We start from the raw sequence: 72089 nt of genomic DNA on the forward strand, positions 1-72089 counted from the left end.
AACAAAATTGATAAGTCTTTAGCCAGACTCATTAAGAAAAAAAGGAGGGCCAAATCAGTAAAATCAGAAATGAAAAAGGAGAAGTTAAAACTGACACCACAGAAATACAAATGGTCATAAGAGGTTACTATGAAAAACTATACGCCAATAAAATGGACAGCCTAGAAGAAAGAGACAAATCCCAGAAATATACAATCTCCCAAGACTGAACCAGGAAGAAAAATAATATATAAAAAGACTAATTACCAGTAACAAAATTGAATCTGAAAACAAAACAAAACTCCCAGCAAACAAGAATCTATGACCAGATGGCTTCAGGGTGAATTCTACCAAATATTTAAAGAAGAGTTAACACCCATACTTAAATTGCAGAGGAAATAACACTTCCAAACTCATTCTATGAGGCCAGCAATACTTTTTAAAAAATTTTTATTTATTTATTTATTTATTTTTGGCTGTGTTAGGTCTTTGTTTCTGTGTGAGGGCTTTCTCTAGTTGCGGCAAGCAGGGGCCACTCCTCATCACGGTGCACGGGCCTCTCACTATCGCAGCCTCTCTTGTTGCAGAGCACAGGCTCCAGACACTCAGGCTCAGTAGTTGTGGCTCACAGGCCTAGTTGCTCCACGGCATGTGGGATCTTCCTAGACCAGGGCTTGAACCCATGTCCCCTGCACTGGCAGGCAGATTCTCAACCACTGCACCACCAGGGAAGCCCAAGGTCAGCAAGACCTTGATACAAAAGCCAAACAATGATATCACAGAAAAGCAAAATTACAGGCCAATAGCAGTGATGAATGTAGATGCAAAAATCCTAAACAAAATATTTTCAAAACAAATCCAACAATACATTAGAAGGATCATATACTGTGATCAAGTTGATTTATCCCAGGGATGCAAGAATGGTTCAATATCTGCAAATCAATCAATACGGTACACCATATTAACAAATTAAAGAGTAAAGGCCATATGATCATCTCAATAGATGCAAAGATTTTGATAAAATTCAACACCCATTTTTGATAAAAACTCACCACAAATTGGGTACAGAGGGAACATACCTCAATATAAACAAGACCGTATATGATAAGCCCACAGGTAAAATCATACTCAATGTTGAAAAGCTAAAAGCATTTTCCCTAAGATCAGATACAAGACAAGGATGCCCACTCTCACCGCTTTTATTTAACATAGTATTGGAAGTCCTAACCACAGAAATCAGAGAAGAAAAAGGAATCAAAATTGCAAGGGGAGAAGTACAACTGTCACTGTGGATGACATGATGCTACATATAGAAAATCCTAAAGATGCCACCAAAATCTACTAGAGCTCATCAATGAATTCAATAAAGTTGCAGTATACAAAATAAATACACAGAAATCTGTTTCATTTCTATATACTAACAATGAACTATCAGAAAAAGAAATTAAGGAAATAATCCCATTTATAATCACTTAAAAAAATAAAATAAAATACATAGGAATAGACCTACCTAAGGAGATAAAAGACTTACACTTGGAAAACTATAGGACACTAATGAAAGAAAATGGGTATGACACAAATAAATAGAAAGATATACTGTATTCATGGATTGGAAGAATATTGTTAAAATGACCATACTACCCACGGTAATCTATAGATTCAATGCAATCCCTATCAAAAAAATGGTAGCATTTTTCACAGAACTAGAACAAATAATTTTAAAATTTGTATGGAACCACAAAAGACCTTGAAAAGCCAAAAAAAATCTTGCGAAAGAAGAGCAGATCCAGAGTTGAGGTATAACAGTCCCTAACTTCCAACTATACTGCAAAGTCACAGTAATCAAAACAGTAAGATACTGGCACAAAAACAGACATATAGATCAGTGGAACAGAACAGAGAGCCCAGAAATAAAGCTGTACTCATGGTCAATTAATTTATGTCAATGAGGCAAGAATATACGGAGCAAAGACAGTTTCTTTAGTAAGTGGTGCTGAGAAAATTGGGCAACTACATATAAAATTAGAACATTTTCTCACAGCATATACAAAAATAAACTCAAAATGGATTAAAGACCTAAATTTAAGACCAGAAACCAAAAATTCCTACAAGAAATCATAGGTAGAACATTCTCTGACATAAATTGTAGCAATATTTTTTTGGATCTGTGTCCTAAGGCAAAGAAAACAAAAGCATAAATAAACAAATGGGACCTAATTAAACTTTAAAACTTTTGCACAACAAAGGAAACCATCAACAAAACAAAAAGAACCTACTGAGTGTGAGAAAATATTTGCATATGAATGATATAACCAGTAAAGGGTTAATATCCAAAATATATAGACAACTTATAAAACTCAATATCAAAAATACCAAACAACCAAATTAAAAATGGGCAAAGACCTGAATTAGACATTTTTTTTCCAAAGAAGACATAGAGATGGTCAACAGGCACATGAAAAGATGCTCAACATCACCTATCATCACAGAAATGCAAATCAACACCACAATGATATATCACCTCACACTTGTCAGAATGACTATCATCAAAAAGACCACAAATAATAAATGTTGTCAGGATGGGGAGAAATGGGGACACTTGTGTACTGTTGGTGGGAATGTAAATTGGTGCAGCCACTGTGGAAAACAGTATAGAGTTTCCTCAAAAAACTAAAAATAGAACTACCATGTGATCCAGTAATTCCACTTCTGGGTATACATCTGAAAAAAAACAACCGTAATTCGAAAAGACACATACACCCCAATGCTCACAGCAGCATTATTTACAAGAGCCAAGATATGGAAGCAACCTAAGTGACCATTAACAGATGAATGGTTAAAGAAAATGTGGTATAAATATATATAATGGAATATTTTTCCCATTTTCAACAACATGGATGGACCTGGAGGATTTTATGTTCAGTGAAATAAGTCAGACTAGAGAAAGACAAATACTGTATGCTATCACTTAACACGGAATCTAAAAAATAAAACAAATGAATGACTGTAACAAAAAATAAATAACATTAGCAAACTAAGACTAGATGAGCATTCCTTAACTAATAACTAATATATTAATCAATATTAATTCCTTAACTAGATTAATATATGTACCACATTTTCATAGAAAATATCAAATATCACCTTTATGATAAAGCTTTAAGAACTTTCTGTGAAAAACTGAAAAAAATGAAGATTCCTGGTATCATATTTCTATTCAACATTGTTTTGAAGCTCCCTAAAAGATATGACATAAAAAGATTTTGTAAAATATTATAAGAAAGAAAATAAATATTATTTGCAGAATATATGATAATTTACATAGAAAATCCAAAAGAAAGTGAAGATAAATTAGTAGTATGAATAAGAGTTCAGTGAAGTTAAACAAGATTAATAAACAAATACTAATTGTAATTACACTATCAAGAAATAATTAGAGAAGGGAGCTTCAAGATGGTGGAAGAGTAAGAGGCAGAGATCACCTTCCTCCCCACAAATACATCAGAAATACATCTACATGTAGAACAACTCCAACAAAACACCACCTGAATGCTGGCAGAAGATCTCAGACCTCCCCAAAGGCAAGAAACTCCCCACATACCTGGGAAGGGCAAAACAAAAGAAAAAACAGGGACAAAAGAATAGGGATGGGCCCTGCACCAGTGGGAGGGAGCTGTGAAGGAGGAAATGTTTCCACACACTAGAAGCCCCTTCGCAGGTGGAGAAGGCGGGTGGTGGAGGGGGAAGCTTCATAGCCTCCGAGGAGAGCACAGCAACAGGGGTGTGGAGGGCAAAGCAGAGAGATTCCTGCACAGAAGATTGGTGCGAACCAGCATTCACCAGCCCAAGAGGCTTGTCTGCTCACCCCCAGGGCAGGCAGGGGCTGGGAGCTGAGGGTCAGGCTTCAGAGTTCGGATCCCAGGGAGAGGACTGGGGTTGGCAGCGTGAACACAGCCTGAAGGGGGCTAGAGCACCATGGCTAGCTGGGTGGGAGTCTGGGAAAAAATCTGGAGCTGCCGAAGAGACAAGAGGTTTTTTCTTGCCTCTTTGATTCCTGGTGCGCAAGGAGAGGGGATTAAGAGCACCGCTTAAAGGAGCTCCAGACCTATAACCTATAACCTAAAATAAAAAACAATATAAAAAAGAATATATATGTATGTATAATTGAATCACTCTGCTGTACACCAGACTCTAACACAACATTGTAAATCAACTATATTTCAATTTTTAAAAAGGCAATAAAAGACAGCCTAAATAAATATGGAGATATGTATCATGTAATGATGAAGAAATCTTTATAAGAAGGAAACAACTTCACTATCAAAGTTATTCTATACATTCCTGATGGACCACACACAGGCACTTAAAGCCCAGCGAAAAAAGGGGACACCTGGAAGCAGGTGAACCAAGGACACCAAGGTAAAACTTACCTACTTCACTATTTTGTCTGACAAAAATCCATGTTGATAATTCACAGATGATTTTAATTTTTGAAAGTTTTTCTGTAATCTCTATTTCTATGGATAAGAGTCTCAATCTCAACAGTGTTCTTAGTTGTAATATCTTGTCTGAGGAGGGAAAAAGATTGAAATTCTAGGAAAAGTGAGTAGAGGACTCACTTAGAGGAAAGCAATGCTATTAAGATCAGAGCTTTGAATTCTCTTACACATAATTTTCTTAAAATCCAGCCTAATTTTACTTTTATTGTAGTCAACACCTTCAGACACTGATTATTTTGGAGAAGCAATCACAGAAACCTGAAAAATCAAAGTCTGATGAGAATCTCTAAATAAATCACATTTCAGAAGCCCAACTCTAAAGAGCAAGGAGTTTTCAACATAACAACACAAATTTTGCGGTTCTTCTCTACTGAGAAAATGATGCACATATTAAAAACAGAGATGGTTAAATAAAGAAAAATAATTGGGCTAAAAGAAGTCACTCTCGGGTGAGTTAAAATAACATACAAATACAGAAGAAAAGCAAGGGAGAAAGAGAAAACATGGGCTAATAGAATTTAGAATAATTTCTTAATGTTTGCTTATAAAATCTTGCCATTAAAATAGTTTAGTTTTATATATTTATGTCCAGCATGTGAGTGGCTTCATTTTCTTATGTTTGAATACGTGATCAAAGATACTCTATTTATTATTATTTTCCAAATTTGCTAGCTAATAACTAGTTGTCTCAATATCTCTTACTAAGTAGTTTGTCTTTTCCCATTAACACAAATTTTAACACAAAATTTTAACATGTGTGTCTCTTGGCTCCCCTGTAAAATTTTATATGTACGTCTTTTGGCTCCTCTGTCAAATCTCTAGATATTGGAGTTGTTCAGGTCTTAATTATGGATCCTCTTCCCTTTGCTTTTTAGGCGTAGGCATTTTCAGGGCTTCTATGCTGACCACTGACAAATTCACATCTCCAGGACAGATCTTTGACTGTCAGATGGGACACATCCAACTTTCTACTATACATCTCTACATACCAAAATGCAACCCCTTATTTTACTCACAAAACATCGTTCCTCCTCTGGTATTCCTCTAGTTCAGAAATTAGCAGCACCATATATGCAGTATTTCAAACTAGAAATTGAGAGGACTCATCCTTGAGGAAACCTTTTCTCAAAGGCTCTTACTCCTTCTCATCGAACCCTTCAGTTCAAGCTCTGTGCTCTGCCTGAGACTTATATAGACAGAGTAAATAATGACTGTCTCCTAAATAATGTACAATTATCCACTTTATTTTTTACAAGTCATGTCATTTCCTCACATAACAGCTGGACCTCTGAAAAGTCAATGCTGGACTAAGTATCCTACTTTGCCAGAATAACTATTCTTTTCTTCACCACCAGTAAGGTGTTTCTTAAAAATACCCACGCCAAGCTATACAGAGTAACTAAGTTAAATGGGGTCTTTGTTTTAGGAAAAAGTACAGGGCACATATAATCAATTGACGTTATTTTCTTATATAATTTTTATAACCACCCTCTCAGATACTAGATATTTTTAACCCATTTCACAGACCTGAAATTTGAGACATAAAACAGTTAGCTAACTTCTCAAAGTCTGTTCTGACTACATAATTGGTCTTTTTCCACAGTGCTGTGCTGTCTCCCCTTAAGAGCCTTCTCAAGAATCAATGAAGGGCAGCTTTTTGTTCAAGACAGTGGAGGAGTAAGAGGTGAAGATCACTTTCCTCCCCACAAATACATCAAAAATACATCCACATGTGGAACAACTCCTACAGAACACCTACTGAATGCTGGCAGAAGACCTCAGACTTCCCAAAAAGAACAAAAATCCCCATGTACCTGGGTAACACAAAAGAAAAAAGAAAAAACAGAGACAAAAGAATAGGGATGGGACCCACACCTTGGGGAGGGAGCTGTGAAGGAGAAAAAGTTTCCACACACGGGGAAGCCCCTTCACTGGCAGGGACATGGGGTGGGTGGAGGGAAAGCTTCGGAGCCATGAAGGAGAGTGCAGCAACAGGGTTGCAGAGGGCAAAGCAGAGAGATTCCTGCACAGAGGATGAGTGCCAACCAGCACTCACCAAACTGAGATGATGGCCTGCTTGCTCCCTGGGGCAGGTAGGGGCTGGGAGCTGAGGCTCTGGCTTCAGAGATCAGACCTCAGGGAGAGGACTGGGGTTGGCTGCATAAAGACAGCCTGAAGGGGGCTAGTGTACCACAGCTAGCTGGGAGGGAGTCCGGGAAAAAGTGTGGACCTGACAAAGAGGCAAGAGACCATTGTTTTGGGGTGCGTGAGGAGACGGGATTCCTTCCCCATGTATCCACAGAAGGCAGACCACCGCCTAAGTGAACTCCAGAGACGGATGTGAGCTCAGACCCCAGAGATGGGCATGAACCAGTAACTCCGCCACTGCTGCCACCAAGAATCCTGTGTGCAAGTGCAGGTCACTACCTATACCCTCCTCAGAAGCCTGTGCAGCATGCCACTGCCAGGGTCCCATGATCCAGGGACAACTTCACCAGGAGAAAACATGGCGTGACTCAGTCTGTTGTAATGTTACACTGGCCAGCTGCAGGCTCACCCCAGATTCCAATTATGACTACTGTACCCCTCCTTCTCCCCGGCCTGAGTGAGCAAGAGAGCGCTAATCAGCTGCTGGTCTAACCCCTTCTTCCTGTCAGGGCAGGGAACAGACTCCTCAGGATGGCCTACATGCAGAGATGGGGCCAAAATGAAAGCTGAACCGCAGGAGCTGTGCAAACAAATGAGAGAAAGGGAAATTTCTCCCTGCAGCCTCAGGAGCAGGGGATTAAATCCCCACAGTCAACGTGATAAACACTGCCTCTGAAGAATACCTGAGTAGACAACAAATGTTTCCCAAATTGAGGCAGTGGACTTTGGGAGCAACTGTAGACTTGGAGTTTGATTTCTGCATCTAATTTGTTTCTGGTTTTAAGTTTATCTTAGTTTAGTTTTTAGTGCTCACTATCATTGGTGGATTTGTTTATTGGTTTGGTTGCTCTCCTTTTTTATTGTTTTTAAATTTCTTTTTAATTTTAAATTTTTTAAATGTTTTTCTTTTTTCTTTCCTTTTTTAATTTTTAAAATTTATTTCTTTTTTCTCTTTCTGTGAGTGTGCATGTGTGTGTTTCTTTGTGTGATAGTCTCTGTTTAGGTTTGCTTTTGCCATTTGTCCTAGGGCTCTGTCTGTTCTATTTTTTTTTTACTTACTTCCTTTTCTTCTGAGCCATGGGGTGTGCAAGGTCTTGGTGCTCCGGCTGGGTGTCGGGACTGAGCCTCCAATGTGGGAGGGCTGAATCCAGGACATTGGACCACCAGAAACCTCCCAGCCAGAAGAAATATCAATTGGAAAGGCACCTCCCAGAGATCTTTGTCTCAGCACTAAGACTTAGTTCCACTCAATGGACAGCAAGCTCCAGTGCTGGATGCCGCATGCCAAACGACTAGCAAGACAGGAACACAATGCCACTCATTAGCAGAGAGGCTGCCTAAAGTCATACTAACTTCACAGATGCTCCAAAACACACACCCGGACATGGCCCTGCTCAGCAAAGAGACAAGATCCAACCCCACCCACTAGAACACAGTCCCCTCCACCAGGAAGCCTACACAACCCACTGAATGAACCTCACCCACTGGGAGCAGACACCAAAAACAACGGGAACTATGAATCTGCAGCCTGTGTAAAGGAGACCCGTAACACAGTAAGTTAAGCAAAATGAGAAGACAGAGAAATATGGAGCAGATGAAGGAGCAAGGTAAAAACCCACCAACCAAACAAATAAAGAAGAAATAGGCAGTCTACCTGAAAAAAATTCAGAGTAGTAATAGTAAAGATGATCGAAACTCTTAGAAATAGAAAGAAGAAAATACGAGAAACGTTTAACAAGGACCTAGAAAAACTAAAGAACAAAAAAACAATGATGAACAACACAATAAATGAAATTTAAAATACTCCAGAAGGAGTCAACAGCAGAATAACTGAGGCAGAAGAACGGATAAGTGACCTGGAAGATAAAATAGCAGAAATAACCACTGAGGAGCAGACTGAAGTTAAAAGAATGAAAAGAATTGAGGACAGTCTCAGAGACTTCTGGGACAGTATTATATACACCAACATTTGAAATATAGGGGCCCAAGAAGAAGAAGAGAAAAAGAAAGGGACTAAGAAGATATCTGAAGAGATTATAGTTGAAAACTTCCCTAACATGGGAAAGGAAATAGTCAATAAAGTCCAGGAAGTGCAGAGAGTCCCATACAGGACAAATCCAAGAAGAAACATGTCAAAACATATATTAATCAAACTATCAAAACTTAAATACAAAGAAGAAACACTAAAACCAGCAAGGGAAAAGCAACAAATAACATACAACGGAGTTCCCATAAAGTTAACAGCTGATCTTTCAGCAGAAACTCTGCAAGCCAGAAAGGAGTGGCAGGACATATTTAAAGTGATAAAAGGGAAAAACCTACAACCAAGATTACTCTACCCAGCAAGGATCTCATTCAGATTTGGTGGAGAAATTAAAACCTTTACAGAGAAGAAGATGTTAAGAGAATTCAGCAACACCAAACCAGTTTTGCAACAGATGATAAAGGAACTTCTCTAGGCAGGAAACAAAAGAAAAGGTAAAGATCCACAATAACAAACCCAAAACAATTAAGAAAATTTTAATAGGAACATACATATCAATAATTACCTTAAATGTAAATGGATTAAATGCTCCCACCAAAAGACACAGACTGGCTGAATGGATACAAAAACAAGACCCATATATATGCTGTCTACAAGAGACTCACTTCAGAACTAAGGACTGGTACAGCCTTAAAGTGAGGGAATGGAAAAGATATTCCATGCAAATGGAAATCAAAAGAAAATTGAAGTAGCAATTCTCATATCAGACAAAATAGACTTTAAAATAAAGACTTTTACAAGAGACAAAGAAGGACACTACATAATGATCAAGGTATCAATCCAAGAAGAAGATATAACAATTGTAAATATTTATGTACTCAACAAAGGAGCTCCCCAAAACATAAGGCAAATGCTAAAAGCCATAAAAGGGGAAATCGACAGTAACACAATAATAGTAGGGGACTTTAACGCCCCACTTTCACCAATGGACAGATCATCCAAAATGAAAACGAAGAAGGAAACACAGACTTTAAAAGAAACATTGGACCACATAGACTTAATTGATATTTATAGGATATTCCATCCCAAAACAACAGAATACACTTTCTTATCAAGTGCTCATGGAACATTCTCCAGGATAGATCATATCTTGGGTCACAAATCAAGCCTTGGTAAATTTAAGAAAATTGAAATCATATCAAGTATCTTTTCCAACCACAGCGCTATGAGACTAGATATCAATTACAGGAAAAAATCTGTAAAAAATACAAACCCATGGAGCCTAAACAACACATTACTAAATAAACAAGAGATCACAGAGGAAATCCAAGAGGAAATCAAAAAATACCTAGAAACAAATGACAATGAAAACATAACAACACAAAACCTATGGGATGCAGCAAAAGCAGTTCTAAGAGGGAAGTTTATGGCAATACAATCCTACCTCAAGAAACAAGAAACATCTCAAATAAACAACCTAATCTTACACCTAAAGCAATAAGAGAAAGAACAAAACAAAACTCAAAGTTAGCAGAAGGAAAGAAATCATAAAGATCAGATTAGAAATAAATGAAAAAGAAATGAAGGAAACTATAGCAAACATCAATAAAACTAAAAGCTGTTTCTTTGAGAAGACAAACAAAATTGATAAACCATTAGGCAGACTCTTCAAGAAAGAAAGGGAGAAGACAAATCAACAGAATTAGAAATGATAAAGGAGAGGTAACAACTGACACTGCAGAAATACAAGGGATCATGAGAGACTACTACAGGCAACTATATGTCAGTAAAATGGACAACCTGGAATAAATGGACAAATTCTTAGGAAAGTATAACCTCCCAAGACTGATCCAGGAAGAAAAAAAAAATATGAACAGACCAATCACAAGCACTGAAATTGAAACTGTGATTAAAAATCTTCCAACAAACAAAAGCTCAGGACCCATGGCTTCACAGGCGAATTCCACCCAACATTTAGAGAAGAGCAAACACCGATCTTTCTCAAACTCTCCCAAAATATAATAGAGGGAGGAACACTCCCAAACACATTCTATGAGGCCACCATCACCCAGATACCAAAACCAGACAATGATATCGCAAAAAACCAAAAATACAAGCCAATATCACTGATGAACATAGGTGTAAGAATCCACAACAAAATACTAGCAAACAGAATCCAACAACATATAAAAAGGATCATGCACCATGACAAAGTGGGATTTATCCCAAGAATGCAAGGATTCTTCAATATATGCAAATCAATCAATATGATACACCACATTAACAAATTGAAGGATAAAAACCATATGATCATCTCAACAGATGCAGAAAAAGCTTTCAGAAAAATTGAAAATTTATGATAAAAACTCTCCAGAAAGTAGGCACAGAGGGAACCTACCTCAACATAATAAAGGCCATATATGACAAACCCACAGCCAACATCATTCTCAATGGTGAAAAACTGAAACCATTTCATCTAAGATAAGGAAGAAGACAAGGGTGCCCACCCTCATCACTATTATTCAAAACAGTTTTGGAAGTTTTATTCATGGCAATCAGAGAAGAAAAAGAAATAAAAGGAATCCAAATTGGAAAAGAAGAAGTAAAACTGTCACTGTTTGCAGATGACATGACACTATACATAGAGAATCCTAAAGATGCTACCAGAAAATTACTAGAGCTAATCAGTGAATTTGGTGAAGTAGCAGGATACAAAATTAATGCACAGAAATCTCCCACATTCCTACACACTAATGATGAAAAATCTGAAAGAGAAATTAAGGAAATACTCCCATTTACCACTGCAACAAAAAGAATAAAATACCTAGGAATAAACCTTCCTAAGGAGACAAAAGACCTGTATGAAGGAAACGATAAGACACTGATGAAGAAATTAAAGACAATACAAACAGATGGAGAGATATGCTATGTTCTTGGGTTGGAAGAATCAACATTTTGAAAGTGACTATACTAGCCAAAGCAATCTACAGATTCAATGCAATCCCTATCAAACTACCAATGGCATTTTTCACAGAACTAGAACAAAAAATTTCACAATTTGTATGGAAACACAAAAGACCACAAATAGCCAAAGCAATCTTGAGGAAAAAAAAGGGAGCTGGAGGAATCAGTCTCCCTGACTTTAGACTATACTACAAAGCTACAGTACTCAAGAAAGTATGGTAAAAGCACAAAAACAGAAATCTAGATCAAGGAGCAGGATAGAAAGCCCCAAGATAACCCATGCACACATGGTCACCTTATTTTTGACAAAGGAGGCAAGAATATACAATGGACAGAAGACAGCCTCTTTAATAAGTGATGCTGGAAAAACTGGACAGCTACGTGTAAAAGATTGAAATTAGAACACTCCCTAACACCACAAACAAAAATAAACTCAAAATGGAATAAAGACCTAAATGTAAGGCCAGATATTATAAAACTCTTAGAGGAAAGCATAGGCAAAACACTCTATGACATAAATCACAGCAAGATCCTTTTTGACCCACCTCCTAAAGAAATGGAAATAAAAACAAAAATAAACAAATGGGATCTAATGAAACTTAAAAGCTTTTGCACCACAAAGGAAACCATAAACAAGATGAAAAGACATCTCTCACAATGGGAGAAAATATTTGCAAACAAAGCAACTGACAAAGGATTAATCTCCAAAATATATAAGCAGCTCATGTAGCTCAGTATCAAAAAAACAAAAAACCCAATCCAAAAATGGGCAGAAGACCTAAATAAGCATTTCTCCAAATAATATATACAGATTACCAGCAAACACGTGAAAGGATGTTCAACATCACTAATGATTAGAGAAATGCAAATCAAAACCACAATGAGGTATTACCTCACACTGGTTAGAATGGCCATCATCATAAAATCTACAAACAATAAATGCTGGAGAAGTGTGTAGAAAAGGGAACCCTCTTGCACTGTTGGTGGGAATGTGAATTGATACAGACCCTATGGAGAACAGTATGGAGTTTCCTTAAAAAACTAAAAATAGAACCACCGTATTACCCAGCAATCCCACTACTGGGCATATACCCTGAGAAAACCATAATTCAAAAAGAGTCATGCACCACAATGTTCACTGCAGCACTATTTACAATAGCCATGACATGGAAGCAATCTAAGTGTCCACTGACAAATGAATGGATAAAGTAGATGTGGCACATATATACAATGGAATATTACTCAGCCATAAAATGAAATGAAATTGAGTTATTTGTAGTGAGGTGGATGGATCTAGAGTCTGTCATACAGGGTGAAGTAAGTCAGAAAGAGAAAAACAAATACCATATGCTAACACATATATTTGGAATCTAAAAAAAAAAGTTCTGATGAACCTAGGGACAGGATAGGAATAAAGATGCAGATGTAGAGAATGTACTTGAGGACATGGGGAGGGAGAAGGGTAAGCTAGGAGGAAGTGAGAGAGTGGCATGGACATAAATACACCAGCAAATGTAAAACAGAAAGCTAGTGGGAAGCAGCTGCATAGCACAGGGAGATCACCTTGGTGCTGTGTGATCATCTAGACAAGTGGAATAGGGATGAAGGGAGGGAGGCCCAAGATGGAGGGGATATGGGGATATATGTATAAATATAGCTGATTCACTTTATTATACAGCAGAAACAAACACACCATTGTAAAGCAATTATACTCCAATAAGGATGTTAAAAAAATAAATAAAAGAAGAATCAGTGATGAATTAGAAATATCCTTTCTTCAAAATCTCCCAGCTGAGCCAAGGTCTAAATTTCCTGTGGAGATCTTACCACGTGCAATGTCACCAAATCTTTCACAACTTTCACTACTGCTTCAGTGAACTACCTGTTCATCCAATTCCTGCACATCTACTTTAACACAAAATAATTTAGAAGTTAATAAAGATAAGAATTCTTCTCGTTATAGTTTCTGACATCTCAAGCTGCCTTCCCATAGTTCATGAATATACGAAATTTAAAATGCCAGTCTCCAAGTTTTCAATATAATTTTAATGGCAGTGGAACTTTTACAGAGGTTATTTTGCCACAGTGGTGAAACATTTTTGTTAAATACTGCTATTTTACAGCAAGAAATAAGCATTAACTGGCATATGAGTATGTAGCCTGAAATTTTATGTACCCAAGGAAAATGTTCAGAAATAGTTTTCTTATTCTTTGCTAAATTGCAAACCTACAGATTTCTGACCCTTGTGAAATGCTGGATAGATGGAGCATTATGTACCAAGATGGAGAAATGAAGTGAAGGCAGATGATTTAGGAAGGTGGGGTGGTGGGATGAAGATAAGGTATTTTTTTCTGACTCTAACTTGCTTTCCACTGCTTTTGCTGTTTTTGCTAGTGTGTCAGAGCACAGTTTCCCAAAATTTCCCAAAATAAGAACGACTTGGGTCTTTTAAGAAATCCAGAGTTCTAGGTATTTTCCTTGGAAATTCTGACTCTGTGTTCTGAAATGGGACTTGAAGAACCTGTATTTTTAACAGCATGTTGAGAGGTTATTTATTACCAAAAAGACAATTGTGAAATATTTAGTAGACCATCCAGGAGCTACATAATTAACATTAATAAGTAGGTTATTTCTGCAAGGGTAGGGGATTTTTTTGAAAGCTAGTTAAATGTATCTTCTATTAAAAGGATAGAATTTAGTGCTTTAGAGCTTTTTAATGAATATTTTTAAACATATTTTGCTGAAATAGCAAAAATACTTTAATTCATTTAGAGTTAGCATTATAGCCCCACAATGACTTCTGAGTTGGCTTTTTAGAAACCTTCAGATCACGTGTTCCAAAATTTACCTTTGATGTCTATGAAACTTCAGAAAAGCACTATTAAAATATACATGGAAAAAGTAATAATATCAAAAAATATCAAAGTAACTCTTACAAATAAACAAGAAAAAAAGATAAACAATCTAACCTAATAGAAAAAAGAGGGTATATAGATAAAATGAGGAAAATTTAATGACCACTACAAATGAAAAGATGTTCTAATGCATTAGTAACTAAAGAGATGCAACTTAAAACCACATGAAGTTCCAATTTTCATTCACTTGCTTGGCAACTTTAAAGTAATAATACCACCTGTTGACAAGGAATCAATTTGTTGTACCAATCCACAGGGTAATTTAATGACATCTAGTAAGGTTAGGGTGACTTATAAATTGTATTATCAAACTGTGACTTTTTAAAAGTAAAACAGTATACTAAAACATAAAATTATGTAATATTTAATATATTTATTTACTGACAAATTGTTTTTTATTACATTGATGGACCTATAAATAGTTCTGTTCAAAATTGTTTTCAAAAATGAAATTCTTCAAAAATTTTAAACTGTAATTGAAGCAAAATGGAAAAATAACTTATTTATATTTCTTATTTACACATTAAAAATAGCAAGGGGAATTCCCTGGTGGTGCAGTGGTTAAGAATCCACCTGCCAATGCAAGGGACACTGGTTCGAGACCTGGTCCAGGAAGATCCCACATGCTGTGGATGAACTAAGCCTATGCGCCACAACTACTGAGCCTGCGCTCTAGAGCCTGAGCCACAACTACTGAAGTCCGCACCCTTAGAGCCCGTGCTCAACAACAAGAGAAGCCCCCACAGTGAGAAGCCCGTGCACTGCAAAGAAGAGTAGCTCCCGCTCGCCACAACTAGAAAAGGCCCATACGCGGCAACAAAGACCCAACGCAGCCATAAATAAATAAATAAATAAATAAATAAATAAATAAATAAATAAATAAATAAATAAATAAATAAATAAATAAAACTAGCAAGCAGTATAATTATTCTGGGAAATATTTATATACTTAAAACAGTTTGTTAGTCATAATTAATGTCTGGTTATTTTCTGAAAAATGTACTTCTCATAATAAAGTTGATTATTGATTTTTAATAAAATTATCTGCAATCTTTTCCAAAGTTGATTCCAAAGGTGTCATCACCATCAAGAGTTATCATCAGCACTTAGCTTTTTGACTGAATTTTAAAAAACATTCATAACATTGTCAAATGTTTAGTTTCTAGCAGAATAAACTTCCAAAAGCTTTATCTTGGTTCCATTAATTGGATGCTTGATTGAACCATATTTAGATCTAATTTTCTACATGAAACATCTAAATGGCATTATTCAACTGTTTGTGATTTTTCTCTGCTGCTAATGGAGCTAACATATTAACAGCTCTTGCTGCATATTTCATTAAGTACTGAAAAGATCTGGAATAAAAAATGAATACAATTTATTTAAGAAAGCAGTAATTTGATCTAAATGAAAAGCCATGCTTCTCAGACTGGTATGCTTGCATACTTTCTCCAAATTCACAAATTAAACATATGAAAAGGACATCTTCAGGCAGTTTTCTTAGTGTAACTGTTAACTTTTGAAACACCAGCTAATATTTTGTCCTCAGATTTGTATCTTCTGGGTTTCAAGAGATCAGTGTTAACCTTTAAGACCCCAATAGTGGATAGAAAACTCCAATGGATATATTGTACAGGTTTTATGGTTGCCATAAACTTTCTTGAAAGGGAAATTCAGTACTTACTTTTTAATTAAAACACTTTTATAAACTCACTGCTGAAGCATTTCAAAGTAAGTAATCAATAAATACATAGCTGGGGGTGTCTGAGAGATGACAAAACCACTCTAGAAGGACCAAGTAACCACTCTCTATGTGCTCAGCTTCTATTCTCTGCACATTATTCACATGTACCTAAGCTCTTATTTCCTTTGTTTTCTACAACCTCAACATACGGTGGCCTGCCACTTTCATTTAAGTGGACTGTATGAAAAATCATGTCCAACGCTTACCCCACCATCATGCAAGATTGGAAGGAGTTAGCTGTCTGTAGCCACTGCTGACCCACTGCATATTGTTTTATCAATCATCAACACTGCATGCTACCCTTGCAAGGGAGGTACTAGCTATGTTTTGTTTGAAGTGGGTCAGGAAAATAAAGTCAATTTTCAGATTTAACCGCCTATTGACATTATAACTCTTAAGATTTCATTTGTCTCACATTTTTGTACAGCCATGACAAAAACTGGAGGTATTAGACAAAATGGACATTTAACAAACCCATGCTAGTTTTTAATCATTTCAATTGATTATGATACTTCATTAAAAAGAAAAATTCAGGACAGATGCTAAATTGATCAGGATGTATGGACAAGCATAATAGAGTGGCACTCATGGGGATGTCTGGTCTCCCCAGAATTGAAACTGTGCACACACTGCAACCCAGTTATTCCCATTCTATATATTCGTTAGAAACTCTTACACATGTGTACATAAAGTATAGAGAAGGGTTTTCATTATAGCATTTGGATAAATACATTATGGAACATGACAGAAAACAGCAGACTGTGATCTATAGTATCAATGTGGGTAGCTCTGAACAAGAATAAGTGGGAAAAATAATATTCACATGAATATTAAATACTCACAGTATGCTAGCGTTATATATAAACATATATATTCTAATGCAACTATAAAATCATAAAGGTAAACATCAGGCTCATAATAATTGCACCTCTGTACAGGGAGAAAAGGAAATGAACCTGAGGTGTACTCCAATTATAACGGAGTGTAATATAAATAGAATAGGGTAGGCGTTAAATAGTGATCATTTCTGGTTGGAGTTAAATAGGTAGCTTTTAATTTATTTAGTATCTTATTTTTTTCAAATTTCACTCAAAAACAAAATAATATCATAAGGAACAATATTCAGTTTAACTTGGAATCACGTTGTTACATGCTTACTTTGCCTATAAAATTCCCCGCCTCCCGCCTTGCCACCTCTAAGGGATTCAAAAAAGGAAGTATGATTTCTATGTATAAAATAGATGGCTAATGAGAACCTACTGTATAGCACAGGGAACTCTACTCAGTACTCTGTGGTGACCTAAATGTGAAGGAAATCCAAAAAAGAGGGGATATATCTATACATGTGGCTGGTTCACTTTGCTGTACAACAGAAGCTGACACAACAGTGTAAAGCAACTATACTCCAATAAAAAATAATAAGAAAAGGAAATATGGAAAATGTGGTACTTTATTAAAATTTTAATAAATATGCAATCAAATATATAACCAGCACATAACTATTCTTGACACATTATCCATATACAATCACAGAGTATGACGACAGAGAAGAATATGTGCAGAAGTTGACTTCTGAATAAAGGAAATCATGCTCATGTTTAACTATCTACAATATATATTCTTAAAAGAGATAAATAACATTTCAGAACTGACATTATTACAATGAGAAATGATTGAAACATGCTAATAAAATCTATATAAGCTTTATGGAAACCATGAATACTAGTCTGTCTTTTAATGTATAAAAGATGGGAACAGCTACCTTCATACAAATTAACCAGACTTTAGTTGCACTAATTAAGAGAACTACAGCTTAGTCAATCAAAGGGTAGTACATTAGTTACACTGGATGTCAAAATCATTCTTTATTAAGTTAGGTTTAGAATCATATCTAGTTTGAAAAACATTACTAAATACATAGAAAAAAGGTTGGTTGTGCAGATTAGTATGATTTCAGTGGAACATGTATCATCTTCAAAATCTGATAAGTACTTTCCAATCATAAAACACTGTAAGAGAAAACTGTGAGTCAGGCTAGACACACATTTCAAAGAGCTGATGAGATTGCAAATCACTTACGCCTCACTCTCTAGGCACCTTGATAATGTTCAGCACTTGCAGAGTGTTTTCTACCTTCAAAGAGCCTACAAGGGAGTTGAGGAAGATGGCGGAAGAGTAAGACGTGGAGATCACCTTCCTCCCCCAGATACATCAGAAATGCATCTACACGTGGAACTGCTCCTATAGAACACCCACTGAACGCTGGCAGAAGGCCTCAGAAGGCAAGAAACTCCCCCACGTACCTGGGTAGGGCAAAAGAAAAAACAGACAAAAGAATAGGGACGGGACCTGCACCAGTGGGAGGGAGCTGTGAAGGAGGAAAGGTTTCCACACACTAGGAAGGCCCTTCACAGGCAGAGACTGTGGGTGGTGGGAGCAGGGAGCTTCTAAGCCACGGAGGAGAGCACAGTAATGGGTGCAGGGGGCAAAGCGGAGAGATTCCCGCACAGAGGATCGGTGCCGACTGTCACTCACCAGCCCGAGAGGCTTGTCTGCTCACCACCGGGGCGGGCGGGGGCTGGTAGCTGAGGCTCGGGCTTTGGAGGTCAGAACCGAGGGAGAGGACTGGGGTTGGTGGCGTGAACACAGGCTGAAGGGGCTAGTGCACCACAGCTAGCCAAGAGGGAGTCCAGGGAAACGTCTGGAGCTAAGAGGCAAGAGACTTTTTCTTCCCTCTTTGTTTCCTTGTGTGCGAGGAGAGGGGATTAAGAGCACTGCTTAAAGGAGCTTCAGAGATGGTTGCGAGCCGCGGCTATCAGCACGGACACCAGCGACGGGCATGAGATGCTAAGGCTGCTGCTGCCGCCACCAAGAAGTCTGGGTGTGAGCACAGGTCACTATGCACACCTCCCCTCCCAGGAGCATGTGCAGCCCACCACTGCCAGGGTCCTGTGATCCAGGGACAACTTCCCCGGGAGAACACACGGTACATCTCAGGCTGGTGCAACATCATGCCAGCCTCTGCTGCCGCATGCTCAACCCACACTCCGTGCCCCTCCCTCCTCCAGGACTGAGTGAGCCAGAGTCCCCGAAACAGGGGCTCCTTTAACCCCGTCCTGTCTGAGTGAAGAACTGATGCTCTCAGGCGACCTACACACAGAGGCGGGGCCAAATCCAAAGCTGAACCCCGGGAGCTGTGCGAACAAAGAAGAGAAAGGGAAATCCCTCCCAGCAGCCTCAGGAGCAGCGGATTAAATCTCCACAATCAATTTAATGTACCTGCATCTGTGGAATACCTGAATAGACAATGAATCGTCCCAAATTGAGGAGGTGGACTTTGAGAGCAAGATATATTATTTTTTCCCCTTTTCCTCTTTTTGAGAGTGTATATGTGTATGCTTCTGTGTGACATGTTGTCTGTATAGCTTTGCTTTCACCATTTGTCCTAGGGTTCTGTCCGTCCATTTTTTGTTTTTATTTTTTTAAAAAATTTTTTCTTAATAACTATTTTTTATTTTAATAACTTTATTTTATCTTATTTTATTTTATTTTATCCTCTTTCTTTCTTTCTTTCTACATTTTCTCCCTTTTATTCTGAGCCATGTGGATGAAAGGCTCTTGGTGCTCCAGCCAGGAGTCAGTGTTGTGCCTCTGAAGTGGGAGAGCCACCTTCAGGACACTAGTCTACAAGAGACTGCCCAGCTCCATGTAATATCAAATGGCAAAAATCTCCCAGAGATCTCCATCTCAACACCAAGACCCAGCTTCACTCAACGACCAGCAAGCTAGAGTGCTGGACACCCTATGCCAAACAACTAGCAAGACAGGGACACAAACCCACCCATTAGCAGAGAGGCTGCCTAAAATCATAATAAGGCCACAGACACCGCAAAAGACATCCCAAGTCATGGACCTGCCCACCAGAAAGACAAGATTCAGCCTCATGCACCAGAGCACAGGCACTAGTCCCCTCTACCAGGAAGCCTACATAACCTACTGAACCAACCTTAGCCACTGGGGACAGACACCAAAAACAAAGGGAACTACAAACCTGCAGCCTGCAAAAAGGAGACCCCAAACACAGTGAGATAAGCAAAATGAGAAAACAGAAAAACACACAGCAGATGAAGGAGCAAGGTAAAAACCCACCAGACCTAACAAATGAACCCACCAGACCTAACAAATGAAGAGGAAATAGGCAGTCTACATGAAAAAGAATTCAGAATAGTGAGAGTAAAGATGATCCAAAATCTTGGAAATAGAATAGAGAAAATGAAAGAAACATTTAACAAGGACCTACAAGAACTAAAGGGGAAACAGGCAATGATGAAGAACACAATAAATGAAATTAAAAATACTCTAGATGGGATCAATAGCAGAATAACTAAGGCAGAAGGACGGATAAGTGACCTGGAAGATAAAATAGTAGAAATAACTACTGCAGAGCAGAATAAAGAAAAAAGAATGAAAAGAATTGAGGACAGTCTCAGAGACCTCTGGGACAACATTAAATGCAACAACATTCAAATTATATGGGTCTCAGAAAAAGACAAGAAAAAAAAAGGGACTGAGAAAATATTTGAAGAGATTATAGTTGAAAACTTCCCTAATATGGGAAAGGAAATAGTTAATTAAGTCCAGGAAGCACAGAGAGCCCCACTCAGGATAAATCCAAGGAGAAACATGCCAAGTCACTTATTAATCAAACTATCAAAAATTAAATACATAGAAAACATATTAAAAGCAGCAAGGAAAAAACAACAAATAACACACAAGGGAATCCCCATAAGGTTAACAGCTGACCATTCAGCAGAAACTCTGCAAGCCAGAAGGGAGTGACAGAACATATTTAAAGTGATGAAGGAGAAAAACCTACAACCAAGATTACTCTACCCAGCAAGGATCTCATTCAGATTTGATGGAGAAATTAAAACCTTTACAGACAAGCAAAAGCTGAGAGAGTTCAGCACCACCAAACCAGCTGTACAACAAATGCTAAAGGAACTTCTCTAGCCAAGAAACACAAGAGAAAGAAAAGACCTACAATAACAAACCCAAAACAATTAAGAAAATGGGAATCTGAATATACATATCGATAATTACCTTAAATGTAAATGGATTAAATGCTCCAACCAAAAGACATGGACTGGCTGAATGGATACAAAAACAAGACCTGTATATATGCTGTCTACAAGAGACCCACTTCAGACCTAGGGACACATACACACTGAAAGTGAGGGGATGGAAAAAGATATTCCATGCAAATGGAAATCAAAAGAAAGCTGGAGTAGCAATTCTCATATCAGACAAAATAGACTTTAAAATAAAGACTATTACAAGAGACAAAGAAGGAAACTACATAATGATCAAGGAATCAATCCAAGAAGAAGATATAGCAATTGTAAATATTTATGCACCCAACATAGGAGCACCTCAATACATAAGGCAAATACTAACAGCTATAATAGGGGAAATCGACAGTAACACAATCATAGTAGGGGACTTTAACACCCGACTTTCACCAATGGACAGATCATCCAAAATGAAAATAAATAAGGAAACACAAGCTTTAAATGATACATTAGTGGCTTCCCTGGTGGCGCAGTAGTTGAGAATCTACCTGCTAATGCAGGGGACACAGGTTTGAGCCCTGGTCTGGGAAGATCCCACATGCCACAGAGCAACCAGGCCTGTGAGCCACAACTACTGAGCCTGCGCATCTGGAGACTGTGCTCCACAGCAAGAGAGGCCGCGACAGTGAGAGTACACCGCGATGAAGAGTGGCCGCTGCTTGCCACAAGTAGAGAAAGCCCTTGCACAGAAGTGAAGAACCAACACACCCAAATATAAATAAATAAATTAATTAATTAAATGATACATTAAACAAGATGGACTTAATTGATATTTATAGCAAATTCCATCCACACAAAACAGAATACACATTTTTCTCAAGTGCTCATGGAACATTCTCCAGGATAGATCATATCTTAGGTCACAAATCAAGCCTTGGTAAATTTAAGAAAATTGAAATCATATCACATATCTTTTCCGACCACAACGCTATAAGACTAGATATCAATTATAGGAAAAGATCTGTAAAAATTGCAAACATATGGAGGCTAAACAATACACTACTTAATAAAGAAGTTATCACTGAAGAAATCCAAGAAGAAATAAAAAAATATCTAGAAACAAATGACAATGGAGACACGATGAACCAAAACCTATGGGATGCAGCAAAAGCAGTTCTAAGAGGGAAGTTTATAGCAGTACAATCCTACCTTAAGAAACAGGAAACATCTCAAATAAACAGCCTAACATTGCACCTAAAGCAATTAGAGAAAGAAGAACAAAAAACCCTCAATGTTAGCAGAAGGAAAGAAATCATAAAGATCAGATCAGAAATAAATGAAAAAGAAATGAAGGAAATGATAGCAAAGATCAATAAAGCTAAAGGCTGGTTCTTTGAGAAGATAAACAAAATTGATAAACCATTAGCCAAACTCATCAAGAAAAAAGGGGAGAAGACTCAAGTCAATAGAATTAGAAATGAAAAAGGAGAAGTAACAACTGACACTGCAGAAATACAAAGGATCATGAAAGATTACTACAAGCAACTCTATGCCAATAAAATGGACAATCTGGAAGAAATGAACAAATACTGAGAAATGCACAACCTGCCAAGAGTGAACCAGAAAGAAATAGAAAATACAAACAGACCAATCACAAGCACTGAAATTGAAACTGTGATTAAAAATCTTCCAACAAACAAAAGCCCAGGACCAGATGGCTTCACAGGCGAATTCTATCAAACATTTAGAGAAGAGCTAACACCTATCCTTCTCAAACTCCTCCAAAAGATAGCAGAGGGAGGAACACTCCCAAATTCATTCTACAAGGCCACCATCACCCTGATACCAAAACCAGACAAAGATGTCACAAAGAAAGAAAACTACAGGCCAATATCACTGATGAACATAGATGCAAAAATCCTCAACAAAATACTAGCAAACAGAATCCAACAGCACATTAAAAGGATCATACACCATGATCAAGTGGGGTTTATTCCAGGAAGGCAAGGATTCTTCAATATATGCAAATCAATCATTATGATACACCATATTAACAAAATTGAAGGAGAAAAACCATATGATCATCTCAATAGATGCAGAGAAAGCTTTTGACAAAATTCAACACAAATTTATGATAAAAACCCTGTAGAAAGTAGGCATAGAGGGAAATTTCCTCAACACAATAAAAGCCATATATGACAAACCCACAGCCAACATCACCCTCAACGGTGAAAAAGTGAAACCACTTCCACTAAGATCAGGATCAAGACAAGGTTGCCCACTCTCACCACTATTATTCAACATAGTTTTGGAAGTTTTAGCCACAGAAATCAGAGAAGGAAAAGAAATAAAAGGAATCCAAATCAGAAAAGAAGAAGTAAAGCTGTCACTGTCTGCAGATGACATGATACTATACATAGAGAATCCTAAAGATGCTACCAGAAAACTACTAGAGCTGAACAATGAATTTGGTGAAGTAGCAGGATACAAAATTAATGCACAGAAATCTCTGGCATTCCTATACAATAATGATGAAAAATTTGAAACTGAAATTAAGAAAACACTCCCATTTACCACTGCAACAAAAAGAATAAAATATCTAGGAATAAACCTACCTAAGGAGACAAAAGACCTGTATGCAGAAAATTATAAGACACTGATGAAAGAAATTAAAGATGATACAAATAGATAGAGAGATATACCATGTTCTTGGATTGGAAGAATCAACAGTGTGAAAACGACTCTACTACCCAAAGCAATCTACAGATTCAATGCAATCCCTATCAAACTACCACTGGCATTTTTTACAGAACTACAACAAAAAATTTCACAATTTGTATGGAAACACAAAAGACCCCGAATAGCCAAAGCAATCTTGAGAACGAAAAATGGAGCTGGAGGAATCAGGCTCCCGGACTTCAGACTATACTACAAAGCTACAGTAATCAAGACAGTATGGTACTGGTACAAAAAGAGAAATATAGATAAATGGAACAGGATAGAAAGCCCAGAGATAAACCCACGCACATATGGTCACCTTATCTTTGATAAAGGAGGCAAGAATATACAGTGGAGAAAAGACAGCCTCTTCAATAAGTGGTGCTGGGAAAACTGGACAGGTACTTGTAAAAGTATGAGATTAGAACACTCTCTAACACCATACAGAAAAATAAGCTCAAAATGGATTACAGACCTAGATGTAAGGCCAGAAACTATCAAACTCTTAGAGGAAAACATAGGCAGAACACTGTTTGACATAAATCACAGCAAGATCCTTTTTGACCCACCTTGTAGAGAAATGGAAATAAAAAAATAAAAATAAACAAATGGGACCTAATGAAACTTAAAAGCTTTTGCACAGCAAAGGAAACCATAAACAAGACCAAAAGACCACCCTCAGAATGGGAGAAAATAGTTGCAAATGAAGGATCTGACCAAGGATTAATCTCCAAAATTACAAGCAGCTCATGCAGCTCAATAACAAAAAACAAACAACCCAATCCAAAAACGGGCAGAAGACCTAAACAGACATTTCTCCAAAGAAGATATACAGATTGCCAACAAACACATGAAAGAATGCTCAACATCATTAATCATTAGAGAAATGCAAATGAAAACTACAATGAGATATCATCTCACACCGGTCAGAATGGCCATCATCAAAAAACCTAGAAACAATAAATGCTGGAGAGGGTGTGGAGAAAAGGGAACACTCTTGCACTGCTGGTGGGTAGGTGAATTGGTACAGCCACTATGGAGAACAGTATGGAGGTTCCTTAAAATACTACAAATAGAACTACCATACGACACAGCAATCCCACTACTGGGCATATACCCTGAGAAAACCCTAATTCAAAAAGAGTCATATAGGGCTTCCCTGGTGGCGCAGTGGTTGAGAGTCCGCCTGCCGATGCAGGGGACACGGGTTCGTGCCCCGGTCCGGGAAGATCCCACGTGCCGTGGAGTGGCTTGGCCCGTGAGCCATGGCCACGGAGCCTGAGCGTCCGGAGCCTGTGCTCCGCAACGGGAGAGGCCACAACAGTGAGAGGCCCGCGTACCACATACACACACACACACACACACACAAATAAAATAAAAAATAAAATTTCTAAAAAAAAAAAAAAAAAAGAGTCATATACCAAAATGTTCATTGCAGCTCGATTTACAATAGCCAGGACATGGAAGCAACCTAAGTGTCCATCATTGGATGAATGGATAAAGAAGATGTAGCACATATACACAATGGAATATTACTCAGCCATAAAAGAAACAAAATTGAGTTATTTGTAGTGAGGTGGATGGACCTAGAATCTGTCATACAGAGTGAAGTAAGTCAGAAAGAGAAAGACAAAATAACGTATGCTAACACATATATATGGAATGTAAGGAAAACAAACAAAAAAAAGTTCATGAAGAACCTAGGGATAAGATGGGAATAAAGACACAGACCTAACAGAGAATGGACTTGAAGATATGGGGTGGAGGAAGGGTAAGCTGTGACAACATGAGAGAGTGGCATGGACATATATACACTACAAATGTAAAATAGATAGCTAGTGGGAAGCAGCCGCATGGCACAGGGAGATCAGCTCGGTGCTTTGTGACCACCTAGAGGAGTGGGAGGGAGGGAGATGCAAGAGGGAAGAGATATGAGAACATATATATATGTATTACTGATTCACTTTGTTATAAAGCAGAAACTAACACACCGTTGGAAAGCAATTATACTCCAATAAAGGTGTTAAAAAAAAAGAAAAGAAAGATTTTCATTTAAAAAAAAAAAACATAGAGCCTACAAACTTTAACTAATTAATCCTTACACTACCCAGTGAGATAGTGATTAAAAAACCCTTGAAGAGAGCATCTAACTATATTATTCACACTTGCACATACAGAATTCAGCATATATGTCATGTGTTTTCCTATCTATTTCAGTAAATCTTAAGAGAGATGATATCCATATGTGAATACATGATGCATGGCCGTCTATTGTGTATAAAATTATGTACACTGCACTCAATCTGCAACTAAAAGCTAACAAAGAAAGATATATGTACAGCCAACACATGAAAACATCTGGTACATTCTGCTATATTTTCTTTTCTCATTCATTTTACATCTTGTTTTTGGCCATTTCAGAGTGGACTTGATTTGAATAAGCTAAAACTCTTCCATGGAGGATATACAATTCTCTTGTTAATGTTTAAATTATTTTTATTTGTTCTGAAATAAAGGCTTTTTAAATTAAAAACCTATAAATTATGCTGAATATAAGAGAATACCATATGGGAAAGCTTCACCCAAATGAAACAATATTTAACTACTGTATTAAGAATTCTCTCTAGTAGGATTCCCTTCTCTCTGCAGGTAGCTGGCTACAGCAGTCTACCAAAACAAATCTATTCCTGCAGTAAAGGCCAACACTAGGTCACTCAGAGAGAGCACTTTCTGTCTGCAAAGGGCTCTACATCTTTTGCTGAAATAGGAGAAATCCTTATCCAGTTTTCCTGTTTAACTAAAAATTCATTTAAAAATTAATCTTATTCTTTACCATTTCAAAGAAATTCTACTTTCCTTCAAATTGCTTGGTCCTTATCTAATCTCTATAAATATCTAAAATTACACAGATATAAACATACACAAAAGAAACAGTACAATTGGATGACCATCCAAAGTGTCCACATGTTCTGTTTGAAAAATTCTCTCCTGTACTATTTGCATTAAAGTTGTAGTTATCATTCAATGGATGATCTATTTTACCAACCTCCCCATTGAAGTCAGTATGTACAATGTGAGCAACAAGATTTCCATTTGCACACACATTATTTATAACTAACTTTATACAGTTAAAATGATCAGCTTTGTTGTCAAAGACGGACACTGCTTAAACTTTAATTTTTAAAATATTCTTCTCTTCAAGGTCCAAGCATTTTTCCACTTAAGTTGATCTAAAACAGACTGTTGAACATTTAAATGGAATGAAAAAAGTAGGCTGAAAATATTTTATTTCTTAGTGTAAAAAGTAGAGTCATTTCGGTTCTTCCTTATTATATAGGACTAGTGAAAGAGCTCATGTGCCATATTGATTTATTACTTGAGTCTTTAGAGACAATAAGACAATTCATTAGCAAGGGGAAATAAATTAAGGGTTTTTACACGGATCTACCTTAAAACAATTGAGACTTTTACAAACACTAAGCTCATATTCTTTCTAGTTACAATTAAATTTATCATTTCTTTCTTCTTCCCCTCTATGCTTTTCAATCTTAATAGAGATGTAAAAAGTGAGGATTGGAACATGGAACAAAGAGAGCTTTCCTATAGAAAGAGTCATAAAGATTTTCCACAGGAGACTGAGGTCTCAGATGAAGAGTAGAAATGATATGGGAATGTAAATTGGTACAGACACTATGGAAAAGAGTATGGAGGTCCCTCAAATATTAAAAATAGAGCTATCGTATGTTCCAAAAGTTACATTTCTGGGTATATATCTGAAGGAAATGAAATCACTACCTTGAAGTGATATCTATATCCCAATGTTCATTGCAGCATTATTCCTAATAGCCAACATATGGAAACAACCTCAGTATCTATTGATGGTAAACAGCCTAAGTGTCCATTGACAGTAATTTCCTGATAAAGAAAATATGGTGTGTGTGTGTATATGTATATAATGGAATACTGTTCAGCCATAAAGAGAAGGAAATCCTGCCATTTGTAACAATATGGATGGACCTTAAAGGTATTGAGCTAAATGAAATAAGTCAGACAGAGAAAGAACAAATCCTGTATTTTTCATCTATATGTAGGATCTTTAAAAAGCCACTCACAGAAATAGAGGGTAGAATGGTTGTTTCCAGAGGCTGGGGGCTTGGGGAAATGGGGAGATTTGGTCAAAGGGTACAAACTCCCAGTTTTAATACGAGTAAGTTCTGAGGATTTAATGTACAGCATGGTGACTATAGTTAACAATACCGTATTTTATGCTTGAAACTTACTGAGAGAATAGATCTTAAATGTTCTCACTGCAACTGACCCCCAAAAGATGGTTAACTACCATGTGAGGTGATGAATGTGTTAAGTAACCTTACTGTGGTAATCATTTTGTAGTATATGCAAGTATTAAATCGTCACATCGTACACTTTTAACTTGTACAATGTTATGTTTCAATTATATCTCAATAAAGCTGGAGGGGGAAAATATCAAGGGAATTTTTAAAAGAGTAGAAATGATAAAAGCTTTGGCAGTAATATCAATCAGGGTTCTCCAGAGAAACAGAACCAACAAGATATGTGTATATATATATATATATATATATATATATGTCAAAAGAGACATTTAATAAGGATTTGGCTCACATGACGGTGGAGATTTGGCAGGTTCAAAATCTGCAGGGTGGGCCAGCAGGCTGGAAACCCAGGAAAGTGTTGCATTTCAAGTCCAAAGGCAGACTTCTGGCAGAATTCCCTCTTCTTCTAGGGAAGTCAGTCTTTATCTGTCCAGGCCTTCAACTGATTGGATGAGGTCTACCCACCATTATGAAAGATAGTCTGCTTAACTCATAGTTTATTGATTTAAATGTTAACCTCATCTTAATAAATACTTTCACAGAAACCTCTCGAATAATGTTTGAGCAAAAATCTAGGCACTGTTACCTAGCCAATTTGACACATAAAATTAACCATTACAGCAGAGAAAGAAATTTTGTAAGATCTCATATGCACTGAAATATCTTTCATATATTTAGTCTGATTCCATCTGGATGCAGACAGCCAAGGAAAGATGGAGAAATATTTATTCTCATAATAGAGACAAGGTCACGACCTTCCTAACTCACTCCCAGGATTGTCAGAGAAAAGGAGAAACACATCTACTGCTCATACTTTATGAGCAGTCTCTCTACCAATAGATCACAAACTTGAAAACATCGGCCTACATAGAGCCACTTGTCTGGGGAAGACATCATCAGAATTTGAGCTTGAACTCTAATGATTAGCCTTGGGATCTCTGACCTTAGATGAACGAATTTCAAAGCCTAAAAGTAGTTCTCTTTTGCAAGAGAAGTTGACTCTTCAAACACCCTATCCTGGAAAAATCTAACCTAGCAGAACATTTGGTTATGAGATGATTAAAAAAAAAAAAAAAAAACCTAACAACGAAAAAAACCTGACTGTAGACAGCCAGTTCAATGGGCATCAAGAAAAGTACTTTGTATAATAGTATCAAAGTTTGTCAGAATTATAAACAAGTCAGCATGTCCACAAATTGTCTCCTGTTTTGAAATCCTTCATTTTTGAGTGTGGATTTATCTTTACAAATTATTACTGTTTTTTATGACTGTATGCATGTATGGGTCCTGCAACATTTGCATATGAGAGGTCACACATGGAGAACCTATACGTATAAGGCCAATAACGAGACGGGTATCTGAGTCTTGTGAAATGACTTAGCCTAGAGTGAGAGGAGACATTTTTCTTCTCTCTGGGGTCTCTCATTTGTAAGAAGGTAAACTATGAAATGATTACAAATAAGGTCTAAACAAAGAAGGACACAGTCTCTAGTGTCCAATTTGTTGTTATCTTTCCTGTAAATCCCTCGTGCCGTCTCAAAGACTAACATTAGATCCTGGTCTTGCATACCTAAATGGGGAGGACTCATGCAGTAGCTTCCTGGGGAGATTTGGTCTAAACATAGAAATAAATGACATGCAGATAAGTGGGCAGTGGTCCAGGACCAGATCTCTTGACTGAGGCATATATAAACCTATCAGGGATTCCTAGAAATATTTGGGGAAATGAAGTTGGTTAATAATGCTCTTATAAAATTAAGCAAAAAGGACATCACAGACTATAGTATACTGAGCAGAAAAGTGAGACTGCACATGGAAATTCAATCTGGGTTTTGGGTAAATCCCCCAATATCCCAAATTAATGTTATATCATAAAACATGTTTGAAATGGGTTATATAAAAACCATTTGATTTCTAGTTGCTTTTCATTATTAAAGGGAAGGTAAACCTCATGAAATCTAACCTTAAATTGTAAGACTATTTTAACTTCAATAAAACCTACTTAACTTGGGATAAACAAATGTGAATTTTCTTGTTTTTTGATGTTAAGATGACAGGATTAAACCAGAACCTCCTTGGGATTTTTACCGTCTGGTGTCATGGCCACCATGCTAAATGATAAACACTGTGCACGATTAACAACAGAATGTTTGTATCACGATTTCCCCTCTTCAGAATAAGGTTGCTTTACATTATGACTATAAAATGTGTCTTCCAACATCAAGAGCCAAGCAATATTACTTAACAATAACAGCAACAAAATTTTGGCAAGAGTAATATTACCAAAAGATACTACATTTTTATTGGCATGGGGAAAGGAAGTAGGAAATTCTCACTTCAGTAATATTCAGAGACTTTTAATCATATTTTTGACACGTGTCAAGATGTGCCCCAAGCACTAATTCCAGCTTTTAAAATCCTCTTTTTAAAGTTTTTTGTTTTAACTTTACTTACGAGTTGGGTCAAACAAAGCCCCACACAACTTCAATCACTGTCCTGACATTGTGTCTGCTTATGAACTTTGTGCAGAAACAAAAAACTAAATAGCGTTATAGGCTGACCAAAAAAATATGTGGATAAACGTATAATATATGTTGATTCTCCATTTCTACAATCCTCTTGATCAATATTTGTTTTTTACCTTGAACATTAAATTTTTTAAGGTACATTTTCTTTAAACAGGGATACCAATTATGTTTTCTTTCCCTTTTATCAAAAAACAATTTTGAATCTTTTCTGTTTTTCAAAAGTTCAAGCATATCATTATTTTAGTAAATAGAAATTATACTTATTCAAGCATATATTTGCTGCTCATTTTATCTTACTCTCTATGCTGCCAGCATAATCCCTTTATAGACAAATCTATTTTTTTCTCAGTTTATTCTCTAAAGATTGAATAAAAAGGATTTTAGTGACTTTATAACTCTTTAGGAAAGAGATCTCAAAACTAAGTCCTTTCCATTCTTCCATTCTTCATTTTCAACTGAACTGTATGACCAAATGTGTTCCAAAAGTAACTGGAATTGTTCATAATTCATGTTCTCCTGGATCTAAGAATCTTTAAAAATATTAGCTAGAAACTTCTCTGGATTGTGATGTTAATAGAGATTATTCTGAAGGTTTCTTGGAGTTGAGTAGGGTTTCTAAATACATAAAATTAATGAAAATATAAAGGTTGAAAAATATAACTGGAAGAAATCTTAACTACAAGAATTAGTGAAATATATACAGTGCCTTTTTCATGCAAATTACATACAGTCAGCCCTCCATATCCGTTGGTTCACACCTGCAGATTCAACCAACTGCAAATTGAAAATATATTTTTTTAATTCCAGAAAGTTCCATAAAGCAAAAGTTGAATTTGCCATGCCCAGCAATGATTTACATAGCATTTACATTATTAGGTGTTATAAGTAACCTACAGATGATTTCAAGTATATAGGAGGATGTACATAGGTTGTATGCAAATGCCATGCCATGTTGCATAAGGGACCTGAGCATTGGCAAATTTGGGTATTTGCAGGAGGGTCCTGGAACCCATCCCCCACGGAAACTGAGGGGCAACTGTATATCTTTCTAAAAGGAACAGCTCCTAATGCACTTATTTGGTTCTTTCTCTGCAATTATGCTAACAAGTATCATGCTGAGAAAGGATTAGTCCTGATGGACAATCAAAGACAATGCTTCCTTCCTGGTAAAAAGGTGAGAAAAGATGTCAGCATCTGAGCTGCAGTTATTAGGCATTGCAGCAGGAGGTCCATATGACCAGTTAGTGAGCACAATCAGAGTTTGCTAGAGTGGAGAAACTGCCTAGTCACTAGGCAGGCTCATCTGTGCCATCATATATGCAACATCTCTGATTTGGTGGGTGGAAACCGCACGGCACACATCTCCCTGACAGTTTGACTTAGTGTCCTTCCCTTAGATTGGCAGCCATGACACCTGGCCAGGTAAAAACTCCTGGTGAGATGAAGCATTTGCCATAGCAGCAGGACATGTGTACCTGCAAAATCTGAACGAACAGAAAACATTCCTTAAAGGAAGAACCAGGAAGGACCAACCTATTTAGTTCTATATTAACAACAACAATAAAACATGAGAAAGCAAGATTTTAAACACAAGATTAAAGTGTGTTCATTGTATCCTCATAATGTCCCTTATAGTAACTAATGAGATGAAAAGAAAACAAAATTTCCTGATAATTTTAATGATATTGCTGAGTGATTATGATATATTTTCATATATTTGTATATTTCCATTTATATTTTATTCAATATGACCTCCTGAAAATATTTTCCTTAATATCAAAGTTTGAAACCTAAAAATCAGGTAAGATTTATTTTCTCTTTACTGTTCATTGTTGACATTATGTCAAAACTCAATTCCAACATTTTTGAGATCTTCGTTTAAGTAGCATAATAGGGTATGTGTTAGCTTGCCCTAAATACATTGTATAGACTACTGATATTAGCATGAGAAAACCATAGGTCTCCAAATGAACTAATCATATAATACTAAGTAAACATGGCTTGTCTAAAAAATATGGGTTAGGTTACATTCCAAATGGACAACGTGGAATAAAAACATGGTATCTTAGAAATGGGTGTCGAATACAATCATTTTTAATGTACCTCCCAGAGACTGCTCTAAGGCAAAGGTGACCACAAGGCCAGTGGTAGATGGTTACAAGCTGTCTTTCCCAACATCTGTGTAAATAGATTCAAAGAACCAAAGGCTGCAGTTTCAAAAATTAAACTACAAAAGGCCATATCTATAACTGTACACAAAATCGCCTTGTCTACCCCTTCTTCTTACCCCCTACTACTTCTGGTGCTGTTAAAGAAAAAGAATGTCTGAGGACCACCAAGGAGAAAAAGGGCAGAAAGAGGACATGGGAATAATTATTTTCAAGGGTGCCTTGAAAAAGTCATTAGTCCTTCTTTCTGTATTCTAGAGAAGCAATATCTGTGCATATAAATCAAGGCAGTGTGCGTAAGATATATGTGTTTGTGAAAATGGGCAGTTTCGATTGATACTTTTCTATTTTACTACTGGCTTAAGCTATAGCAAGATTTTTAAATATGGCACATAGGAATGATATGCTACCATGGTGGCATTTGTGAACACGAACACAAGAATTATGGCTACTCCACTTCTCAGCAAGAAGGCTCAAGGAGTCCTTCTCTGTATCCTTAACCCACCAATCTAATATGATCATCTACAGTCAAGGAAATAGAATACAGATTTTGATCAAAAGAGAAAAAATGTAAGTCAGTTTGAGGTTGTGGAGAGCGGTAGGGGAGTGATGGTGGTGGTGGTGTACGTCAGCTTTTAAAAACTTAGCCTTTAACCTGTATGGAACCCTATGTGTCAGATGCACAGTATACAGTTAAACCACTTCAAGGTAAAGATGAAAAATTAAGACTTTGAGAGTTTCCTAAGGATAGTAGAGTTCACACATGGCAGTGCTGAGACCAAATTTATCTCACTCCAAAATCCCTTTTCTTTCCTCCAAACCCTATTATATTTCTTCCGTAATTATCAATTCACAGATGAGAAATTTGCTGACATTGGAGTAATTTAAAATTAAGATTCAGAACAAAACTTAAAATATACACTAGCTTCCCTAAGTAACTAGCATGCTTTCTTTCTGATTGGGAAGGCTGTGCCTTCTTTTGTTTACTAATTGCTCAGAACCCAGTCTATTCTCTACCCAAATAATACCACAGTGAATAGCATTTTTATTTACTCCATTCCATGGTTCTTACTTCCTTCTTCTGTAGCTTTATTACATACCACCTTTTCTTGAAGCAGCTAAAGTCCTTTTTATTTTAGAATCAGCTAGGAAATAAGAAGAAATATGTTGTATAATGTACTATATCTCTATGGACTGAGACCACACTTTCATATTCCCATTTTATTTTTCACTGCTTCTGTTTTTGTTTGTCCATTTAATGGAATGATAAAATGAGACCTTGTGCAAAACGGTCAGTTGTTTTTGTGGTACGCGGGCCTCTCACTGTTGTGGCCCCTCCCGTCGCGGAGCACAGGCTCCGGACACGCAGGCTCAGCGGCCATGGCTCACGGGCCCAGCCGCTCCACGGCACGTGGGATCCTCCCGGACCGGGGCACGAACCCGTGTCCCCTGCATCGGCAGGCGGACTCTCAACCACTGCACCACCACCAGGGAAGCCCCCAAAGTGGTCAGTTTTGTTTTCAGACCTTCAACAATGCCTGTCGGCATTTTGTGTAAAGCATCAGTTCCTAGAACTGGCAGAAATAATCCTTCATGATCCTGCTTCTTTCTGTATTCTCTGCCTTGCACTTTAAGCGCTAGAAACGCAGCTGCTAATTGTTCACCACCCTTTATTTTATATTGTTTGAGATAGTCCTCTAAAGAACTGTAGTGCCTCCCTGCTTATTAGAGATTGAAGTGAACATAAGCTGAGGTCTGAAAGTATGGTCTCTTAAAACGGCAGCTCCACAGTGTCATGAAAACCAGAAAATGAGCCATATCAGAAAAATGTCACGAAAACTACCTATAAAAGTGACAGACCTGCCACATGTTTTTTTCTCCACTCTCCCTTCTGATACCCATATTAATATCATAAGTAATAGTTAATAGTAAAAAGAAAGAAAACATAAATACTTCTAATGGCAAACAACCTAGATGTCATAAAGCACATGGAGAAAGCCACCTACAGGACAGTTAAGACCACAGCCTAGGGAATGTTTGAAGGGAATCCAGCCAAGGAGGAAGCTCAAACCTGCAAAATCCCCAGGAGCCTTTAGACTAGGAAACAGGATTTGCCTGAGAACAGGAATAAGGTCTGGATGACTCATACATTGAACAGTTGAGCCCCTACCTTTTCCCCGACTCTGGTATTCACCTTCTCTGAGCCTCAGTTTCCACATATGAAAATATCTCTGCTAACTTGTATTTTGTCCAATGCTTTTCAGCTTCATGTGTCCCAAACCAGGACTCTAGCCCAGTTATTTTCTTAAGATCAATTTTTGGTCAACGACACCATTTACCTCTCTCAAAGCTGGCATTTGCTCACCCATTTGCAGTTAAAATGGAGCCCTTTTTCTTCCGCTGGCTAGTGAATGCATCACCCACTCTCAATCTACTTCTCAGCTGCAGCCTCCACTAAGGAGGCTGGAAAATCTAAAGACTGATTTTCTCAGCCTCCACTGTAACTGTGTGGTTATGTGACATACTTTTAGTTAAGATTTAATGAGATTTAAATGAAGTCCACTAAGAATTCTAGGAAAGCTTTTGCTTTCCAGATAAAAATGGATCCACTTGACTTAGGAGGTCCTTATCCCCTTCTTCCCTCTTTGAACATGGACGTAATACCCAAAATTACATGTTCCATGGAGAAAGCAGCAACAGAATCACTGAGATGCTACCACCATGTAGTGGCGCAACTGAGCCAAAGGCAGTAATTGCCTACCTCTGATCGGTTCACATGTGAGAAAAAAATCCCTGTTTGTTTAATCCATGTTAGTTTTCTGGTATGTGAAGTCAAAAACATTCCTTTCTGGCACAATGTTTCTTTTGTTCCATATTCCCCAACATTTTTTTTTTCTTTTTGTCTTCTGACACTAATTAGTTGTAACATGCAACTTCTTTGTCAAATACATTCAATGAGGTAACACTGTAGTATTGTCAAAAGAACACTGCATGGGAAATCAAAGAGTTAAGGTTTACTCGGTTTTAATATCTATCAAGACATAAAACTATGTCTTTGCTAAAGTAATTACTTTGCTAAAGTAATTTAACATTTCTTTTTAAAAATTTATTTATTTATTTATTTTTGGCTGCGTTGGGTCTTCGTTGCTGTGCATGGGCTTTCTCTAGTAGCAGCGAGCGGGGGCTATTCTTTGTTGCGGTGCACAGGCTTCTCATTGCAGTGGCTTCTCTTGTTGCAGAGGACGGGCTCTAGGCATACAGGCTTCAGTAGTTGTGGCACACGGGCTCAATAGCTTTGGTGCACGGGCTTAGTTGCTCCACTGCATGTGGGATCTTCCCAGACCAGGGCTCAAACCCATGTCCCATGCATTGGCAGGCGGATTCTTAACCACTGCGCCACCAGGGAAGCCCAGTAATTTAATATTTCTTACCTTCAGTTTCATCTTATGTATGATAATTGAACTAGCCAGTATGTATTTGATATTTAAATCTCAAAAAATAATCTCAAAATCTTCTCAAGGACACAACTGGAGGAAATGGTATATTGGAGTCCTGGTTAGAATCACCACATGGAAGACAGAAGCATGATAAGCCTACCTGGGAGGATATGGAATCATGTGAAGGTATAACTCCTGCAAAGGCAAGGGGGAGACATGCTCGGGTTTCTCTCATCTTCCTGCCCTCTAATCTCTCTAGTGTCACCCCTTGTTTGAACTCAACCAGGAAGTAATTTATAGGGAGCCTAGGAACCACACCGCACAACCCTAAGACAGAGCAAGGCCAGGGAGGGTTGAAGGGTACACCTGGACACACAGGACCACACACAAATGAATATCAGAAATAAATTAAACATCCGGGGATTAAAAGAGGGATGGACTCAGGAAGCACTTATGGACGACATTTGTGAAACAATCAAAAGAGTGAAACAGAACTTGTAAAATAGAAAAAAAAAAAAAAATCACCAAAATGTAGACAAAAATAGGCAAAGTTATAAAGACAAAGGTGTTTACCTTCCCTTCTTAAAATCCCTTTTTATCCCTTCTAGGACCTTTCTCCACTTTCTTTCATTAAGTGATTTATTCATTGATGGATTCATTCAACAAATAGTTTTTGAGCACCTACAATTTTCCAGGGACTAGGCACATGACCATATGCACTCTTATTACTCTGTTCATTTATACACCATGCTTCTTTTTCCTGGACTGCTTTTTTCCTAAACACTCCTCTAGTAAATTCTTATCTTTCAAGGTCCAGTCAACAGGCCCTGACCTAAGGATTCGAAAACCCCTCGAAAACCCAGTTAAGAACGTCCTTCCTAACTACTTCAGATGCTAATTTTGTACATATTTCAGCACTGGTCACAGCACGTTGCAATTATTGGTCTTATCTTTATTCTCCAACAGAGCTATAAATATTTTGAGAGGAAAGACTATGAAGGCCACTTATTGACCTTTGTCAGAGTTCATTTTACAAAAGCTTATTAAATATTCGTATAAGTTTTAGTAAATTTATACTGATTTTTTAGAAAATAAAATGCCAGTTTTATCCTGTCAATTCCCTCTGAACTGCTTGACTATAAACACTGTCAATGCTTTTGAATCAATTACACAAAGTTGCGTAAAACATCTCAAAGGGAAAATTTTCGATTTTGTAATACTGCGATACATTGGACTTAATTTTTCCTTCAAGTTTGTCCGTAGTGCCAATGGCACTTGGGAGTAACTACTTATCAATGGTGACAATATGTGGTTTCTAATATCTAATCGCCCACTTTTGAATCTTTATCCCATTTACTTAAACCGTGAGAACTGACAGGTAACTTAGCTGAAAACTAACTACATGGGTGTTCTTGTTTTTGTTTTTAATTTACAAAGACTAATGTAGCGAGATAATAAGAATCAAAAGGACATTTATTTTTCTACATAAAACTTTTACCTTCGTACAATGGCAACATATTCAGGGATTATGATATGAAACATTATGAGGAAAATTATTTATTCCTTAATATATCCCATACACTATTTAGCCACTCTATATTCCTCGCATCATGTTACCCACAGTACAGCTTTATGAGCTAAGGAAATTATTTTCCCAGTTACAGATAAAGAAACTAAAGGTTACCTAAGAAGTCACAGTTAATATGAAGATTCAAACAAGTCAATAAAAAACATAAGATGCACAGCTCAGACTGAGAACTCATTCTTCACTCATAAGCACTGAAACTTTTTGTTTGTTTTAAATAAAAGAGGTACTGGGGTAGCTAAAAATTGTAATGTTATAGACCATTTAAATTGTCTGCTGAGAAGCAGACAAATGTGTACTTGAGCACACGGCTGGAATGCCATATTGCCGGTATAATTTAGATTACCTTGCTTTGAAACATTTATGCTGGAGCTTTACAGCTGAGGCACCCTACATGACATGAATAATTTTATATAACACCCTGAAATACATATCTCAGTGATCAATTCAGCACTCGCAATTTCCCAAACTTTATTTTAATCGGGAGTTAATGATGTATGGCACTTCTAGTAAGTAAATGAATGTTTGAATTGCTCTGTTATTTTAATAATTGCTCAACTAACCATTTAAATTATCAAAGATCTTTACTTGTGCAATGTCATATAAATGCTGGAAATTAAAAATTAATCAACTCGATTTACGTAACTAAAAGCTGCCAGCTAATGGGATATTTTTCAATACGATGACAGTAGTAATTATGCTGAAAAATATTCATTCCTGTAGTTTGAAAGATTATAGCAATTTCCACCAGGGGATTTCGCAGTCAGATTCTAGTTCTGGGCAACAGTGATTAATATAATGGTTATTAATGAGAAGTCATTTGGATACTTCTAGCGGTGTTTAGGTGTCAATGCCTTGAATGCAGTGTGCTTAGCATATGAATAGTAAAGATTGCATTGGACTAAGTAATTTTATTGATTTTTTTCCTTATCTTCTATAATGTGGAAAGTCAATTAGATGTATAGAAACAATGGAACTTTTCACAGCAGGACCTACCATTTCTCTGTGCCGACATCTTTTAACTATGTTCAAAGTTCATTAAATGTGCAAAGGTAGTACAGTTACAGGAAGAAAGTGGCAGGGTCAGAGGTCACAATCCACAGCAAGGTGACAATCTCTTGTGGATGGCGCCTTGGGAGCTGAGTTAGAGTGAGAATTGCCTTTCAGGTTGCCAACAGGGAATGGAGAGAATAAAGCCCCCAGCAGTTATTATTACTGAATTAATTTAAATGAATACTGACAGAGATTTTGTTGGCTTTATATCAAACTGAGTACAGATAAGGTAGTCCCTCATCAAATTCCAAATTTTGCATAAATGCAAAATTGTGGATTAATAAAATGATTACACAATATACATGTTTTAGGTAAAACCATATAAATATAGATATACATTTACAAACTTACAGTCTGCAAAAACATGTATATATTTAAATGCATCCAAATCCATTGACCCAGAGTCAGAAAAGAAAGAAATTATTCTTCTACTTTATGGTTCCCTTTCCTAGAATTTTGTCAAACATGTTATTTCACCATCTATGGAACTCTACTCTTTGGAGGCACATAATATATGAATACAGTAAAACTATATCATAGAGTTTGTGGCAGGGAAAAGGATAAAATTGTTTTATAAAAGTTCAATATTATGAAGAGAGAGTTAAACAAGGTATTACTATGGGTAAAAGAAGAATGATCTCACCTAAAGCACAAATTAGTCCATGAAATATATTTCTAATATTTTATTAAAAATACATAATCTAAAGAGATTTCAAGTAGAATAACACTATTAGAAAAAATGAATGTAATCTGTTACTCATTACAAATGTAAGTAACATATTAAAAATTACTGTATAATAGAGTTACAAGAAGAATTCTTTTGGGGGGTCATAAAATTAATAATCTCATTGGTATTATTTCTTGAGACTAAGAAATTCCTGTTTTCATTTTATGGTACTTTTTTTTTTTGGTTCTTTGGGTGTTATTACTGACTGAAAAAAAATTTATTTATATATATTAAACTTCAATTTTGTTTATGCTTCTTAGTGACTTAAAATCAACAATAGTGTTAATTATATTGGGAGTTTTTATTTGCTTGATGTAGTTAACTTTCTTTTTCTTTAAGTCTCATATTGCAGTAGAGATCTGACATGGAGCTGAGTGCAATCACTCTGATTTCATGAGTGCTGAGCTCTTCACGTAGTGTTAGGGAACAGACTATCTTCTCCCTGGTCTCCACCTCTCTTTGTATTTGTATATCGGATTTCTACAGTAATACATGCATCATTGTCTGACATAAGGTGGGTGTAAAATGCAAGCACGAATATGACTCTATTTTCTGACTCTTTCAGAACAGACAAAGTAAAACTAAAAGATAATTGTGCTATGAATATAAGTCAGTGATTTCATAGAGGAGCTTTGGAGCATGAAAATAACTAAATAGGTACGTACGTAGATAGACAGATAGATAGATAACTAAATAGGTACGTACGTAGATAGACAGAGATAGATAGGGATAAATATTCCATCCCAAACACGAGGGATTAAAACAAATTTAACATAAAATACATTTTAAGAATTTATGATTATTTCTGGTAAGAGCAAGTGGCACTGAAAATTCTATTTCATTATTTTATCATATGGAAATATCACTGTATCTTCAGGCTTTATGATTAAAGTTAACACTAACTTAAGCAATAGTTGTACAGCCATTTCAGATGGATCTGCAGCATTGTAGAATTTCTAAGAAAATTTCTGGGATTGATATAATTTAGGGTTTTGAATATTTAAATCACTTTAATAAAATTATTGACTGTCGTCTTATAATTTAATTGTTCCCTTTTTAGTGTTTTTCTTTTTAAAATGTAAATGTCCCTCAAAAAACATGTATAAATAATAATGACTAAAACCAGTGCAAAATAAAAATTGTGCTGTACAGATATTTTCAAGGTTTCTATTATGAGAATTCCACATTAACCACATGTCAAGTATCTGCCAGAGATAACTGTAAGAGTCGTGACTAACATTTGTGCAGCACTTGACAGTATACACAGAGATATCAAATATTTGACCTTCAAAAGGATTTTAAACCTCCATTTCATAAATGGGAGAAATAAGAGTCAGTAATACAGAGCAGAGCTGTTACATCTTATGATCATGTCAGCCAATGAAGCAGGGCATTTGCTCTCTTCTGGAAGAGGGAAAAAGGAAAAACTCAGTAAAATCGTGAATCCCTTTTTTTTTTTTTTCCAGTTTCAATAGTTTATTAATGTTAAATTTATGAAAATTGTTGCTGTTGCCTTTGGTTATATGTTTCCAGTATTGGCTCATGATGGCAGTTATCAAATTTACTGCTATTTCTCATTATCTCTCTGCTTGCTGGAACTGTGTTCAGTAAGGATGGGCCTTACACTCTGCTTTTCGGAGAATCTCACAGAGTGCAAGACCCATCTTGGTATTGAAGCTATCTGATGAATATTTGTAATGTTTGCATGTAAGTATACACTATAAGTTATTGGAAAATAATTTTATCTAGTACTTGGGTTTGGGGAGCTCTTTTTCTTATTTGTATTTTTTAAAGTATCCTTTAAGAATATGTTTATCCTCAGGTTAAAAAGAGAACCACTAAGGTAATTCTTCAAAGTTATCTGATACCATTTTAGTTGTGATTGCTTCTTTTTGACATGTTAGTTGCATTTTCCCTAATATTTCATTTCTTCTTTTTAAGTGATATCTATTCTAATTTAGGCAATAAAGTATTTTAATTTTATAAACATTGAGTAATGTAGTCTCACTGGTAATAATCTCATAATGAATTATTTGTAATTTTGGTAATACCTCTAAACTAGCTTTAATAACTACATATTTGGATATAAATATACACTTTACTTTTCTCTGTTTATCTCTTTAAAATTTTTCTTTTTTCCCTCTTCCCCCCCCCCTTCTTCCTTCCTTCTTTCTTTTTTAAAGTAAACAGTTACTGAGCCTCTACAATATACTCATTCTTCTAGGAATCTCAGCCAGAGACAAGAACAGGCGCTACCTGCCTGGAACTTACATTCTAGTACTAATATCAAGTATGAACCCATTTTTAGAAAAGTGTTGCAAATACACAAATCTAAAGATCAAGAAAGAGTCAGGAGTTTCAATAGCTGCTTTGATAAGATTATAGAATTAACAATATGTATAATTTTAACTGAAAGCATCTATGATAGAGTGTTCATGAATTAATTATAATTGAAGATCAGTTGCTCAAGCAAAATAAGTGAAAATTCCTTATTTTTTCTCAATTGACAGTATCTGCAATACATATTTGAGTATTTTTTTCAATTTAAATATACCCAACACCATAGCATTGGTAAATTTCACCACAAAACCCTATCTGTAAAATACTGGCATCAGAAAAATTTTCAACAAAATTCTGTCAATGTCAAAGTTGAGAAATGTATTCTAAGAGTAAGTAGATGATGAATCAGATTCTGATTTAGAAAATCTAAACATTCTACATAGCAACATAACAATCACATACAGATTCATTAATCAGGTTTTTTTCTTTATTAAATCCATATTTCAGCTAATACTTCCAACACCCTCAGAGAAGGGAAAGTTATGTACAAATGATCCCAGTCTGAGAAAAGCTGTGATCTGAATGATAGTGAAAAGTGCACAAGATTCCATTGAAATGAACACAGCAGTTGTTCCTCCTTTGTATGTTATTATAAAGAGAACTGGGGGTCAAATTGCATGAATGATAAATGGAAGGTGCTTGAATTGGGTTGGTTCTTTTATGAACATTATACATTGACCTTGGCAGTTTTGACAATTACATCCATCATTTCTAGGAATCCATTCCAACACCCAGCCTGCTCTCTAATGTGACCAAATAAACAGGGTTTGTGAATATAAGAATCAAAGATTGATCTTCTGTGCCACTGCACTGATTAACAGTTTGTTACTTACGTTTTCATTCCATGGGTTATGTGAGGATCATAATTCACTATGGCACACCTGTAGATAGCATGTGACAATGCTTTAATCTTCACCTACAGGCTTCAAAAGGCTGAATATTAGACTTCTAAGTTTGATAATCAAAATGAAATAAAACCTTTAAGGAGCTCTTCGCATACTTTTAATGTGCATTTTATTATTTCCATGTTGCTTCAATAGAAACAGCTGCCTGAAGATGGAAGTATACCAAGCTTTCTAATTTTTACACCATTTTGACTTGTGGGTAACCTAAGTACAAATTTTCAGGTTTAAAAGCACTTTTCCGCCTCAAGTATCTTTGATATGAACAGAATGATGTGTAGGTTGAGAATCAGGTCTTCCCCCCAACCAAAAATCTTAAATGCAACATTATTTGAAGTCATAGAATTTTACCCAGAAAGTATATTATCAACTATATGTGAGAGTGTCTTAAAAGGCTTGGGTAATATATGTGTGTGTGTGTGTGTGTGTGTGTGTGTGTGTGTGTGTGTGTGTGTGTGTGTGTGTGTGTGTGTGTGTGAGCATTGAGGAGTCCTAAATTACCTGCTTTTTTCAAATCTAAGAACTTATCAAATTGAGTTATTTAATAATGACTTAGTTTTCTTTAAAATGATATGGTGATAATTGCTCCATGTCAGAGCTAGTTGGGTTGTCTCACTGACAAAAGCTTCATATTACGATTGCCAAGTAAATTCTCAAGAGTCAGGCATGTAGTGTGTATTTACAAGCCCCGATTTCACCTTGGTTTCAAACATATAATCTGAGTCATATCAGGCAGTCAGTCCAATTAAGTAATTTCTGGATTCAATGTAAAGTTCGTTAATCGGTCAACTTCTTCCAAGATTCAAACTTCTTCTACTTGTAGGTGTTTCCTTTATCCCTTTCCTGGTCCACCTTCCAATCTCTAGATGGAACCGTCCCAAAGTCAGTTGTGTCAGGAAGCTGGTATTGGAAGTCCATATAAATGTATCCTTAGCATCCATCCCATCCATCCGTTGCACGCCTCCTTGCCCTGCTGAGCAGATCCTAGCTCCAGCTCACCTGTGTGTCTACCCTGGATTTGTAGGAACGTTAACATCTCTTCTAAATTCACAGCCAACACACAAACATGACAGGACCACTTTTGGTGCCTGGCCTTCCTTAAGGATGCAATTCTGAGTCTGCTCCTATAGGTGGAACACAGAGCACATGACTTTCACTCTTCTAAAGCTCCTATTTCTCATCCCACTTTTCCTTGCTTAGTGGGGGCAACAGAGAAAGTGTCTAAACATCACATTTCCTCTAACAAGATTTTATTTCCTCCAAGTTCTACTACTTCCTAGCACTGTTTCCTAACTAATCTAAGCTAGGAAGAAATCATATTTGTGTGCAAGGTTTTATGCCCGTAGCAGTGTCCTTTTTACTTACTAATTTAATAGTTGTCTTTGCTTTCCCTGGTGCATCAGTGATAGATTATTTCCACAGCAGTTAATGTACCTTCAATTAAGACAAGACAAGGGGATGGGTGACAATTAAGACTTTGTTCAATTAAGACAAAGTAGTGGGTGGTGGTAGGGGTCTGGTGGGTTTGTGGAAATCCAGTAGAGCAGTCTTGTAGTGCCTCCTGTCTCTTCATTCAATATAAATTTACTGGAGAGATACTATATATCAGGCACTGTACTATGTCAGGAGAACAGCATAATGAAAAAAAGATGTACAATTCTAAAGCACTGGGAGGAGAGCTAAAAAATGTGAATGATTGCCATACAGTTCAGTACTTCCCATACGGTACAGCAAGTAACACAGATCCAGGGATTACAAAAATTGCACTCAGTCTCAGCTAGGATGACGTGTTTTTGCAAAGATGTTAGGGATAAACAAGTTTAAGGTTGCTTTGAGAAAGTGACACTTAGGTTGAAATATGAAAAAGTAACATTGGAGTTGAAACCTGAAGGATGTATAGGGAATTACCCAGGAGATGAGGTGGAAGATGGGGTAAGGCAAGTGTTTCAAGCACTAGTAATGGCATATTCAAGTTCAGAAATGAAAGCATGACACTCTGGTTTCACCATTTATCTTGGCATTGTTAGGTATTCTCTTGCCCATTTTGGTTTCTTCTACCAATGGACCCATAAATTATGATATTTATCTTTTAAGAAAAGATTCCAAACATATTTAAATGCATAGCAAGAACAGACTTTTTGAACACCACCCCAATATACACATTCTATTATTTTATTCCTCTATGAATTACATATTACTTTATAACTGTATTATGTATCTTACAAAAAATACAAAAAATAAAGCAATCTAAAAATGAAATAATTTTAACATATTATTAAACTATATTACTAATTGTTATAATTAATAATATATTGATGTTATATAATATATTATATTACAAAGTATTAATTATTTTATTTCTATTTGCTAATTAACAACACATTTCTTTTTCTAAATGAAAATAATATTATGAGTTCTAATTATATATTTTCTTTTGAGCCTTTTAATTATATGTTTCATGTTTTTCAAAAACACTTTTAATATTCTTAGATAAATAAATTTCAACATCAGGCTCTAAATCTAGTTTATTTCTATATTTGGTAGTCATGATGGTAATACATGAAAATGATACATCCATCATTGTACAATATGTACAACATAAAATATACACAAGAAGTGAGGCTCGGTGTTTATAACAATTGATATAAATCCACATTTCAAAGAGTCTTGATACTTTAAACTTGTTTTTGCTCACTTCTTGTCAGTCATGGTTTCAGCATGCATTGTAGCAGAAAGACTTGTTCAGGGAGTGAAAGCACTGTTCCTCTGCCATTTTCTTGGTTGCTCATGTTTATTTTATTTGTGTCACCTTCATTATGATAGTCATTTTAAGTCATTTGTTAATTTTGTGGGGGCTAGGTTAGTTCCAATTAAATAAAATAATCAATAAATTCCCTTATTTGATTAGACACATAGGATATCACATTGAAATCCTATGAAGCCAAACAGATGCATTGTGGATCTTCCTCTCTACCCCTTCCCTCTCGTCTTTCCCCACCCATCCCCTTGTCCTCTTCTTGACCTCATGCAGAGATTATTGGCATAGGTAATGAGGATAAACAGAAGAATCCAGAGCAAAATCTCCAAAATCTACTTAGGATTTATGACTTAAAGCAGCAAATATATGTAATTACACATTCATATGACTACTACACATCACTGCATCACACCTACATTAGATAACACATCGAAATCTAGCTGCAGTTCCTACCCTAAATCTTTTAAAAATTCTTTTGATTTTCTAGAGCCCCTAACATTATCACTTTCTCAAAATTTTCTGAAATATATTGTTGCTTCAGAAAGATCCCTGTCAACAGCTGTCCAGGCTAAATCATGGTCATTTCCTTCTGTCTCATTGTGACTTATATGACCTCATAACCTTAGATTTTATCTCTTTCAAATAACCATTAGGATTGAACTAGAACTGATAATCACCTCTTTTTGATGATTTCACATGTCATCATTTCTCAAGGATTATTTGATTTGTTTATATGAAATTATTTTTAAAGGCATCAGTCATACTATCAGCATATTGTCAACAAAGAACACACTGAATTCAAATAATTAATATTTTTAATAAAAGTTTGAGTGATAATAATCATATTATATATATATTTATGCATAACCTAGCTTTCCACATATGGTTCCTGCTTTAATTCCGAAAATTAGGAATATATTCATGCTTTAAAATTATAAAGTATTAAAAGAATAATGATTCTCCATTTTTCTTTCATCTGCTTCTCTTCTAGTGAGTGTATTATTAAAAGAACAAAAATAATTGCCTAGTGGAAATAAGAATTAAATAATTACTGAAAGTGGTACTAGGTAAAAATCCTCTGAATGTGAATTAAAATTAAATTGGAGAAAACACAGTAATAACTTGGCCTCAAGCATGGATCATATTACACACAAAACTATTATTAAATGCCAGCTGTGATTTTCTTTGAAATAGTAGGTTTATCTCTTTTTAAAAATTGAATGCCATTGGTTAATTCGATACAAAAATATTTGTGACTTCCAGATAGCAAAAAAGTACTCATTAAAAATATTAAAATAATTGAAGTGTCCTTTTTCTATTCCAAGATGATGTTATTGAACTCGTGTTTCCATATTGGCTCTTGGCTTGAATTAGAGGACATGTCCCCTGCCCTGCTCCCTCACGGTCAAGAGTTTTTGAAACAGCAAGCTCTCGTTAAGGGGCAGAATGCATTTTACAAAGGTTTGACATGATGGCCTTTGCTATATCAGCAAAGAGATTATAATATGGACTTGAATAATAAAGTCATCACATTGTATATATAATGGATGTCATAAAATGCATATTTTACTTAAAGATGGAAAGAAAAACAATGTAAGTGGTAAAGGAAATTCAGCCCACCATTCTATTCAATGAGTATTTGTGCCATTATGAGTGTAAAATTGGAGGCACAACTCAGCTCTTCTCTTGATCCATATCAAATTAATATGTTTTTCTCATTCTGTTAGTATACATTTTTTTTCATGCAAAATGATCCCTAATGAAGATCAAATTCTTTAACCAGCATTCAAGTGAAGAAACAGCAATGTAACCTAATGTGAGAATATTAGCTTGGCTGAAAATACTGAGAGATCGCATGTTGAGCTCCAAGGTAGCATCTTTATAAGGGATTTTCAAGGTTAATTTTGATCATAGTAATCCTCAATTAGCCTGAAGACCTCATACCAAAATCCTCCAGAGATGCACTACCACTACAGTTGACACAATTTAAATATGAATTTCATTGTCCCCTCCAAGTCTGTCCTATTACAATGCTGTCATGTATTCATGGAGCTTTCATTATTTTATCCTCCATTTTAGATTAGTTCACATGGGAAATCATGGCTGTCTAGTGCTTCTAGTATTCTCTTAACCAGAATCTCCCATTCCATTTGTACCCTTCAGATTGTTGTTCAAAAATTTCATGGCTTCAAGATCTCCTGTACCTGACCAAGAAGCTAATATTGAAACTCATTTTTGCAATACACAATATATTCTTAAATAAAACATATGAGCTGAGGCCCGAATTCCATATGGCTTCTGTATCATGGAAAATTATCTGAACTATATCCAACCATAAGTATTCATCCTTAAATTCCAGCAGACTTTTCAGAATTCTTTTTACAACAACTTCCAGTCAAAATACACGAGAGAAAAAAAAAAATACACGAAAGTACTTATCTCCCAAAGGAAATCTGTTCTCTCTCAACTAAGATTTCCAGTTGTCAGTCTCCTATTACAGCAACCAGCAAAAACTACTTATGAAAAACATGTGTAGGAGAATACAATATTTTATTTCTTTTTTGAAGGCTTCTTATTGATTAGTCCTGAGGGTACAAGGATGAATGATATCTATACCCTGCTCTCCAGAAGTCATAATAGGAAAGAGTAAAGTAGATTGTAAAAGTTAATTTTAATCCTTTAAGTGATGTAATGGAGGTATGGGAAAGGTACCCTGGGAGTCTCAACAAGAAAGGAACCTATGGTGTCTAAAGGAATTTTGTGGTAACATAGAAGAGATACAGCAAGCAGGATCTTGAAGGAGGAGGATGACTTTTGCCAAACAAGGAGCGAAGAGCATCTGTGCAGAAGGTAAGAGACAAAAGTGTGGAGATGTGAACAAGCACGTACATTGGAAGACTAGCACAGAGCAGGGTGAGACGGAAACCTGAGTGTGAGAGATGGAAGAGTGGCAGGAATTAATCCTGACCACATAGATTGTAAGATACAGATCACCTAAAACTGTAGAGTCTTTATCCAAAAGGCAATGATATCTGAGGGGTTTTCAAACAGAAAAGAGGATGTAATGATTGAGTATTGTGGCAGAAATGTGCAGGATGAAACCAGTAAGAGAATCAAGATGATCTGTTTCTACAATCCAAATAAGATATATTAACTTTTACTAAGCTTATTTTTAAAAAGCTTATTATTAGCTTTTACTAAAGTAATTAGTAGACAAAACAGAAACAGAGTCACAGATGTAGAAAACAAACTTATGGTTCCCAAGGAGGAAGGTGGGGGAGGGATAAATTGGGAGATTGGGATTGACATATATACACTACTATATATAAAATAGATAACTAATAAGGACCTACTGTACAGCACAGGGAACTCTACTCAGTACTCTGTAATGACCTATATGGGAATAGAATCTAAAAAAGAATAGATATATGTATACGTATAACTGATTCACTCTGATGGACAGCAGAAACTAATGCAACATTGTAAAGCAACTACACGCCAATAAAAATTAATTTAAAAAAATAATTACTGGAGAGATTATGTAGCAGGATCAACAGAACTTTAGAACCAATTTGATTCAGGAAGTGAAGGGAATAAGTGAATTTATGATTCTTAATCTTTATGATATTATGATACTTAAATGTTTCTAGGAAGGTAGACACTGTAAACAATACTTCACTTCCTAATAATGGAGAACACTGCTGGGAGGGAACGAAATGAAAGCGGTAAGGTGAAGAGATGGATTCTGACTTTTAGGTCATCCAGGTAAAGATATATATCCAGTACATAGCTGCAATAATCTCATAAGGCTATTTTCAATATCATACAATACAGATATTAGAAAAATACTGTGTTGGAATTTAAATGCTCGCTTATGTTTTCCACATAAAATACTCTCCATAAATCAGCCTGTGTAAATTATTCATGACAAACTGTTGCTATACCATTTCAAACAGAAGAACATCTCAAAAGTTTATATATAACTAGAGTTGCTCTTTCCTTAAAAGGGCATTGTATTTTTTAAAGTCTTATTCCATAAATCAGTGGTAACTTTATAAGTGTCCAGGGCAATCAGTAAGCAGCTAGGAGACTAATTGTCTTGAATTCAAGTAAAAGCCCCAGAAATTTTGATCAGTTTACCCTAAATGTAAGATGAATAGAATAACCTAAGCAACGATACAAAATCATTAACATTTTCAATACTGGTAGGGCTCTCTACATTTTATGCCTTTGCTAAATTTATTTCAATTTTCTAAAGGGTAATATGACAGGAACGCCATAATACAGAGGTTTTATGAGTCAAGATGAGCTAAGTTATGCTGTGGTAAAAATAGAATATTCTTAAATCTTAGTTGCTTATAGCACAGCTAAAGTTGTTTTCTCACTCATACAAAGTCCATTTTGGGTAGACAGGGATTGTCCTCCCTTTGAGGACACAAAAACCCATGCCAATTAAATCACTGTGAAATATCACCTGAGGTAGAAAAGTTTACTTCTAGAATTTACCCTTAGGATATAACATGGGGCAAGCTCAGTAACCTAGATACAGTGATGTACTTCTTAACTTCATTTATAACATGAAAAAAATGTGGTATATTTGCGTGATGGAATTCTATACAGCCACCTAAAATAATTTCATTAAAACTCTTTTATGGCTTGGAAAAATATTCTTGATTTGTTTTGTAGTTAATGAAAACATATTAATATTATAAGGAATATATACAATTTGATAACATTTTAAAAATATATAGACATAAACATACATGCCTGAAAAGAAAAGCATCAAAACTTTAATAGTGTGAATTTCTGGATGAAAGATTACATTTATTCTTAATTTTGTTTCTTTGTACATTTATATTAGAAATATGCAGTATATCTGCATTGAAAAAAAACTAACTCATAAAAATGGAGCTTTACAAAACATATACTGTAGATTTAATGTTGGGGTAATATTTATAGAACTATGACATAAAATATATGTCATAAAGTAAAAAACATAGCAACTAAAATAAAAATTATTGAACAATGTTAGAAAAGTGAAAAAAAAAAACTCTTAAAAAGATTTTTCAAAATGAATACTATTGGCACATTGGATGGTATGCTTCTTCCAGGGGCTGAAGTATCCCAGGGATTGTAGGCCATGTAGCATTCCTGGCTCCCATTCACCAAATCCCAGTAGCAGACTCCAATCGCTGAGATTAAATAAAATGCCTTCACTATTTCTAAATGCTTAAGTGTTAAGAACCATGGCTAGAAGATGACTGTGTCAATGAAAGACAGCCAACTGGCCATATTTATGAAAGGGTTTGCCAGTAAGCTGCCTGCATAATATGGTAGGAGGTACTAAAGATAAAAAATAACTCCCAACTGATCTTTCTTATGTCTAATGTCCTTGGGTTAAAGCATCATTCCAAGAAAACTTGTACATGCCTACTACCCTAACTCTCATTATAGACTCATTCATGAATATATTCATAATTTTTACTAGGAGCTACACATAACAGTGGCAAAAGAAGCAACAACCTGCATCATCAAGGTCACATAAGAGGTTATGAATTTAGCTTATCTAAGAGAGTTCATAAAGTAAGTTCTTAACTCCCTTTCTACCATTAATATCAGAATGATTACATAAAGCATGGTTGATGAGCAGAGATCGTAATTTTAAGAAAATTGGACTCAGAGATGTGGGAGAAAAAAAAATATGCAGGAGATAGAAAATTCATGATACATTCAAATCAATTGGTTTAGCACAAACTGAACTTCTAAAAACTAAAGTCTCCAATGACAATCCATTTTCTAAACTACATTGCCCCAGGTGTCTTTAGGTTCGTGTCCTTGCCATATGTGCCCTTAGTATTTCTATTACTATACTCAACACTATTATTTTTTAAATGGTTTCCTTCCTCACTAAATTGTAAGTGCTGATAGGGAAGCTTGGATCTGTATGGAAGATGGTTTTATACTCCATATCTCAACAGCTCTTAGGTACTTTTTCTTGCCAACAATCTTGATCGTTTCATTGCAACCCACTTTTTACGTATGATCTGTTTACCACCTCCTCTTACACCCTTGCTTTCCACTTTACTTTAGAATTCTTTGTATAGGCATTGTTAGTGGAGAATTGCTAAGACAGGGAAGCAAGCCTCATATGTAAAAACAGTAGCAATGTGTTGGCCATGATTTCCTCGTTCACGTTGGTTCTCTACGTAGGGCAGTTCTATTCTGTGCCATTCCACATGTGGGACAATTGCTGCTTCTACCCCGCCTTCAGGCTGAGTGGGATGTGACTGGAAACTTGAAATCAGTACAGTCTTGCTGAATCCTTCTCTACCCCACCCTCTCCAAAAAAGAAGTTCACAGCTTGATGCTAATACCTTTGTTTTTATCTATCTTAATTATACTTAAAATGTTACCATGATCCCTTTTTAAACAAAATACTTTGTCATACCAGAATAATTTTTTTCATCTTGAGGTCATTTTTTTTTGAAGCATGGTTTTTTTTTTTTTTTTTTTTTTTTTACTTACTAAGGATTTTTGTTATTTTACTTTCCTAAGTAGAATAAATTTTAATTATTAAATAAGTAAAGTTTTATTTGCTAAAGGTTTCTAATGTATGAGGGATTTTTAAAAATTAGAAAATCTTGATATAATGACGTATTTTTTACATATCCGTTCTCGATCACAAAATTTCACTTTTCTCAGATTAAAGTGTGTGTTTTTTTTTAAAATCAACCCTTTAAAATAAAAAATTTTGGTTCCTATAAAGAGGTTTTACAACGTATCGGTGATTTCTATTACAAAAGATATATACTTTTCAGGTAGCTTATTCTCAAATAAAACTACCCATAGAGTTATTGGAATTGGGGGTAAATGGAAGAATAATTTGATGTTGCTTTGAATTACCTAAAAAGAAATTAGAATATAGTTCTGGATACGTTTTGAGACATCAGAATAACTCAGAAAATCAAAAATAAAATAAAGAACCTATCTGAGAGAACTGCTCACATTAGCCTTGACTTTTCTGTTCGTTAGAATGATAGAAATGTATCACAAAGAGACAGCAAATAGCAAATATCTATATTTCCACCAGTATCCCACTCATTGTGCATTTATGTAATTTATGTTAGGCAGTCTTTTATAAAGACACCATATCAAAAATTGTGCCAAAATGAATACAGGAGATATTAAACAAAATGAGCAGAAAAAATATGTATTCGATTGAAAGCTGACACTCATTTGTAGCAACCAAGGAAGAGGACATTGAACCATCTCTTTCCTAACAATTTGCTGCCTTAGTTTTAGAAATGTAGCTGAGGGAAATGGAGTTTGATGTTCAGGCTGCATTCCTCAGCGTAACGTGGGTAGAGAGCACCCTCTACTTTCTCCTGATTAAACAGCACCCCTAGCCAGGAAGAAAGGAGATGCTGGTTCTTTGCAGATATTTTGCTCAGAAAATCAGAAGGGATTTGTCTATAAGGTTCATTACCTCTTGGCCTCTATTGCCAATAACCCATATTCAGGAGGCCACCATTGTGACACCCTCAAAGGAACTCCCTGAAGGAAGCAAAGTCTAGAAGGAGAATACCTGCTCTGAAGTTTCCCACCTTCCCCGAACTGAATCCGCGCAGCCCCGCCAGGAGGGGAGAATGCAGCTTTGAAAAATAACACCTTTGTTATTCCAAGTGTTAGAGATGAAGCTGAGTTTTCAGATGGCCTCAAGGTTTGTGCACCCTTCACCAAACACAGATGGAAAGTGGACTCTTTGAACTGCTTTGAAAATCTGTTACTAAGTATTGCTGTGGGTCTGGGAAGCAGCCATTGCTAACTTCTGACTGCCAGCAATTTTTATGGCTGTGTGATGACAAGGGATAAAATAGCTTCATTTTACAAATAAATCGCTTATATGCCAGGGAGGGAAACCTCCCTGTCTAATCAAGATTTAATCTTAACTATGGTAATTTGAAATGGTGGTCTTTTTTATTTTAAAGGCTGGCTTGAATATTGGCGTTATAATCAAGTCATAGAATATGCAGATAACATTAACTCATTCACACTGTTCTACTGATGATTTTGACTTTTTGTGGTTTCAGTACTTTTCTCTGAAGGCATTAAAATATATATTTTTAAAATATATATATATATATATATAAAGATGGATATCACCTATTTACATAGCAGTGATTGGCATTACAGTTCTTTCGCGCTTTGTAAGTTACATTAGAAAATATTGACTCTTTGAATCTAAAATCAGAAATATTTGCTGTAGTAAGACACTGCCATGCTCTGGGTTACACAATGGTTTCGTTAAAAATATTTTCGATGTTTAACGCCAGTTTTCATTTGCCTATATGAGGAACAACCATTCAATATAAACCACTGCAAATTGACGCTCTTACTAAAGTCAGATTTAAGCCAGCAGAATTTACAACGTAGCATCCATCAGAGCCTCTCACACATGCAGCACATAACGATTGTTCTTGTTGTTTTCCCTTCAAAGAAAATTGAGCCACTGGGTAGGAATCAAGACATTCCTACAAACTGGCAGAAGGCTGTGAGAACTTCAGTTGTACTGTTCTTACTGGTAAAGCAAGGTTTGGCTCGTGCAACTGACAGCACTAAACTCTAGGTTCTCAATGTAGTTTATTATGATTTTACAAACACTAAACATTGCACATGTACAGAGTGTGTGTTTGTGTCTGGGTCAAAAAAACAACTATCCCTTAGGTTGATATCACATTCAGCAAGTTTTAATGCTAAGGTTTCTATGGAAACATTAACTTAGCTGTGTTGTTTATGTGCAACATTTTTATGGTAGGAGTTTAACAATATCAACAGAGGTACATTATGATATATATTTAATAAGAACACATACTTTAGCCACAGTAGGCTGCCTCCTTGGAGCATGGCAAGGATAGCTGTGTGACCCTCTATCCCATCTCAGCAGGCACACAACAGCAGGACTGAGCAGACTCAGTAATCTCTTCCCTGGACCTATTGAACTTTTTCTTTTCAAAAAAAATTGATGTATATATAAAGAGACCAGGAATCTGAGCTTCCTTGCAACTTCCACCCCCCAGGGTTCACTGAGTGACTGTAAAATTCTGGCACGCACAATATTCTTTATTCCATCCTTCCTGCCACAGGTATTAATCATGGTGAAGGGAAGAACCTCACATCATGAGAATTTACAATCTCTCCATCTTCCTTGAGTTTAAAATGCTTGTATAATTCAAAAGCGGCACTAAAATTTCAATGATGTTTCAAGAAGGGTCTACTGGAACTATTACCAGTGTCTGAAAATAACTACCTGAGGGAAGAAAAAGAAAGATATCCTGGAACTGAAGGGAAGAGAGGGCAGGAAAGGAAGAAAGCTTTGTCACCTGGTTTCCTTCTATCTACTCTTTCGCTGACAAAGAAGCCAGGAAGATGTGTAAAATCTCATTCACGTTCTCGAGAGAAAAAAAAACAATTGAATGGAAAAAAAAAATTATATGACTGCTTTGCTGATGCCCCCACATCATTCTTAAAAATACTCTCAGAAGGAGTAAGGGCAAGAATGATGGTACATAGTTGATGAGATCTTCAAGCGACTAGACTTGCATAATAACTTGAGACTGCTATAAATTCAATCTATGTTCATTATTATAGAACTGCAAATGATGCTAAGGGCTAGAAGTAAAATGGTTAAAGTGCAGTCCTTGCCAGGGTCACCATGTGTGATTATGCTGCTTGTGAACGACCCTGAGAAACCCAAGCAGAGGACCGAAGCGGGGCTGTAATGAGGCCACGCTCTGCTCACCAAGTCACAGACTCACAGGGTGCCGTCTGCCCAGTGGAGATGGGATGGGGGATACATTAAAAAAAAAAAAAATTCACATACAAAAAGGGGCCACCTTTTAAAATTGACACACTGTTGCATCGCAAATGCTCTCTGGCCTCAGGGTAGCTCAAAGAATATTGACTAGTATGCCAGGCCTAGGAACTCTATTGGATACTTACTTTTCCACGCAAGAGGCAAGGTATCTGCCAGGCACTTGTAAATATCATGATTTTGTTTGTTTTCTTTTTGTTTTGCTTTTCTTTTTTGGGCTGCATCGCAGCATGTGGGATCTTAGCTCCCCAACGAGGGATCGAACCCATGTCCCACTGCAGTGGAGGTGCGGCGTCCTAACCACTGAATCACCAGGGAATTCCCTCATTTTTATCTTATTTAGTCCTCAGAAGAATGAAAAGTCTTTATCAGGACCAACATGGTGTGGTTCCCAAGTCTGTCCTTACCCCTCATCTCCCCTCACTCTCCCTTGTTCCTTACTGTTCCCAGGGCCCGTTGCACTTGAAAGTACCTCTGCCTGGAACACTTCCTCCACGTGCTGCCCTGTGGTTCATTTCCTCACTCTGGGCAGGCGCTTGACCGTCCCCTTATCAGGAAATCCTTGCTGGCATGTCTATCTATCTGGGAGCCACCTCTCTGCCAACCCCCAAGCACTTGGGACTGGTGGTCCACCCTTACGCATCCTAATTTTTCTTCATTTAACTTACCATTCCCTTCCTATATTACATATTTAATCGATGGCCTATTTATAGTCTGCCCCCCAAAACTAGAACCTAAGTTTCAGGAAAGCAGAAGTTTTTGCTTGTTTTGCTTTTCACATCATCCCCACCTCTGCCAACTTGGGGATGTCACTTGTGACCTAGTCCAACATCAGCCCATCTGCGTAGACTTTTCCTAGGGTTTACCCCTTTTGTCTCTACTCCAGATATACCAAAGAATAGCCAACATGAACCCCACTCCCATCATTTAATCAAAATTAAGATATTTAAGTAATGTATTCTTTTCTGAAGATATCTTACTTGAATATATTATGTAAAACATGAAAAAAGTTCCTTAGAAAGTAATTTATAATGATACAGGAGTTTCTTTCTGTCCCCCCCCGCCCCGCTCAAAAATCAAGGTTCTAATTGCCCCTGCATCAGTTAGCAATTCTCTTAGGCTACATGTAACAGCAACATTATGGAACAGTTTTTAATATATCAGACACTACTTTTTTCCTCTAGCAAAAGAAATTTTGAAGTTGACAGTCTAGGACAAATGCAGCCCCTCCACAATACCTTCAGTACATCAGGTAGTTTTATTTTTCTTCTCCTCATTCTCAGGTGTATCTTTCACCCTCATGGTCATAACACAGTGCATTCCCCATCATCCTCCATCATTGAGGTCATGTTTTAGGCAGGAAGGATAAGTGTGGTGAGGATCAAAAATACATTCCAGTAAAGTCTTGACCCCTCTTAAAAAGATTTTCCAGGATTCTACCCAGCAACTCCTACTTATATCCCACTGGGGAGCATTGTGTTACACGATTGCCCATACTTCAAAGAGAGCCAAAAAAGTGTAGCCTTTTAGAGGAATGCATTTCCATCTCCACTTAAACCAGGTTTTCTGGTCAGAAAGAAATAAGAATGAATAATGAGAAGACAACTAGTACATGATCTGTCACTGTCCCTACAAGAGGGTAGTTGATATCAGGTTATCAACCAACAGTGCCTGCAACACTGAAAAAAAGGAGAATATCTTCTCCATAAAAATTCTCCCAATCTTCATTTGGTCTTATAATACAGTTAATGTAATTTCTGCAGAAGTTTCAAAGAATTATTCTAAATCATTAATAAAAAGACAAATATTCTAACAGAATAAAGGATCAAGGGATATGAGACTTGCCCAAAATAGCCAAGAGAAAACAAAAGAGGTTCAACCTCACCTGTAATCAGGAAATGCAAATTACAACAATGAGATATTATTACACATCTTTAGATTGGCAGAAATAAAAAGGCTGGATAATATCAAACATTTGAAAAGATGTAAGAAAATGACAGCCCCTACATTGCTGGTAAGAGTGTAAATCGGGGGCTTCCCTGGTGGCACAGTGGTTGAGAGCCCGCCTGCCGATGCAGGGAACACGAGTTCGTGCCCCGGTCCGGGAAGATCCCACATGCCGCGGAGCGGCTGGGCGCATGAGCCATGGCCACTGAGCCTGCGCGTCCGGAGCCTGTGCTCCGCAACGGGAGAGGCCACAACAGTGAGAGGCCCGCGTACCACACACACACACACACACACACAAAAAAAGTGTAAATCGGTGCAACGATTTTGAGAGCAATTTGGTGATACTTAGTAAAGCTGAAGATGCTAGCATTCTGCCATTGTCATATACCCCAGAATGTCCTTGCACAGCAATCCCCCAAAAATGTGCATACGTATATAAATTTAATCATTGTTTGTGACACCAACTGGCTGGTTTGGGTGGGTAGGGCTTTACTATACCCATTTTATGGTTTGCTCCTTCCTATAATGAGCAGAAAGAGGACGGATACTGAGATACTGAGATACTACACCATTTGACTTGGACTGGTCCTAATATTTTAATACATATGGGACCAATTCTCCACATATCAAACAGGGGGGACATTTACAAATAGCCCTTTTGGTGTCCAGATTTATATTTTGTAATGGAGTCAAGAATAAATGTTCTCTGATTTTGTTATGGTTTTGTAAACTGCAATCCCTATGACATTTAAGCCTACCTGATCTCTACCCCATCACAGAATGAAAACCTGGTGGAGATAAACTAAATATTTAGTAAATATTTAGGTAACTAAAAACTAACTTCAGGAGTGATATCAGCAACATGGCCAAATAAGGCATCCTTTGCTTATATCCCCCCTCAACAACAATTTGGCATCCATCCACAAACAAAAGTGCCTTGGTGGGAGCTATGGGATCCAGTACCATATGCCAAAGGATCCAGGAGGAGTCTTGCCTACTTCTGCATCAGGTAATGTGCATATAGACCTTGGTCCTGGCTACATCCCCTCTCGGCCACAGTCTGGGAGCCCACGGAGATCACTGTCTTAGACAATCACACACAAATGAGAGAGCTTTTGTGGAAGTGCAGGTTTTTAGCAGAAAAGTTTCAACACACTGTTGGAGCAAAAAATATGAGTTTGGATGCACTGGAGAGAGTAAAAGAAACAATTAGACTTTACACCTACATCACCTCTCCCCCAGGGCAGAATAGCTCAGGGCAAGGAAAGACCTTCTTGGCCCATGATTTCTCCCACAGGGGAAGTGAGAGCATATGAGTGAGTGCTCAGCTTCGCCAGCTATGCAGGAAGCTGCCAAAGAGGCCCATTTCTCTCTCACCCCATCCAGAGTACTGAGTCAAGAGCTATGTGACTGCAAAGTGGGAAGAAACTGAGAGAGCAGCAGATAAGACTCTTGGAAGGCATTAAAGGGAATCAGATCCTACTGTGTTGCAAACTTCATCAAGAAGTCCCCACAAGTGCCAAGAATGCCTCCCCTGCAGATGCCCCCAGTTGGCCCATGGGTACTACCAGCACTCCATGTACCTAACTCACATACTCCCAACCCTGTGGCTAGCTCCCTGAGTGCACTCCGTATGGTGGTGACACTGAGCTTTGGAAAATGGCTAGCAAGCACTTGAAAAAAGCTGGTCCAAATCTACAAGACAGGGAGAGACCTCAAACTTGAGCTTTAGCTCTACCCTTGGGAAACCAAAAGAGAGACTATCAGCACCTGGCTGAGTGCATTGCAGGACTGACAAAAAGGAATACAAGTTTAAAAATTCTTCCCCAAGAGGGAGCGAGAAATGTGGAGGTGTATCCACAGAAGGCCTGAGAATGCCACAGATTACTAGGAGGGCTGACAGAGGCATTTCTCTCCAGAGTCAGTCAGTAGAGACTAGAGGAGGATACTACTACTACAAATGGAAAGATAGCAACTCAAGACTTCAAGGAACATGAAAAATCAGGGAAACATGATACCACCAAGGATCACAATAGTCTTCCAGTAACCAACCCCAAAGACATGGATATCTACAATTCACCCTGTAAAGAATTCAAAATAACTATTTAAGGAAGCCCAATGAGCTACAAGGAAACACAGGAAGACAATTCAATGAAACCAGGAAAACAACATACAAACAAAATAGGAAGTTTAATAAAGAGATAGAAATAAGAATAAGAAAGAACTAAACAGAAGTTCTAGAGCTGAAGAATACAATGAATGAAATAAAAAAAAATTCAATATAAAGAACTGATAGAAGAATGGATCAAGCAAAAGAAAGAATCTGTGAATTAGAAGGCAGGACCTTTGAAATTATTCAGTCAGAGGAGAGCAAAAAAAAAAAGAGTGAAGAAAGTCTACATGATCTATGGGATACCAGCAAAAGAAATAATCTGCTAATTATTTGAGTCCCAGAAGCAGAGAGAGGGAAAAGGGGACAGAAAGCTTATTTTTTTAAATGACTGAAAACTTCCCAAATGTCAGAAAATATTTGGTCATCCAAGTTCACGAAGCTCATAAGTCAAACAAACTTAACTTTAAAATGTCTTCTTCAAGACACATTAGAATAAAACTGCCAAAAAGCAAAGACAGAAAAAAATCTTAAAAGTAGCAATGGAAAAAAAGGTTGTAACTCACAATGGAACTCCCATAAGGTTATTAGCAGATTTCTCAGCAGAAACCTCATAGGCCAGGAGAGAGCAAATATGATATACTCAAAGTACTGAAAGAAAAAAAAAAAAAAAAAACCTACCAACCAAGACCACTCTAACTGGGAAAGTTGTCTTTCAGAAACAAAAGAGAGAAAAAGAATGCCCCATACAAACAAAGCTGATAGAGTTCATCACCACTAGACCTGCCTTACGAGAAATCCTGAAAGGAGCTCTTCAGGTTCAAATGAAAGGACACTGATTAATAACATGAAAATATACAATACACTGACAAAGGTAAGTATACAGTCAAATTCAGAATACCCTAATACTATAATACGGTTGTGTATTAACCACTTACCCTAGTATAAGGGTTAAAGGACAAAAGTATTAAAATTAACTATAGCTACAATAATTTGTTAATGAATACACATTATAAAAGAGAGAAATTATTACAGCAAAAACATAAAAGTGGTAGTAAAAGGGTAAAGTTTTTGTATGTGATTGAAGTTAAGTTATTATCAGTTCAAAATAGATTGCCATATACATATACACATATATGTGTGTGTGTGTGTATGTGTGTGTGTGTGTATATATATATATATATATATATATATATATATATATATATATAATGTTTTATGTAAACTACCTGGCAACCACAAAGCAAAGACCTACACTAGATACACAAAAGATAGAAAGAGGAAATCAAAGCATGTCACTATGACAAATTCTTAATTTTCAAAGGAAGAGAGCAAGAGAGAAAGAATAAAACAAGGGGACTGTAAAACAGCCAGAATAATGAATAAGATGGCATTAGTAAGTTCCTACTAATTAGTAATTACTCTAAATGTAAATTGATTAAATTATCCAATCAAAACACACTGAATAGCTGGATGGGTAAAAGAGACCCAACTAAATCCTAAAATTTTTATGGAGCCACTGAGGACCCTAGATAGCCAAAGCAATCCTGAGAATGAAGAACAAAACTGGAGGTACCATGCTTCTGCTTTCAAACTGTATTACAAAGCTAGAGCAATCAAAACAGCAGGACACTGTTTTGATTAGACATTGCAGGACCAATTTTTTGCAGGACACTGCATAAAAGTAGACACACAGGCCAATGGAACAGAATCAAGAGACCAGAAATAAACCCTCAACCACCACCTGACAAGGGAGTCAAGAATACTCACTGGGGAAAGGAATCTCTCTTCAATAAACTATGTTGAGAAAACTGGATAATTACATGCAGAAGAATGAAATTGGACCCCTATCTTACACCACTCACAAAATTTAACTCAAAATGGATTAAAGACTTAAACATAAGACCTAAAATGCCTAGAAGAAAACATAGGGAGAAGCTCCTTGACATCCTGACAATGACTTTTTTTGGATATGACACTAAAAGCACAGTAACAAAAGCAAAAGTAAATAAATGGACTACATCAAACTAAAAAGCTTCTTCACAGCAAAATAAACAATCAACAAAATAAAAAGGCAAACTAATGAATAGGAAAAATATTTGCAAATCATATATCCAATAAAGGGTTAATAACCAAAATATATAAAGAACTTGTATCATACTATTTACTCAATAGTAAAAAAAAAAAAAAAATCCAATTAAAAAATGGGCAGAGGAACTGACTAGATACTTTTCCAAAGACGATATACAGATGGCCAGCAGGTACATGAAAAGATACTCAACATCACTAACCATCAGGGAAATGCAAATCAAAACAACATGTCACTTCACATCTATTAGAACAGATTTAATCAAAAGAAGAGAGATAGGGCTTCCCTGGTGGCACAGTGGTTAAGAATATGCCTGCCAATGCAGGGGACATGGGTTTGAGCCCCGGTCTGGGAAGATCCCACGTGCCAGGGAGCAACTAAGCCCATGTGCCACAACTACTGACCTGCGCTATAGAGCTCATGAGCCACAACTACTAAGCCTGTATGCCACAACTACTGAAGCCCGCGCGCCTAGAGCCTGTGCTCTGCAACAAGAGAAGCCACCGCAATGAGAAGCCTTAGCACCACAATGAAGAGTAGCCACCGTTCGCCGCAACTAGAGAAAGCCTGCGCACAGCAATGAAGACCCAACGCAGCCAAAAATAAACAAATAAAATATTTTTTTTTAAAAAGAAGAGCAATAACAAGCAAGGATGTGAAGAAAAGGGAATCCTTATGCACTGCTGGTAGCAATGTAAATTGGTATAGCCACCCTGGAAAATAGTATGGAGGTTCTTAAAAATTAAAAACAGAACTACCATATAATCTAGCAATCCACTTCTGGGTAGGCATCCAAAGTAAACAAAATCAGGATACTGAAGAGAAATCTATACCCCCATATTCTTGCAGCATTATTCACAGCTGCCAATATAGAAACAACCTAAGTGTCTGTCTACAGATGAATGGATAAAGAAGATATGGTGTGTGTGTGTGAATATTATTTAGCCATGAGAAAGAAGGGAATCCTGCCATTTGTGACAACATGGATAGCCCTACATGGCATTATGCTAGGTGCAATAAATCAAACAGATAAAGACAAACACTGTATGATATCACTTATATGCGGAATCTTAAAAAGCTGTATTCATGGAAACAGAGTAGAACAGTGGTTGCCAGGGGCTGGGAGATGGGGGAAATAAGAGATGTTGGTCAAGGGTCCAAACTTCCAGTTATAAGATGAACAAGTTCTGAGGATCTAATGTACAGTATGGTGACTATAGTTAACAATACTGCATTATATACTTGAAAGTTGCTAGAAGGGTAGGTCTTAAATGTTCTCACCATAAAATAGAAATGGTAATTATGTGATGTGATGGAGATGTTAACTAACACTACTGTGGTAAACATTTTGCAAAGTATAAGTGTATCAAATCATCACAGTGTACACAGTAAACTTATACAATGTTATATGTCAATTATATCTCAATAGACTCAGAATAGGAAACTGGCTTCTAATCAAGGAGGCAAATTCTGTCCTAAATACCCTGGCCCTAAAAAAGAAAATGTGTATCATTAAGCAAATATGCAAAGAATATGTAATTATGCAATAAATATATACTCCGTGTATTCATACTTTGTCATTAATAAGTCATATTATTTTGAAAACTATAAAGAAAAAACATTTTCTCTGAAAAGTATTTGCGAACATTTTGATGCAGCAGTCGCTGTGTCACTGAAGTCATCTTTAAGAACAATGATTCCATTCTTGCAGAAAAATTAAGAACAAATTCAGGAGTACTATGTGACAAATTCCTGGTTTGACTACAGAGGGTTTTATTGGCATTTCTTACTCCATTTCTATGAGTTTCACTGTCTGGTTCTATCATTCTGAAGAGATGGGGAAAAAAAGCTTGATATTTCTTATTAAATGTCACATGCAAATTGTTACTTAAATTTTTCTTAAGTTTAAGCGTTGTTTTTCTTCTATTTTTTCATTTCTGTGTAATTTCTCATGATTTTAGAAATTACATATACTTCAACCATAATATAAGCAATGGATACACGTATATGTATACATATATATTGAAGTGTTCACATATAATTTCTTCTAGTATATTCAATATGGTAAGAAATATAAAATTATTTTTAGAAAATAAATGGGAAATATTTTGTCATATTGTGGTCACATGAATAATGTTTTACATTTTAATTGAGAAGTTATATTTCATAAATCATTAATTTATTTTCTTAGTTCACATCAATATTTAGTGTATTTACTTTCTCAGGAGGTGTTTTGTTTCCTCTTTCATGCTCCACAGGCCTCCATTAAAACTAAAATATACCACTCTCTCACTTTGTCCCAGCTTACTCTCTCACTTATGAAGTGAGAGAGTGGCATGGACTTATATATACTACCAAATGTAAAATAGATAGCTAGTGGGAAGCAGCCGCATAGCACAGGGAGATCAGCTCGGTGCTTTGTGACCACCTAGAGGGGTGGGAGGGAGACCCAAGAGGGAGGAGATATGGGGATATATGTATAGCGGGTTCACTTTGTTATAAAGCAGAAATTAACACACCATTGTAAAGCAATTACACTCCAATAAAGATGTTAAGAAAAATAATAAAGTATACCAATAGATCACTAAAGAGTCATTTATAAAAGCATCCCTTTGCTTTTAGTATTTGTGACTAGTGCCCTTTAATGTAAAGTGGTGAACAGAATACATATTATCCAAGTTATAGTTCTTCATTCAGCAGCTACATAATACAGGCATGAATATTTTAAAGGTATACTAAAATACATGAAATCTATACATGTGATATTTTCATTCTCATGTTATGTAACTTTCATCCTGATGTCAGTTTGAAATCATGTATTTCTAAATACTACGTAAAGATTCAGAGGTTAGTTTAGACTTACTTCTTTCCCTATTCTGCCAAAAAACAAAAATGGGGGAAAAAAGGCTTAGCATTAATCATTAGTGTTAAGTAAACACAACAAGATAAATGAATAGAACCAAAAGTGAAGAAAGTGGCCAAATTAAAATGTGACTTATTGATTAGAGTACCTTAAGACCTAGTCATTAATGCATATTTATGGCTACATTTTCATAACTGGCTAACAAAAATTATTGGTCCCCCAAGAACTTGAAAGATGTTCATCCAAGAATTAAGCTTCAAAAATAATGCATAATAAATCTTCTCAAAAAGGTAGGATGAGTCTCAGGTCAAGTATACATGACTATATAATAATCTAATTGACAATTTTACTAAAACATAAGGAAGAATGTGTGAAAGCCAGTTTGGTTAATATGAAAGCAAAGAAGAAAAACAGAAGTTATGCCCAACTGAGGTAGGTAGCCTCCAAGAAGGTCTCCAATAATTCCTGCCTCCTGGTATTCAAATCCCATATGCTCTCTCCCATATTGTAACAGCATTAGTCAGAATTACCAATAAAAAATTGCAAAAATGTCCATAGATGAATGGATAAAGGTGTGGTACCTATATACAATGGAATACTACTCAGCCATAGAAAATAATGAAAAAACGCCATTTGTAGCAACGTGGATGGACCTAGAGATTATCATAACTAAGTGAAGTAAATTAGACAGAGAAAGACCATATGATATTATTTATATGTGGGATCTAAAATATGACACAAATGAACTTATCTGCAAAACAGAAACAGAAGTAGAGAGCAGACTTGTGGTTGACAAGGGATGGAGGGTAGGGGAGGGATGGATTGGGAGTTTGGGGTTAGCAGATGCAAACTAGTATATTTAGGATGGATAAACAATAAGGCCCAACTGTATAGCAAAGGGAACTATATTCAATATCCCGTGATAACCCATAATGGAAAAGAAAATGAAAAAGAATGTGTGTGTGTGTATATATATAACTGAACCACTTTGCTGTATAGGAGAAATTAACACAACATTGTAAATCAACTATACTTCAATAAAATACTTTTTTTAAGAAAGTAGCTGAAGTGATGGTATGTTTTCTCCAAGACTGGTTTATAAAAGAGTGAGGCTTCTGTCTTGGTTGCTACCTGTCTCTTTCTTCCTTGGATTTGGGTAAGTCATGTTCCAAGCAGCTCTATGGGGAGGTAGATGTGGTGACTGCATCTGTGGCACCTAGCTTGACTCGTGAAACTAAATTAGAACCATTCAGCAAAGCTAATCCCAGACTCTTGACCCTCAGAAACTGTGTGAGATAATAAATGTTCATTGTTTCAAGCTGCTGTGTTTTAGGCTGATTTGTTAGGCAGTTACAGATAAGTAACACAAAATCTAAGCACAACAGCAGAGAGAGAGAGACCAGTGGGCACTAAATTTTTATTTTCAGACTCACTAATAAAGGTTTTCCCTTAAATGTATACAAATGGGAAGACTTTCCACCAATAACCTCCAAGACATATTTAACATGAATGACCCATGTGTTTTACATGTATCATGCAATTTAGACCGCCATTAAGCAATTCATCAATATAATTCCTCTTTTCCTGGTTTTAATATTCACTAAGCAACCCTCTGACTGATTTGACTTTCCAAGAAATCTGACTACAGATCATGCTGGCATGAGTATTCAGATCACTGGGAAAGGTGCTCTCCCTTCTAGATTAATTTGGTGATCTGATTTTAGACATTGTGTTGAGAGACTAGTTACTATGAATCTGCCACTGACAGTCTGCTTTTGATGGGTTGTGAAACTTGGGATTCTGAGTCTAAAAGAATAGAGCCAGATCATCAATGCACAAAACTTAGTCTATTTACAAAAGTAGTATCTTCTTGGGAGGACAGACCATAATCCTTCTGCAGATGACACTTCCCTTAAAACCAACATTTCTTTGTGAGAGTACCACATGGCTTAATAGCAACATGACCAAAGAAATACCCTATCTCTGAAAGCAAGTGAGAATTCACATCACAGTCACATTTCATACCATGGAAGCTCCATGAGGAGAGGGGTTTTGTCCTGTTCATTCATTGATATATCTTGTGCCGGGTGCAGTAGTTATTCAGTAAATTTTCATCAAATGAACATAAACTTAAATACTACTCACTCTTGTGTGTTTCACCAGTCAGTTCCTTCCCTCATTCCTCACAGAAGCCATCGTATATCTTTCTTAATTTCTTCATACATCTAAAAGTGAAACATCTCCTATTAGTAAATGACTTATCTCTTAGTTCACAATTAAAATGTGAATTTTCAAGGGAAGATATGTCTTAACTCCCTGCCACAAAATCTATATCAATTTGTATCAACAATAAGACATACTAACATATCCTAAAGACCATTCCATATTCACACATACATATATACCTAATTTGGTTAAAGTGGTGAATATTTGACTTGATCTTAATTTTCTAATTGAGTTATAATTAACATACAATATTATATTAGTTTCAGGTGTACAACATAGCGATTCAATATTTTTATGCATAATGAAATGATCACCATAATATAACCAGTTATCATTCATCATCAAAAATGTTGTTACAGTATTATTGACTACATTTCCTCTGTGTACATTACATCCCCATGACTTATATATTTTACAGCTGGAAATTTATGCCTTTTAATCCCCTTCACCTATTTTGTCTGTCCCCCCACCTCCTTCCCCTCTGGCAACTACCAGTTCTCTGTATCTATGAGTCTGTTTCTGTTTTGTTTTGTTCACCTGTTTTGTCTTTTAGATTCCACTTATAAGTGAACTCCTACAGTATTTGTTTATCCCTGTCTGACTTATTTCACTTAGCATAATACCCTCCAGGTCCATCCATGTAATTTGAAAAGATATATGTTCCCCTACCTGCACCACTATTTACAATAGCCAAGATACGGAAGCAACCTAAGTGTCCATCAACAGATGAATGGATAAAGAAGATGTGGTATATATATACAACAGACTATTATTCAGCAATAAAAAAGAATGAAATCTTGCCATTTGCAGCAACATGGATGGAACTAGAGGGTATTAAGCTAAGTGATTCGTTCCTAATTTTAGTTAAAAATCTACAATGTCGACATTTAGCACAATACTGACTTTGTCTTTGTAGATATAAATGTAAAGGATGTAGATATAAATGTAAATGTATCTCTAGCCCTCCTCTACCAAAAATTTTAATCAAAGAACAGATGCATCACAAATTGTATAACATCATTTCTAGGTTTTAGAATAATATTCCGGCTAATAAATTCCTAGGTCAAAGGGTACATATCTTTACATTGTGAAATATATTGTCCTATTATTCTCAGTAATTTTACCTCTATTATTTTTTTCTGTTTTTGTTTTCTGTTTTCTTTTTCTTTGTTTGGCTGTGCCACACAACTTGCAGGATCTTAGTTCCCCAACCAGGGACTGGGAGTGAAAGTGCAGAGTCCTACCAGTGGACTGCCAGGGAATTCCCTTTACCTCTACTTTATGGGAGATTCTATATCCACATCTACTAGATATTATAAAATGTTGACTAACTTCTTAGAAGAAAATTGTTTTTTGTATGAATCCTTTATTTTGCATATTTTTCAATTAAATGTGAGCTTGGCCACTTTTTTTTGTATTTGTTTAAGCCATTTGAATATTTTTCCAGTACAATGCCTGTTTCTTTAAAAATTTTAAAAAATATTTTTCTATTCATCTCTTATTTACTGATATGTGTGAACTCATTTCATAAAATTAATCTTTTTAATTTATTTAATTAATTAATTAATTTAATTAATTAAATTAGTTTTAAGGTAGTATATGAATATACTACCTTGCATCTACCCATGAGGTCTAGAAAACAATTTGGGGAAAACTGACTACTGAGTTTTCCAATTCATTCAGACTACATGGTCCTCCATTTCTTTACTCTTAGATTTATTCCCGTGTTTGTTGGTATGGATACTATTGTAAATGTATTGCTTTTTAAAATTCTACATTCTAGTTTGGTTTTCAATCACTTCATTCCCTTGCTAAATTCACTGTCTAAATCTAGTAGTTTATGTTTATTTTTTTAGAATTTTTCTATCCTACACACCATGCTGTGTGTGAATAATAACAGAGTTTTATTTGTTGCACTCTAGGCCTTACATTTTTCTTCTTGCTTCATTGTAACAGCTATGATATCTAGGACAATGACAGATAAACATGGTAAGTGTGGCTGTCCTTGCCTTATTCCCAGTCTCTGAGGGTAACTTTAATATTTACAACCAGTTAGCATGCTATTTGCTATACTTTGGGTAGATAGCTTCAAAATAATTTAAGCTTATTCTTAGCTTACAAATATTTTTATCATCAAAAGGTGTTATAGTTTGCCAAATGCTATTTCTGCATCTATTGAAAAGATTACCTGATTTTCTGCCTTATTTTGTTATGGTGGGGAATTATACTAAGTAATTTAAAAATATTAAACCCAACCTCAAATTTCTTAGAATAACCCCAACTTCTTCTCAAGTCTAACCTTTGTATACATTGCTTGATGAATTTGATAATAATTTGCTTTGAATCATCACATCCTTGTTTATAAGAGATATTTTTAAAATTAAAATTAGTGTTGACGCTTTTTCCATCAAAACTTTGCAAAAAACAAAGTAGAGAATTTCCCCTTTTCTTCTATTCTCTTTAATGTTATTTCTATTATAAAAGCTTCATATGTTCAACAGTAAATCACCTAAACCTGTTTTTGGGGTTTTTTTTTTTTTTGCAGTACACAGGCCTCTCACTGCTGTGGCCTCTCCCGTTGCAAAGCACAGGCTCCGGACGCGCAAGATCAGCGGCCATGGCTCATGGGCCCAGCCGCCCCGTGGCATGTGGGATCTTCCCAGACCGGGGCACGAACCAGTGTCCCCTGCATCTGCAGGCAGACTCTCAACCACTGTGCCACCAGGGAAGCCCTAAACCTGTTATTTTTTAAATGCAGGTGTACGTATATGCATGTGAAAGATTTAATTATGGATCCAATATCTTTGACAGGTATAGGCCTATTCAGATTTTCTGTTTCCTCCTGTATTGGTTTTGGTGCCTTCTGCTTTTAAAAACTCGCTAGCAAGTATTTGTTCATAATTTCAGCTTTATTATCTTTTTAAATCCTGCAGAAACTGTACTATTGTTTCCTTTTTCACTTCTGATATTGGTAAATTTTATTTTTTCTCTTTTTCTGGACAGAGGTTGATATGTTTTACTAGTGATTTCAAGGACGGTACCTTTGACTTGGCTGATTATCTCACCTGTACATTTATTTTCTATTTTACTATCTTTTCTTGTTTTATTCTTTTGTCTATTTTTAGGTTAAATTTATGTTTTTCTTCTAATTTCCTGAGATACATTTAGAAATTCACTTTCAGCCTTTATATTTGTCTAATAGATTCACCAACTACATCATTCTGTTTCTGCTTAGATGTAGAAAACAAGAGAACATTACTTCCACAACAGTGAGAAAAATCCAGAAAATCTCCAAACCATAACTTGTTTTAGCCAGTAAGAGAACTGAGGTCAAAAGGCAACCAGGTGAACTGAATTTCAAAGGGCTATAAAGGCCTCTGAGGAGATACAAACGCAAACTGTTTTACCTTTTACAGAGCACTGGAGGAAGAGGCGGCCACCATACAGGAGTAAGAAGAAAACAATTTCACAAATCCAGAGTAGCCGGCATCGTGTGAACTTTAGGATCCATGGGAGCCCCAGACAAAAGCGGAGCCTGAACTCACCTGAATCACTTTTTCCAGCCTCTAAACCCCGTGCTCGTGGGCGCAGAGCTGGAGACCTGAGCGAACTCTCCTCTCTAGCCAGCCTGAAACACCGCCCACTTCCGGGAACCTGCTCTCAGCAAGCAAAAGCCTTCAGCTGTGCAGACAGAACGCTCGCCCCTAGGGTTCAAGAAAAGATCTACTCACTCTGATGACGGGGTGGAAAGGTAACACCCTTGCCCCTGTTTTGGGGAAGGAGAAACGGCTGCTGGGGGGAAGCTGAGAGGTAAAAGCTGCCCGCACTTAAGTGCGAAACAGGAATATCCACCTGCCCACACCGGAGAGCCTTTAACACAGAAACAATAATCCCTCCCACCACCAGTCCCAGGCCTGGGTATACTGCTACTGAGAGAGCAGTAAAGCAGGAGCCCCCAGCCCCTGGAGGTAGGGCAGGAAACCTGGTTGAGCAGGGAATCCCGCCCTGCGCTAATACAAAGCACAGTGTGCTCTCACTGGGGGAGGAGGCTGCGGAGCTCTCTCCAGCAGGCCTAGAGGGAAATTTAGAGATGACTGTTTATATTGGAAAAAAAGAGAGGTTTCAAATCAATGAATTCTGCTTCTTCAAAAAAAAAAAAAAAGAAAGAAACAAAACACAAACAGAGAAAGAAAAGCAAATAAGCCTGGCAAGAGAAAAAGAGGAATAATGAAGATACAAGGAGAAATCAATGAAATAGTAAACAGGATGAAAAAACAGAGAAAACTCAAAGAAATCCAAAACTGGCTCTTTAAAGGGATCGATAAAATTGATAAATCTCTAGTCAGACTAACCAAGAGAAAAAGAGAGAAGACAAAATTACTATTTCCAGGAGTAAAAGCAGGGAGGTTGCTACAAATCCTACAGATAGTAAAGGATAATAGGAGAATATTATACACAGCTGTGTGCAAATACATTCAAAGACAATCTAGCAAAGCTCACTCAAGAAGAAACTATATACAAATCTATTTCTCAGCTTCCTTGAATCCATAATTCTATCCATATCTACTTCTAAATTCTAAATTCTTTCAAAGATATATATTTTAAATAACAGAAATAGACATAAGTAATACAACATGATTCTCGGTAAATAATACAAAACTCTAATCAAAGGACAACAATTTTATGAAAGAAATGCACCATGTCAAAGACAGATATTAAATCCAAGACACATGGGGCTTCTAAATAGGAACTCTTTGAATAACTATAAAACAACACATTCACATTAGAACAGAGTAACTGATTTGCAGTCTTGGGAAAAACAGATAGGAATAAATCATATCAAGAATGTAAGCATTTTCTTTGAGAAGAACACAGTTTACTAGATATATTGCCCAGGAAGTAAAGTTCTCCTTAGGTGGCTGCATTAATGCTCATTTATCCAAACAATTAAAATGAATTTTTATATTATAAACTATTAATGAAGTAATTTTCAAAACAAAAATTCATTAAGCATACTAGTTTCATGTTGCTACACTGGAACAAACTGCCACAAATTTAATGGCTTAAAGCAATAGAAATATTTTCTGTTACAGTTCTGGAGGCCAGAAG

The sequence above is a fragment of the Kogia breviceps genome, chromosome 5, assembly GCF_026419965.1.
Source record: "Kogia breviceps isolate mKogBre1 chromosome 5, mKogBre1 haplotype 1, whole genome shotgun sequence".
In the NCBI taxonomy this organism is placed as follows: Eukaryota; Metazoa; Chordata; class Mammalia; order Artiodactyla; family Physeteridae; genus Kogia; species Kogia breviceps.